General features: G+C 37.6%; 2 protein-coding genes across 5 annotated transcripts; one reads left to right on the top strand and one right to left on the bottom strand.

Annotated features, from left to right (window-relative positions):
- Window positions 1–12,631: 12,631 nt before the first annotated feature.
- On the bottom strand, window positions 12,632–41,109 carry ATG3 (autophagy related 3). Of its 2 annotated transcripts, none has more exons than XM_081086650.1 (12): window positions 40,927–41,109; window positions 37,889–37,930; window positions 32,742–32,791; window positions 29,452–29,522; window positions 27,826–27,933; window positions 22,624–22,673; window positions 20,207–20,288; window positions 18,554–18,588; window positions 18,167–18,322; window positions 16,787–16,914; window positions 14,479–14,547; window positions 12,632–12,866 (listed from the first exon to the last, which is right to left on the bottom strand). In XM_081086650.1, the coding sequence occupies exons 5-12, from the start codon at window positions 27,905–27,907 to the stop codon at window positions 12,785–12,787; spliced, it is 684 nt and encodes a 227-aa protein (XP_080942776.1). In that variant the 5' UTR covers window positions 27,908–27,933; window positions 29,452–29,522; window positions 32,742–32,791; window positions 37,889–37,930; window positions 40,927–41,109; the 3' UTR covers window positions 12,632–12,784. The 2 variants fall into 2 exon arrangements, with proteins under 2 accessions (XP_080942776.1, XP_080942775.1); XM_081086649.1 differs by having other exon boundaries at window positions 40,611–41,083.
- A 95-nt stretch (window positions 41,110–41,204) lies between these two features.
- On the top strand, window positions 41,205–67,016 carry SLC35A5 (solute carrier family 35 member A5). 3 transcript variants are annotated; one of them, XM_081086644.1, is made up of 7 exons: window positions 41,205–41,487; window positions 42,731–42,879; window positions 47,292–47,390; window positions 48,858–48,991; window positions 52,228–52,295; window positions 63,461–64,241; window positions 65,596–67,016. In XM_081086644.1, exons 2-7 carry the CDS (start codon window positions 42,750–42,752, stop codon window positions 65,662–65,664), a joined length of 1,281 nt encoding a protein of 426 aa, XP_080942770.1. In that variant the 5' UTR covers window positions 41,205–41,487; window positions 42,731–42,749; the 3' UTR covers window positions 65,665–67,016. The 3 variants fall into 3 exon arrangements, with proteins under 3 accessions (XP_080942770.1, XP_080942771.1, XP_080942772.1); XM_081086645.1 differs by having other exon boundaries at window positions 41,314–41,411; XM_081086646.1 differs by lacking the exon at window positions 41,205–41,487 and having other exon boundaries at window positions 42,726–42,879.
- The last annotated feature ends 5,073 nt before the right edge of the window (window positions 67,017–72,089 follow it).

The raw sequence follows: 72,089 nt of genomic DNA, 5'->3' as shown, positions 1-72,089 counted from the left end.
GAGAAACTAAATTTAAACCCCTTAGTCTGTGGTATTTTGTTATGGCAGAACACAAATGCCCAGAAGATGAATACAATGCCCTTCCCTGATTTCTCTCATGCACATATCAGAAAAAAGTGATTGAGGGTCCCCTAAGTAGAAAGTCCCTAACTTCTCTGAAGGGATCAGGAGATTATGCTTTGGATCCTTATATTTCATACCTCAAGACCCATCACAATCATCTTAAAGACAGGCAAAGTCCACCTTTTAGGGGCAAAGCTATTTTTACATATGGTGAAGTAACCATCCATGGGACTTCAATGGTTTTTAACCCTTTTGTAGTCACAGACCATTTGAAAACTGATTCAACCCAACTTTCTGAGATGATGGAAACGCCCACAATATGCATTATCCAATATGGTAGCTACCAGCCAAAAACAGACTATTTAATCCTTTAAAATGTACTGAGGAACTGAATTTGCTTAATTTTAATTCATTTAAATTTAAATAGTCACATGTGGCTAGTGGCTACCATATTGTACACCGCAGCTCTATAGTTTCTAGGTTCCTAAAAATGCACAATACCTTTACACTCAAAATTTTGCAAACCAGCATTAGGGTGCGGGAGGCAGGGGGCAACCAGGTAACAGCAATGAACAGAAATATCTACTCTGGTCAGGTAACCTATATGAAAAACAAATACTTATGCAACAATGGATTTTTTTCAGTGTACACTTGATGTGTGATTGGTAATTAGAAGTACACAGAGCAGATAAAAAGCCCAATTTTAGTAATCAGTCAGCTAACACTCACTGGGATATATATATATATATATATATATATATATATATATATATATATATATATATATATATATATATATAAAATCTCCAACCCAATCATTCTTGCCAATGACAGATAGCTCTACACTCCTTCCATATCCACCCTGATTCCTGTGCGTTGGGGGAACAGAAGTGGGTATACAAAATCTATGGCTTTTACTGTTTAACAGATCTGGGTTCAAATTTTAGCTCCTCCTATTTTAATCAGAATTGATTAGGCTTTGATAAAATAACAAACAACTCCCAAATCCCAGTTATTTAACAAAAGTTGATTCCTTCCTTTTCAAGGAATCTTAAAGTCCAAGAAACTATAGGGCAACACTCCTTCAGCAGTGACTCAACAATTCAGGCGTTTCCTATTTGTTGTTGCATGGATACGAGGGAGGAGAGAATGAAAACATGGGCAGGGTCTTTTCACTGCTTCATCTTATACCTCATTAGTAAGAGCTATCACATGGCTTCATTTAATTGCAAGGGAGTTGGGAAGTAAACGCTTCATGTCCAGGAAGAAAAACATCCAACAAAATGTTGATGCACACAAAGCAACATCTCTGCCGTGCTCTCTAACCCCATGAACCCGACAACCTTTTTTAGTTTCCTCATTTGAAAAATACGAGGGAGTTGAGGGAGTGGGTACTAAAGTGAAGAGATAAAGAAGTACAAATGGCACTTACAAAATAGTCACAGGGATGTCAAGTACAACATAGGGAATATAGTCGATAATATTGTAATAACTATGTATGGTCAGGGGGGTACTAGATTTATCAGGGGATCATTTCATAGTTATATAAATGTCTAACTCCTATGCTATATACCTAAAACTAATATAATATTGAATTTCAACTGTAATTTTAAAATTTAAAAAATGTTAATTTTTAAAAAATGAAGATAATTATATCCACCTAAAAGGGTTTCTTAAAGAATAAAAATGAACCTACATGTGTAAAGTTCACTATACAATGCTTTACACATAATAGGGGATCAGTGATGGTAGATTTTTTTCTCTAGAAAAGGGATGCTCAGCAAGCTATCCATAACACACCAGACTCACTGAACAGTAGATCAAACCATGTCTCAAACTTCCATAAATCTGAGAGAATTCCTTCTGCTTTTAAGTATTTTTCCTCCCACTAAGTCACCAGCAACCTCTTACTTTTATGTACAATACCCTACACTAAAATTTTTGTTATTTCTATTAGCAAGCATGGGTAATTAACTATCATTATGCCAACCATTAGCTCTAATAATTAGTAATGATATAGAGAAAGGTTTAATGTAAAATTATAATAAAGACAGAGTTCTAAAATATCAGACTTAGACAAAAGGTGCTTTCCCACTCCTTTTCATGCATACTACATAGTCTGAAGTAAATGACATAGTTGATACGTACTTGCAGTTGCTGATAAAGACAGAGCTGAATAACACTATCAACCATTGTAACCTAATTTATTTTTCTAGAACAGTATATCTTGCAACTGCAGGGGACATCTTCTTTGCAAGTGCACATGGTGTGTTCACTTAGACGAAATGCTGGAATATAACAAGTCTCAATAGATTGAAGATGACTGAAATCATACAGAGTATTTTGACTACAATTGAATTCAACTAGAAGTCAATAAAATATTTAGAATCCTCCCTAATTTATAAATTAAAAACAAACTTCTCAATAGCTTATGGATCAAAAAAGAAAAAAATAAGAGAAATTAAAAATTATTTTGAATAGAATAATAACAAAATATAACATCAACATGTGTGGGTATGGCTAAAGCAATGCTTACAGGGAAATTTATAGTTTTATTTACTTTTTTATTTTTTAAATATATTTTTGATTTTTTACAGAGAGGAAGGGAGAGAGCTAGAGAGTTAGAAACATCATTGGAAGAGAAACACCAATCAGCTGTCTCCTGCACACCCCCTAGTGGGGATCAAGCCCAAAACCAAGGTACATGCCCTTGACAACAATTGAACTCAGGACCCTTCAGCCCGTGGGCTGATGCTCTATCCACTGAGCCAAATTGGTTAGGGTGAAATTTATAGTTTTAAATGCTTATTTTAGAAAAGAGGGAAGGTAAAAATTAATGGGCTAAGTTTAGAGCCCAAAAAACTAACAAAAGAAGAAGAGCAAAATAAACCCTAAGTGACAGAAGAAAGAAAGAGCTGAAATATATGAAATAAAACAAGCAAACAACAGGAAAAGTTACCAAAGCCAAAAATTAAATCTTTAAAAAAATTAAAACTGATAAAGTTCTAGGAAGAAAGAACATAAATTTCCTATACTAGTATACGAAATGAACAAGAAGTGATCCTAACAGATCCCACATACCTGAAAAAGACAATAAAGAAAACATAATGAATAACTTCATGCAAACTAATTTGACATCTTAGATGAATGGACAAATTCTTTAAAAAATACAATTAACAGATACAAAATGAAACAAAAAAAATTAAATAGACCTATATGTTAAAGAAATTATATCTGCTATCAAAATCTTTCCAGAAAGCCCTAGCTGGTTTGGCTAAGTGGATAGAGCATTGCCTGCAGACTGAAGGGTCCCAGGTTTGATTCCGGTCAAGGGCACATGCCTGGGTTGCCGGCTCGATCCCCAGTGTGGGGCGTGCAGGAGGCAGCTGATGAATGATTCTCTCTCATCATTGATGTTTCTATCTCTTTTCCTCTCCCTTCCTCTCTGAAATCAATAAAATATTTATTTTTAAAAATCTTCCCGGAAAGACTATAGACCCAAATGGTTGCACTAGTAGATTCTATCATATATTTAAGAAAAAAGAATAAGACCAAACTTAACATAAATCCTATTAGAATATAGCAGAGAAAGAAAGTTTTCCAACTAGTTTCATGAGGTCTGTGTGCCGAGAATATCAAAACCTGACAAAAATATTACAAAACATAAGAGAGAGAGAGAGAAAGAGAGAGAGAGAGAGAGAGAGAGAGAGAGAGAGAGAGAGAGAGAGATCACACCCATCCTTCTTGGCAGTCAGCTGTGCCAGACGGGATGAGGTGACACAAGTATGCTTCCTACATGTCTCTGTACGGCTGTCCTTGGTGTTTGCTCCACGAGGCTTCTGCAGCTATTTTATTGCACTCCGGAGCTCACGAGGGCTATTTTCATCAGTATGTAGCTCTTTTGGTTTGTTTGTTTTTGTTGTTGTTTTTGTGGGGAAGACAAATATTGGTTCCTCCTGCTCTGCCACCCTGCTGACATATTTGGGGAATATACTTAAGAGGTAGAACTTTCCATACAACAACAGAATATACATTCTTCTCACATGCACATGAGTCACCTTCCCCAGGTAAGATCACATGTTAGGTCACAAAATAAGTCAACACATTTAAGTAGATTGAAACCATTCCAAATATCTTTTACAACCGCATGATCATTAACAGCTAGAAAAGCAGAAAATTCACGAATCCACGGAAATTAAACAACACACTCTTGAACAACGTTTAGGTCAAAAAGGAAATCAGAATAAAAATTTTAAAATTATCTTCAGACAAACAGAAAACACAACATGCCAAAACCTACGGGATGCAAAAAAAGCAATAATAAAAGTTTAGGTAGGAGAATAGATCTTAAACATTCTCACCAAAAAAAAAAGGAGGGGGGCTATAAAATGTGAGGTGAAGAATGTGTTGATTATAAGAATCCTTTCACAATGTATTTGTCTATCAAATCGTGTTTTACACTTTAAATACATTATAACCTATAATAATAAAAGTGTAATATGCAAATCGACAGAACAGCCAAACAGCAGAACGATCATCCAGATGACCATCCGGACGACCACACTATGATACCCCCTGGCACTCGGCCAGCCAGGGCGGGTGCGATGTGATTGGTCTGGGCCAGCCATTGCCCCATAATTGCCCTGCAGAGGGAGGCTCAGGCCACTGGCCAGCAGGCTGCAGCAGGTGGGTGGGGTCTCCCTCTGTGGGAAATCGATCACAGGGCTCCTGGACTGTGAGAGGGTACAGGCCAGGCTGAGGGACACCCCCCCCCCACCAAGTTCATGAATTTCATGCACTGGGCCTCTAGTTTGATTAATAAAAAAAAAAAAATAGTCCATTCCCTCAATTTAGATAAGTAGGTTAGATATGAAGGACAGGAAAGATGTCGGAAGATTGAAACTGCAAATACTGACAAGCAAACACTGACTGAGAAAACTGGATGCGTCACTGTTCTTCCATAAATGGAGGGATGAGAATCTCAAATATAAAAGAAGCTTACTGATCTCATCTCTCTTCTCACTGCACTGTAAAAAATTGCAGAACTGACAGCTCCAGGATGCTGACTTAATTCTTGTGTTATTCTACTGCCCTCTGCTGGATGTATGTGATCATTGTGACTGCAAAGCTAATTCTAAGTGGTAGCATAGTAATCATTGTCCTCACCATTCTAGCAGCAGCATAGAAGTCAAGCACTGTGCTAAGTGCTCTATGTGCAATCTTCCTAACAGCTGTATGGCTAGATCCTCACTTTGTACCATCCTCACTTTGTAGGTGAGGAAGCTGGAGGTTCAGAGGCAAATAAACCAATAAAAGTCACACAAGTAAGGGACCTGGGAATTAAATGTCAGCTCTAGAGTCTAGAGCCAGCTCTTAGCTATTTCCTGTTCACTAAATATAAACTTTCATGCTATCAGCTGTATTGGAGATGAATCTGGAAATGCATTACCATTTGAGACCTGTCGATTCACTATTAACAATGGCATCACAAAAAATGATTTTTATTCTTAGAAGCCCAAAATAAACACCTTCCTCAAATTTTTTCCCTCTTGAAAAGTCCCAAGATTTTTAAAAATATATTTTTATTGATTTCAGAGAGGAAGGGTGAGGGAGACAGAAACATCAATGATGAGAGAATCATTGATCAGCTGCCTCCTGCATGCCCCCCAGCAGAGATAGAGCCCGCAACCCAGGCATGTGCCCCAACTGGGAATGAAACTAGTGACCTCTTGGTTCATAGGTCGATGCTCAACCACTGAGCTATGCAGGCCAGGCGACAAGTCCCAATATTTATCAAAAAGAAATTAAGTTTACTCCTCAACTAAGAGCAGGAGAGAGTGCTTCTTAGTGTTTCTCAGTGTGATCCATGAATCACCTGCACTAGAATCATATGAGCTGCTGCTTCAGTGCACAGAATCCCAGGCGTCAGGATTTATCATAGAGGACAGGACTTATTTCTGAGAGGTGAAATATGTGTCAGCAGGGTAGGGGTGGAAAAAGGAATCAAAGATGGATCCTAGAATTAGGGGCTTAACAACTGAGTGGGTAGTAGTGACATTAACTGAGATGGGGAGGATCGGGAAAATGTGTTTTCATTGTAGCAGTTTGGTTGTAGTAGTTGTTATGTGGCAGTGGATATAAAACTGGGAGTTTTGGTTTAGACATGTGATTTTTGTGATGTCAAATAGATAACCAACTAAAAATGAAAAATGGAGGGAATGACAAAGGAAATAACATACTTTTGATTCAGAACTATATTAAAGATATTTTATGTTGTTTTATGTAAATCTTGTTTCTGTACTGTACAGTACCTTTAACCTTACCGATGATAAATGCCCTGATTGCTTCCAAGTCCTGTCAGTACAAACAAGACAGCAAAAGAGCATCCTCCAGTATGTCCCCTGTAAAATTATAATGAACTAGACGCCTGGCGCACAAAATTTGTGCATTGGGGATGGGGAGGGGAACCCTCAGCCTGGATTGTGAGTGGGTGCAGGCCAGGCCAAAGGACCCCACGGATGCATGATCGGGGCTGACTCGTTCAGTCCTGATCAGCTGGACCCCAGCAGCAAACTAACCTACCGGTCAGAGCATCTGCCCCCTGGTGGTCTGTGAACATCATAGCAAGTGGTTGAGCAACCTTAGTATATCATTAGCATATTACCCTTTGATTAGTTGAACGGTCGACCAGACAACAGGACACTTAGCAAATTAGCATTTATTATATAGGATATGTGTATGCATCTCTGCCCCTGATTTCTGACACAGGGTTCCTAAAACCCTTGTAAATTCCTAAGCGGTAAGAGCACTAGGAGAATTTCTTGTTCTACTGAGGCAACTCTGGGTGGGCTCTTGGATGACGGCCAATAACCAAAAATGTCATGATTAGAAGCTTGGAGTTTTCTGCTCCACCCCACATCCTCAGGAGAGGGAAGAGGGGCTAGAAACAAAGTTAATTGATCATGACTATGTGAGGAAGCCTCCACAGAATCTCAATAGTAGGGGTTGAGCTTCCAGGTTGGTGAACACATCAACCTACTAGGAGGGTGATGCACCCCAACTCCATGGTGACAGAAGCTCCTTTGCTCCAGACCCTCCCAGACCTCTATGTATCTCTTCTGGCTGTTCATCTGTCTCCTTCATCTTATCCTTTAATAATCTGGTAAACATAAACTGTTCCTGAGTTCTGTGACCAGCAAATTTGAGGAGGCAAGTCATGGGAACCTCTAATTTGCAGCCAAATGGGACAGATGTTGTGGGTAAACTGGGGATCTACTTGCTACTGGTGATTGCTGTCTGAAGGTAGGTGGAAGTGGTCTTGTAGGACTGAGCCTTTAATCTGTGGGATCTGACACTATCTCTATGTATAGTGTTAGAATTGAGTTAAATTGTAGGATACCGATCTGGTGTCACAGAAAATTGCTGGCTGTAGGGGAAAACCTTCAAACGTTTGTTGAGCAGAAGTGAAGCACTTTGTGTGAGTGGCAAAGGAGAGAAGCACAAGTGGAGTTTTCTAATACATCCCTTTATGGTTCTCATATCCATTCCTTTGGATAAATACTCCTGAGACAAAATTTGACCAGGTACTACCAGATTCCACTCTAAAACAGCTGACGAGTCTGTCCTATATCAGCAGGACACAAGGATTCCTCCATCTTTACTTCTCTTTGAATTCTTACCATTATCCAACTAAATGTCAAGTATAAAGAAGCATCTTTTTTTATTTCTATTAACTAGCATCTCATTAACGAGTTAAGTATCTTAACACACTTGTTAGGCTTTTGATTTTCTTCTTCTAAAAACTGCCTGTTCATATTTTATCTTTAAAAAAAAAAAATTAGGATTCCTGGCTGTGGTGGTGAGCCTACAAGATGGCCCACAATGACCCTTGCCTCATGGCATTCACATTTTTGTGTAGTTCTCTCCCATACTGGCCAGGACTGACCTGTGTAACCAACAGGATACTGAGAAAATTAAAGTTTGTAAATTCTGAGATGAGGTCATAAGATACCATGGCTTCTGTTACCCTCTTAGCTGACCTCTGTTAGAGAAGCCCACTGTCATGTCCTGAGGACAAAGAGTTTGATCAAGAGGTCCACAAAGTGAGAGACAGCCAGCATCTACTTGCCTTCTGGAAAGTGCACAGAATTGGATTCTCCACTCCAAACCTTCCAGTATCAGAAACTGTGGCCATCCCCAGCCGGTTTTGCTGAATGGTTAGAGTATCGGCCTGCAAACTGAAGGGTCTCAGGTTTGGTTCCTGGTCAAGGGCATATATCTGGGTTGTAGGTCTGATCCCTGGCCCAGGTTGGGATACATGCAGGAGCCAACCAGTTGATGTTTCTCTCTCTCTCCTTCCCTCCCTTCTACTTGCTCTAAAGATCAATGGGAAAACTATCCATTGAGGTTTTTTTTTTTAAGAAACCATGGCAAACATGCTAACATCTTGAGACCCTGACCCACAAACATGGCCAAAACACTCCCAAATTCCTAACCTATAGAAGCTGAGAGAAGGAATGCTTATTATCATTTTAAGCCACTACGTTTTGAGGTACTTTGTTATATAGCAACAGATTAATAACCTGTTGTTGTTTATAGAACCTCCAATATAGTAAAAAAACATGAATCCTCCATCAGTTTCAGACTTTATAAATGTCCTCTTCCAGAGTTACAGGTCAATTAAATTTGACTATAGGGTGTTTTTAAAAATGTTATTTTTTATTATAATAAAATTCTTTTTCTGCATTATGGTCCATGCTAGCTGTGGAAGACTGTACTTAAGAAGCCTTCTACATCCTAGATGACAAGATATTTTCCTACATTTTCTTCCAGAAAGTTTATAATTCTACTTTCACAAGAGTTTTTGGCTTACTCTATATGCTCATCAGGGCATATTTACCTCAATATGTAATTTTTCACTGCAATAATATGCTCCTTTAAATCTTTGGAAGTAGAAAAGTAAAAATTATAAATGCAAAGCATTCTCCATTCTGTAGCTTCACAAATAAGCTTTACCTATGAATCACCTTACAAGAGCTCATGTACTATAACAGAATTCCTTGTAAAAGTCTGATATTTTTACCTAACATTTTTAGGAGAATCTAGGTTTAAGTTGCTTGGTTGTCTCTCCTTTTATTGAAATAAAACCCAAATCCTACAAAATGAACTATGCGTTTAGATAAGTGAGTTTTGCAAAGTGCTTTGGGAGCTCTCAAATCATTGACTTATTTGAATTATTTAAAATATACACCATTTTTAAACTGTTAAAAAACATAAAACACCAACATATTATATGGCAAATACTTAGTACACTGTATACGATCACATCATTGTGTACTTCCAGGTTAAATCATTTTTGTGCAAAAGTCAGAATTAACATTCTCCACCATTTGGATTAGCTAAAAAGTACATCTTGAAGTTAAATTGGTATTTTAAAAAACATAGAGACTTCTGCCTTGGGATGTAGAGAGCTGGAAAAATGTTGCTTCCACCCCTGCAGCAAAAAGAACAAGTTGAGCTTCAAATGTAAGACTTTTATTTTTTAATTTATTTTTTTTTAATATATTTTATTGATTTTTTACAGAGAGGAAGGGAGACAGTTAGAAACATCGATGAGAGAGAAACATCGATCAGCTGCCTCCTGCACATCTCCCACTGGGGATGTGCCCACAACCAAGGTACATGCCCTTGACCGGAATCGAACCTGGGACCTTTCAGTCCGCAGGTCGACGCTCTATCCACTGAGCCAAACCAGTTTCGGCCAAATGTAAGACTTTAAATTTGAACCTGTAGGAGACCTGAAGTTGCAAAGGAAACAACTGGTCCAAAATCATCTCTGCAGGAAAAAGAGAGGTGACACAACCTCCCTAAGGTACTGCAGCTGGACTAGCTGGCAGAGGTGCAGAATGGCAGAATAGTGTACACCCCTTGAGGCTGAAGATAGTGAGGGAGTCCACATCATCTTACAGGCTCTTCCTCCAAGAACTCCACCCAGCACTCAAAAAAGGACAGGAGAGAGCCCTAAGAAGTGTCCATTATGGTACAGTCCTGGGGTAGGGGAACAGCAGTTATGCATGAGGGGCAGAAACTTCACCAGAATCTTTCCCCTCTATGTCCACTACAGCACAAAATGCCTTCAAAACTAACACAAATTACTAAAGAAGAAATAGACCTAAATATAATTAAATGTGTTTAAAACTTTCCAGAAAAAACCTCAAGACCCAGATGGTTTCACTAGCAAATTCTAATTCTATACAATTATCTCCAAAAGAGAAACACTTCCCAAGTCATATTATAAGGCCAACATTACCGTAAAACCAAAATCAGATAGACATTAGAAGAAATCTACTGCCAATATCCCTCATGAACATAGATGGACCTAGGGGGAATTGTGTTGGATGAAGTCAGACAGAGAAAGACAAATACACTCCACTTATATGTGGAATCTAAAGAACAACATAAATGAACAAATTTAGACAGAGAACAAACTGATGATTGCTACATGGAAAACAGTTTGGGGGTTAGATTTAAAAGGAAACAAGATTAGGAAGTACAAATCGGAAGTTACAAAATAGTCACAGGGATATAAAGTACATCTTAGGGGAATATAGTCAATAACATCATAACTATATATGGTGTCAGGTGGGTGCAAGATCTATCAGGGGATCACTTTGTTAAGTTATATAAATGTCCAACCACTATGCTGTACACCTGAAATATAATATTGAATGTCATCTGTAACTGAAAAATTAGATTTAAGGGTATCTGTAATTTTGATAAATTAGACTTAACTGGAAGAATAATATTGACACTATAATATCTAACATTGAATATCATTTAAAAGTATTCAAAAATAGATTCATAAAATCAATTTGTAAGATTCATTTAATAAAGGAGAGTAGTTTGCTGGCTACATGATCAAGATATCTGAGGTATATTAAATGATGTCCATATTTATACCTCTGTATTACATTACATCAAACACTACTTTAACTCTACAAAGTTATTTTCCTTATGGAGATTTCCTTGCAATATAAGAATTGGACTACAATTGGAAAAAGAAGAAACATAAAAGGATTATTAATGGTAGAATATTCTTGAATGCTGAGAAAAATAAAAAACAAAAAACCTGTAAGGTTCCTTAGAGGAAGGGTCAGCCACTCATTTGCAGGAAAGAACAGGGATGAGAGGCAATGTGGGAGTAGAAAGAGAGTGTAGTAGGAGTTATCAAAGGGCCTGGTTTTGTTGTTTGTTTTTTTTAAGTTGTGTTGTCTTTTTATTATTGAGTTTCAACAGTTCTTTATATGTATGGGGTTTTGGATGTTTCTTGACACATGCTTTGCAAATGTTTCTCCCATTCTGTGGGTGGTTGTTGCAGTTCCTTGATGGTGTTCTTTGAAACACAAGTTTGAAATATTGATCAAGTCCAATTTGCCTTATTTCTCGTTACACATCATGTTGTTGTATCTAAGAAATTACTGCCTAATTCAAGGTCAAAGATTTACTCCTATGTTTTCTTCTAATAGTTTTATAGTTTCAGCTCTTGTATTTAGGTTGATGATCCATTTTAATTTTTTTATATGGTGTAAGGCAAGAGTCCAACTTCATCCTTTTGTATGAGTATATCCAGTTACCACAGAACCACCAACATGAATGGAGGCTAGGAATAACCCATATTCATACTCTCCTGGAGAGTATATCAGCTTCTCTTTCTTTAATTGAATCTATTGGTTCTCTGGATTTTGCTGACAGATGTCCATGATCTCTCAGCTCCAGCACTTTCCAGAAAGCAGCAGTGTTCCAGTTGGCTTATCAAAACTGAGTATGGGGTCCCGTTACATCAACACTGGGTCAATATATGGTTAGCACATCTTTGGTTCTTAGGATTGAGAAGACTGTTTTCTTTAGTAATCAAAGACCTTATGTCCACCTGGTTGCTCATCTCATGTATGGCCAAGTCACTCATCCTGGCCCCACTTCTCAACTCAGGATCCAGGGCTGCAGTTTTCAGGATCTGGGTTTTACTCCTTGGCCCTCAATGTGTGTCTCAGAGTAGAACACACGTAAGCCTGTCTGAACTCCTAAACCCAGATGGATAAACTGATGTGATACAACAAAGGAATCCCTTTAAATTCTACTATTCTACCAGGCAATCACAATAGGAGGAATACTCTTAAATCCTTAATGAATAATAATTTTGGTGGTCTGAACTTAATAAAAACAATCAGGAAATAAGATAAGTAACAGCACTTAGCATATTTCCTGGTACATTACTATGGCTTCATAAATATTAACAGATAGGAGTCTTGGGGAGAAGGTAAGAGAGGAAGATTAAAGAGGAAGAGAAAAAAAAGGAAGTCTAGCATGAAGTATTTTCTAGGCTTTGTTCTCACACTGTCACATGCTTAAATACCTCCCTCATAAATGTGAATCAAAAATATTTTTATCATCATTCTGTATGAGATACTTCTTGACTTAAAGATTTGTTATAAGGAAAATACTGTATCACCTTTTGATAAGAAGCAAGGAAAAACCATCTCTTTACACTCATTTTTATTAAACAAATAAGTCTGGTAGTGGAATTTTTTTATTTAATGCATAAACATATAAGTCCCTTTATTAGAGAAATTGTACATATTGATGAAGAGGGTCAATGGTCACATCTATGGATTAATTCTTTAAAAATCAGAACCAATGATTAGGATAAACTGTAAGTTCTTTGTTACATTGTGAAGTGTCTTGTGTAGTCATATTCTATTGTTGGAATGACAGCTTGTACAAATTTCAAGAAAATTAGAAGATACCTAAGGTCTTTGGCTAAGGAAAATAGATTGGTAAATAGCTTTATGATTTAAGCTAACATTGTAATTATCTATTTTATTAAGCAATAATTTCTCAGAAAAAATACTTAAGACGAGATCTTAAATCAAGTATATTTTAAAAATTCACTCATGCAAGCTTGTGTCTAGTCCATATGAGGCTCTCTGTAACGTTCCCTTCCCTTTTAATATTTGAATGTGAAAATTCTTGAGTAAGAGTTCATACAAGACCAATTATTTTGGTATAAAAATAAAGACAAGGTTGTCCATGTTAAAATGACTCTTTCACTGCCTACAAATCTGCCTGAATATGTTAGAAAATGAGACGGGGTAAAGAATATAAAAGCACTGAAGTAAAAGAAAAAACAATTAGGTGGAAACCCTCCATAAGAACCAATTCTAGGTTAGTGCATCTGTTTTTGGCATAGAATCTGTTAAATTGGGCTATCTTTAATAAAACTCTGAATTTTTTTCCTATATTCCATTGTACTTGAAAACATTAGGAGCTTAATTTTTACTGGGAGAACTGATGACTGAATTTTAAATTATAGTCTTCCAATTTGCTACCTAGCCACAAAGATGAATGCTCCAATTATGACTAGGATTTCAGGAATAAATTTAGTTTGGACTAAAAGTTCCTGATTTGTTTCAATATCAAATCGGTTCATATACCTCTGAGGGATGCACTTCATTTGCAATGCTTAGGCTACCTGTAATATCAAGACAGCAATGACCCCTTACTCTATATCTAACACCTGGGGGCATAAACCATCATGTCTAATATCAATCTGGCACAAAACTAATTCAAGTTTTTTGCATCTAAACCACTGACTTTGGCTGTTTTTGATGAATCCATGTTATGGGTACACATATTTCAGGATTCAGCAGTTTACTTAATTTATTCATCTTGATAACCCCAGAGAACTGAGTTAACCTCAGAAGACAATTAAAGTAAGACGGGTATACTCTTCTTGTAGAAAAATGAAAATTAAAAAGAAAAAAAGAAATGGGGGAAAATGAAAATACTGTATTTTAAGAATATCTGAAATATGCTTCAATTGCTTTACTTTTTAATTAATCTATTTAAGTTGAATTCTTTGCTTCAGAGAGACCTCAGACAATGAATTCTACTTTTACCTGAGAGGAAAGCACATTTTATAACATGTTAAATTAGAAATATACTTAGGGAAAAGGTAATCATGTGTTATCCTCTAAATTAGTAGACTACTCATCTTTCATCAATAAATTAAGCCCACTGAGTTTCTTTTTCATCAAGAGCAATAGTTTTATATTCATATACACTTAGCCACTGCCTCTCCAATAAACAAGAGCATTTAGCAAACTTGTTTCAGTCTCTGTAACAAGGCAGACCTGTTACACACAGGGACATGTGCTGATCAACTGAACAAGGCAGAATAATCATAATATAAGACATTCTAAATAAATTAAATATTCCCATTAAGACTTCCAGATATGAGAGGCTAAAACAAGTTATAGGTACTGTGCCATTAAGGTTAAACTAAATCAATCCCTGCCTCCCCCCCAAAAAAATCCTAGGAGCCAATTTGCCACTAGTCATATAAACAGGTAAGGATACATATGAACACCAAGTTCTCCCCCTCCTTCTGCAACAGTCTCAATGATTTTCTTCATCACCTCAGCATGCCTAAAAGGAAAAGAACAAATCTTAGGAAAATAGATCAATTAGACCAAAATAGGAATTTTTGTTTGTAAAAAAATCTACCTTACTGTCAATGAATCAGTTTTAATATATAATAGTTACATTATAAGACATTCTTCCTATTTCCCAACAAGTCAGATGGCTGAGTAATGAAGACAGCTTTATTGGAGGAGGGGCAATTTTAAAAAGCTCTGGTAATCACAGATGAACACAATGGTACCAGTTAGCTTTCCTATAATGGGGGTAGAAGGCTGGTATGATTGGGGTGGGGGGGATAGAGGGCAGTTACAAAACCAGAGAAAGGGAAATCATGCCAGGGCAGAATTGTAGAGCAAAGGCTCTCTGCTGAGAAAGAAGAAGAATCAAACCATGTATGGTAACAGTCAAAAAAAGGGGGGAGATATTTATAATGCTGTAATTTTGGCTGTTTAAATATTTAGCTGAAAATAAGCCAAAACTGAATTAAAGAAAAGCTAACTGGTCAGTCAAGAAGTTTAGATATTTTCTTTGTCCTCATTTGTGCTGTAAAATTTATCTGATTTTATTACAAAGTATTTTTGTCTTTACATAGAGAACTAGAGGCCCGATGCATGAAATTCGTGCAAGAGTAGACCTTCACAGCCGTGGCGGCTGTCTGGATCCATCTCTCGCAGCCACAGAGGTTGCCTCCTTCCTGCGGCTGTAGCCCCGGATTTGTCCAGAAGGACATCCGGCCTACTTAGCATATTACACTTTTATTATTATAGATGATATTTATCTAAAGTTTTTGTCCTACCAACAAATCCTTTCATAGTCAACTGGCGTTTCTTCTGTGCTATACAAAAGAAAATTGGGTACATAAACTGAGAAAAGGACAACGTACAAAAGTAATGAATAACCTTTTATATCACCCTGGCTTAAAGAAATGATGCTTCACTTTTTATGAATACAACCTTCATTACAAAGGCACTTAACTTAGAAGATGAGAGATTAAATGTATTAACTCTGAGGCTATGAAGGCATAATCTGAGGCAACCCATGGCAAGGCCTAAATTGTCCTTAAAGTCTCATTTTACAGGCCCCCAGATTTTCTGCCATATTTACATTTTATTCCATTATATAGTAGTTATTAAAATTGTATAAAATTAATTCCATTAAATTACTTACCTCTTTTACCAATTGAGTAAAATTTATACCTCAGAGTGTAAATTTAATAAGCACCATCCTAAAACCTCAAGCCAAAAAATGAATCCAATAGAACTATCAAAAATAAAAACCTTTTAGATTAAGTAATTGAAACTGAAACTAATGATGTGTAAACTCCCTTTCACAACAATATTAATATTTCTTGACATGAACTGGAAAAATGAACCAAACGTTCTATGGGATAAAGTCTGAGAATAAAGAGGTTGTAAAAAATTAGAAGAAAATATTAAAGAATTTTTGAAAACTAGAATGTTGCATCGAATAAGTCAATGGAATATCAGAGTTTTCATCTGAAAATTATTGTTACCAGAATTTCTCAATAATTTTGTGAAAGTTACCCATTAGAAACAACTAATAAAGAAATTGGCACGTAACACCTCTTTTACTTTTTTTTTTAAGGAAACTTCTGAACAAATCATGTACATAAATTCAGCTTCACTTATTTGATTCTGTGAAAACACACTGATATAAAGAAAATCCCAAATTATAAAATGTACTTGATTTGGTAGGACTGAAAACTTTTTTTTTTTTTAATATCTTTTATTGATTTTTTACAGAGAGGAAGGGAGAGGGATAGAGAGTTAGAAACATCGATGACAGAGAAACATCAATCAGCTGCCTCCTGCACACCCCCCACTGGGTATGTGCCCGCAACCAAGGTACATGCCCTTGACCGGAATCGAACCTGGGACCCTTGAGTCTGCAGGCCGATGCTCTATCCACTGAGCCAAACCAGTTAGGGCTGAAAACTTCTTGACTAAAGAGTAAAGGAGACTAGAAAGTCTGCATATACACCTCCCTTCACTAACCAATAAAAGGAGATAAATAGGTCACCTAGAAAAAGCACAAGGTTAATTTTATAATCCATAGTCACAGAAGATACAGCAAGATAGAGCAAACCATGTCTAAATAGTATTTTTTAATATAAAAAGGATCATCCAAACTATTCATGGAGATAAAAATAGGAGTAAAATCACCAAGATCGATACCATAACTAAACACATTCAAAGAATAAAAATATATTCACACACACACAGACCTGCATGGATGAACTGAACACATAGGAGGTGGTGGGAGATGAGGATGGTTTTCAATGGTCACTGTTTTCTTCACATGATCTTGACTGATGTCTTCATACATGTGTTCAACTGTTAAAGGCTGCCGTTGCTGAAACCATAAAAAACGTTTTAAAATTATCCTTTAAAAACTTTAGGCCTAAAATTCAATATTTATAATATATTTATCTCCACCCCCCCACACACACCTCCCCCCCACCCCCAACACTTGCAGTTCAGAATGCTAGACTATTTAGAATTACCAGATTATTTGGGGGAAATTTTATATTAAGAAAGGAGAGGGAAGTCTGTCCATCAGACTATATAACATCAACATCACCTAATGTAGTAAAGATCTCACGAAAAGGCAGGTTCATGGTTATCCAAATGTTTTATAACTATTACTCATCTTTTAGGGATATTTTATTTTCTTGTTTCCTATTGATCGTCATCGGAATAACAGGTTAAACAAGTAAATTTTGTTTTAGTTATCCTTTAATTGAATTAAGGGGATGACTTTTTTAAAAAAGTTTTCTGTCTTAAGGGAAGAAGACACACATGTGCGCTGGACGTTTTTCCCAGTGGTTAGAGCATCGGCCCAAGGACCCAAGGGTTTCAGGTTCCATTCCTGGTCAAGGGCACACATCTGGGTTGCAGGTTTGATCCCTGGTCCCGTTTGGGGCACATGCGGGAGGCAACCAGTCAATGTGTCTCTCTAACATCAATGTTTCTCTCTCTCTCTCTCCCTCCCCACTCCTCCTTCCCTTCCTACTCTCTCTCTAAGGATCAGTGGAAAATATATCCTCCAGTGAGGATTAAAAAAAACAACCAAAAACATACACATGTAACATGATCTATAATAATAAAAGCACAACATGCTAATTAGACTGGACGACCTTCCGGACGAAGCTGGGGCTTCGAGTGAAGCCCGAGTCCCGGGGGCCAGAGGGAAGCTGGTGCCAGCAGCCAGGAAAAGGAAGGCCTACTCTTGAACAAATTTCGTGCATCGGGCCTCCAGTCATTTTATAAATGCTTAGTTATCCAATAGGTGTAGTCCCAAACAAAATTTATTACAACAAACCAAGTTCAATTTCCTTCACAATTCAAAAGAATAAGCTCAGGGACCAAGTAATAAATATGTAACAGATTATTTATGTTCAATTCTTAGTAAGAATGTTGTCACATTGAATAATTCATAGTTTCTTCAAAGTAAGAATCAAGTGCAATATTAACCATAAAATTATAAAACAAGTGATATCTAAAATTTAAAAGGCCACATACAATATATATCCATAGACCTAATGATGAAGAAATTAAATCCAACAATTTAAAATATTTACATTAAAATACATTTTTATTTTTACCTCATCGTAGCCAAACAACCATAGTCGTGGTGTCTGATAATATTTATCGTAAGTGATATAAAGGTCATATGTTCTGGTTTGCAAAATAGCATCTTCACTTCCAGCATCAGTTTTAGCTTTACAAGCTTCTACTATTTTCCTTGTGTCTAGGGTAGCCTGGCAATAATAGAAAAAAAATTTACAACCATTAAAATCACTATGAATGTGACATTTTAGAAAATCTATTTTTCTCACCCTATGTATTTATTTTTCAAAAGCAGATATAACTTAAAACTCAAAATTTTATATGCTTTGAAGAACTTATTTGAAATATCAAGGTATTAATAAAAACACTAATCCCTAACTTAATTCATTAAAAATTAACTAAAGAAAACTCAATTTACAAACCTCATCTGTTTCCAACAATCCACTCTCTTCATATTCTGTTGTAAAAAGCAACAAAAGATTAATCGAGTTCAAAATAATTTTGTAAACCAAATTATACATTATTTCAGAGTATCAATGAAAAACTGGGTTTTGCTTTTGTTTCTGACAATAACGAATAAATACATGTGAGAATCTATACATATTTCTACAACGGCAGCAACTCTACCTGGTAGAGAGCCAGACTGGAGAAAGTCAGCATATTAAGGCTTGGTCTGTGCTACAGTTATTAATACCAACTGGCATAATAAAACTGTAAAGTCCTCAGGGACTCCATAGCATATACAAGGCTATTTATATAATTGCAAAAAACGTGCTCATTAAAGTCACCAGTGACTTCTACTTTGCTGAATCCAGTGCAAGAGTCCCAGTTTTCATCTTAATTGACCTTCCTTGGCGTCTAAGATACTCTATTTTTTGGGCTTTGCTCTCATCTTACTTTTTCTTCACTATCTCCTATGCTCGTTCCTCTTCATCATCTGGACCATTTAAAAAACAATACAAAAGAACACCAAAACTCTACAGTAACGAAGACTCAGTTTTTGGACCTTCTCTATCTACACTTACTCCTTGATGATTTATTTCACTAATCTCAATGGTTTTAAATGTTGATGACTCCCATATTTATTCCATGACTACAGACCTGAATACCTAATTGTTTAACTTATGGCTCAAATGAATGGGTAAGGGACATCACAAATATCACATTCCAAAACCAAGCGCCCAACTCCTCCTCCAAAGCTATTCAGTCCTCAAGATTTCTCCATCGCAGTTAATGACATCACTCCAGATGGACAGGTTAAACACACTTGACTATTCTGTCTCGCTCATGCCAATTCATTCCAGCAGCAAATCCTTTTGCACTCCCTCCACCCTTAAATATGTCCAGAATTCTGGTTCTCATCATTTCCAATGTTGCCACTGAGTGTTTAGTTTAGATGATCAAAACAGCCTCCTGTTATCCTATCCCCCTTTCAGTCTATTCTCAACACTGCAGTCACATTCTGTTAAAAATGTTAAATCTCATTCTAAGTTACTCCTTTACTTTGAAAAGCCCCCCACTGGTTTCTCATCTAACTTCTGAGTTAAAGCCAGAGCCCTACATGATCTGCCCCCAGATTACCTCTCTGACTCTCCCCACACTTCTCTCTGAACATAGGAGCCTCCTCAGAGTATTTGATAAGCCACACATGCTCCCACTTCAGAACCTCTGCACTCCTCCTGAGATATCCAAATAGCTTGTTCACTTACTTCCTATAAGGCTTTACTCAAAAGGCATATTCTCAATGAGATTTTTCTTCATCAACCTATTTAAAAATTACAACATTCATCCCACCTTAAGACTCCCTTATTCTCCCCTTTATTTTCTCCCTAACACTTATAACCATCTAATACATACAGTAAATTATTTGCTTATGTATTGTTTTTGTTTGTTTATTGCTTTATCTCCAGCACCAAAAAGTATCTGATACATAGATAATGTATTGCTCAATAAAAATTTGCTGAATCATGTTAAAATTTAGAACTCAATGGAGCAGAGTTCTTAATCCACATAAATTACAAATATTCCCAAATCAATATTCTAGTGTAATGAAAGCAAATCTGGAACACAGATACCTTCCATATCTGCAGCTTCTCCTTCATCTTCCTCTTCCTCCTCTTCACATAATGCTGAGCAATCTTGGAGTTTTATACTATCCTTTGAAATTAATTATATTTAAAGTCATTTCAATATGTTCATTAGTTCTAATGCCAAGCACTCACATGCTAGCACAGTGCTAACCAGTGAAAATTAAGAGTGATAAGACAGTTCTTATTCTTAAGAAACTCCTCCAGTGAGATGACATACCCAAAAAACAATCATTAAAAGTGATGTGCTAAGGGCTGTGAAAAATATAAAAAGCATTATACAAGCACCATGAGTCATCTAAGTCAACCATTTAAAAATAGTTGCCAGTTGATTTAGTTAACCAATTCATTAGTATTAGAAAATCAATTAAAAGTTATATTAACTTAAACACATAATTTAAAGGACAAAAAGTTATACATTTATAAATCACAATACACTTATATGTTAAATTTATTATTATAAATCAAACAATATATTTTAATTTATGAACATACTGGCTGAATTAAGCAAATTACAACTGTTACAACACATACGATTTCAGTTCAATTTATTAACTATATTAGCACTAAAAAGAATAATGCTAGCCAAGACAAGCCTATACTGGTACATTTATTATTTTCACAAATTAATATTCTGAAATTCTGAAGTAAAAAAATTGGACTAGTTTTTACCTAATTTACAATTTCAATTAGGGATGATTTTATTTATCACTGGAAACTTAGATCATATACCAGAATGTCATTATTATACCAAAAACATGAAACACAGAAGAAAGTATCTGGATGATTATTTGATGAGCCAACATCTGACAAACTGGTCATTAAGGGAAACTTTAATTAATTCACCCCTAATGTCTTGGTAGGGCCAGACCAAATGATTTCTTGGCCCTCAGACAGGATGTTCCCCACCCGTTATAGTACGACATAAATATGTTAAGTAACAGAGCAAGTACCATATTAACCACTATTGCATTTAGTAAAAATTCTTGAAAGAATTCTAATAAGCTTATCAAAACAATGTCATCCAAACTACTCTACCATTATCATTCCCCAAATGATATACACTAATGGCTGGAGTAAACAAGATGATCTCTTTTGACGCAGCAAAGCTGTTTCTCCTTAGTCATCCAAATTCTCCAAAATGTACAAATTCAAATGAACTGCACCCTAAACAAACATGAAAGTGAATTTCTAGCAAGCATAAAATTGTGCACTGAAAAAAAATTAAACTTGTTTTAGTCTCTAACACTTTCTGTTAAGCCCCAGTTAAAAATCCCAAACGATTCAAATGACAAGAACATAAAAAGAATATCTTAAACTAGTAACTGGTTAAATATTTCATAAGGAAAAAAAAGAGTACAATTATTCTGTCTATTCTATTCTCTCTGAGACTTGACTTAACAAAATAATTAAGAAGACACAGGTAGCCGAAACCGGTTTGGCTCAGTGGATAGAGCGTCGGCCTGAGGACTGAAAGGTCCCGGGTTCGATTCCGGTCAAGGGCATGTACCTGGGTTGCGGGCACATCCCCAGTAGGAGATGTGCAGGAGGCAGCTGATCGATGTTTCTCTCTCATCGATGTTTCTAACTCTCTATCTCTCTCCCTTCCTCTCTGTAAAAAATCAATAAAATATATTTTTTTTAAAAAAAGAAGACATGGGTAAAGGCATTTTGCATTATTTTTCATATAATTTCAAATAACTATATAAAAATATAAAGACAATGCAATCATTTTCTCTTTAGAAATGAAAAGTTAATATAGTCTGAATTGAAAACTTTCAAGAAGAAAAATTCCATCCAATTATATACTTATACCTTGCCAACAAATTGTACAGTAAAACCTAACTGATTTAGTTCTCACTCATGATTCAAAATGTCATGATTTTAAATGATGCTAAAGTTTACCTTTACATTTTCAAAAGCAAAAATATACTCATTAGCCATAGATTAAGAAAAAATGATATAATTAGTAAATTGCTTAAGATAATTTTAAACTACAAAATTTAAACCACAGCATAACTATCTACTAATTAGCAAGTAAAGTACTTCAAAAGCCTCCATTTACAGAACATTTGGCATTTATACTTAAAAATAAAAAGCTATTTTTTTTAAAGTAGCCTAGAAGGCTTCTCAATTAGTAAAAATTAGTTTTTACTAGTTATAATTTCAAAAAATGTTTCTCTTAACCATACGACAGATTAAGGAAAAGAAGAGAAACACTGGGAAACAGTAGTGTTTTGGTATGCTGATACACAAAAATGGGGGTGAGGGGGTGAAGTTAGGATATAAAAGAGCTTGATAATAATCAGTTTGAAAAAAATGATATGAGTAATCTTAAAAAAAATATATATGTATATATATAAACTAGATCATTGAATTTGGAAACATATCTAATTAACCAGTACCTTGCTTTCCAGTGTAATCTCCTTAACTGCTTCGGTTATTCCTGTAATACCTGTTTAAAATTGTGCATAAAAGATTTAAGTTGTAAACATTTTTCTGACTCAAGCAATATAAAAAGACTTAAAATTACTTAAATTCTGACAACTTCTCTGAAATGAGAAGCTAATATTAGCAACAATTTTATGAATGAATTCAATAGAAATAAATAATCCCAAAGGTACTTCTCAAATTTTTTAAAAAAATAAAATACCAATTTGATATTTTACCATGAATTATCCTATTTTATCATCCCTCATTTACTATTCATTTACTTTGCTTATGAGTCTCTATAAAAAATACATATTCATCCTCAAAAATGAGTAGATTAAGAGACTATAGGATGCACATTTACATTTTATTAAAACCTTCATTGGAATTTTCTCAACAAGGTATTAGTTATATTACTATGCCATTTGCTTCAGAAATCTAGGATGCCCAGAAGTACTAATACTATATCACATTTATGCAGGGCTTTCTGTTTTACTGTTTCCACATTTTATTTAATCCTTACACTGTCCTGTGTGCTAATTAAGATAATAATTTCTCCCTACGAAGAAATAAAGTCTCTAGACAGGTAAAATAACTTAAGTCTCACAGCTAGTTAAGTGAGATACTGGAATTCAAATCCACACATTCTGAGTTTTGGTTGAAAGCTCTAACCACTACACATGATTAAACAATTACCTCAGAACCTATTTGTCTCAATGAAGGTGGCCTTAAGCATATAACGAAACAACAAGTCAGCTAAATAGTATTTCTAATTCAAAATATATGTCAGTGTTCTCACTTAAATAGTTCAAAAAGGATGAAAATAGTAACGAAAAAACCCTACATTAAAAAATATGCTTTGCTCCTTTGTTAACCTTCTAAAATCTTGATATCATCTGTCAGTATGTCAAAACCAAAAAAATGATTTACTTTCACAAATGGAAAATGCCACAATTCACTCTAACACAGAGCTTTTACTTCATATTTTTCTAAAAATTACTATATAATAGGTATGATTACTTCATAACAGTAAAAACCAAATCCTAGCATATTGTATTGGTATTATAAAACAACTAGAGGCCCAGTGCATGAAAATTCATGCACTGGAGGGGGGTTCCCTCAGCCTGGCCTGCCTCCTCTCACAGTCCAGGAGCCCTCAGGGGCGGGAGGCGACCCAGTGATCAGGGGTAGGTGATGCCCCCATCAAACCTCTGCTGCTGCCACTGCCAGCAGTGCAAGCCTTGGCTGGCTCTGGTTACCTGAGCCTCAGGCCAGCCCTGGGCAGCTGGGCAGCCGACATCTGAGGCTTGCCTGCACCTCGGGCTGGCCCTGGGTGGCTGGGGGGCTGGGGGACTCCGGAGCCAGGCTGGAGGACACCTCAGGTGAGCCCAGCCTTGCCGTGTGCCTGCTGCCCCGGCGGGGCTGAGGGGACTTAGCGCCGCCATCTTGTGGCTGTGGGCACCATCATCTTTGAGGGTGTGGTAGTCAATTAGCATATTCCCTCCTTACTGGCTGTGGGCGCCGCCATCTTTGCGAGGGTGTGAGTGTCAATTAGCATATTCCCTCTTTATTAGGATTCGCTGAATCCAGTATACAGAAACAAAGTAAATAAACTTCTTCAACCTGTCTAAATATGATACAGTATCTCATTAAATCACTTTTCTAAAAGTAGGATATATTGGCAAAAATGTCCAGTGACTCTAATGAGGATAATACTCTCAAGGGCTGTGATGGTTAATTTTACATCAATTTGGCTAGGTTATGTGTCCAGATATATGGTCAAACACCAGTTTAAATGTAGCCGTGCAGGTATTTTTTAGATATTATTAACATTTAAATCAGTAGACTTTGAATAAAGCAGATTACTATCCTCCATAATGTGAGTAGGCTTCATCCAATTCATTGAAGGAATTTCACCTCCAAACTGCTTTTAGACTCGAGCTGCAGCAATCAACCCTTACCTAGATCTTCAGCCTGCTGGCAAGCCTGCCCTATAAACCAGACTTGCAAGCTCCCACAATCACAGAAGCCAATTCTTAAAAATACATCTATCTACACCTATATCTACAATCTATTTTCTCTATCCATATCTACATTCTGTTGATTCTGTTTCTCTGGAGAACCATGACTAATATAATAAAAGAGAAACATGTAAATTGACTGTCCCTCCACTACACTCACCAGCCAATCAGGAATGAGTATGCAAATTAACCTGAAAAAGATGGTGGGTTAATTTGCATACACAGGTGCAGGGCAGAGAGCAGAGCAGGCGAGCTGGCAACTTGGGGGAACGTAGCTCCCTCGGTCGCTCCCCTAAGCTGCCGGGTGGAGAGCAAAGCCGGAGAGCCGGCAGAGAGTTGAGTGGCTTGGAGAACTTGGCTCCCCAAGCCGCCAGACGGAGAGCAGAGAGGGAGACCTGGCGGCTAGGAGGACTTGACAGAGTGGGAGGCCATGGGACGGAGACAGAGCAGGAAGGGAAAACCAAGAGCACGGGGAGCACCAAGAATTCTAGGAATAGTAGTTCTGGTGGCAGCCCCAGGACCTGAAGCAGAAGCCCAGAGTGCAGGGAGCACCAGGAATGCTGGGAATTGTAGTTCTGGTGGCAGATGGATCTCCTAGACACTAGAGCAGCCGTGGGCAAACTACGCCCCGCAGGCCGGATCCGGCCCATTAGGCTGTTCTATCCGGCCCGCGGAGCCGAAAGAGTGGAGGGTTCTCTTGCTCTCCCCTCCGCTCCTTCACCAGCAGCAGTGTTAACATAGCAACGTCGGGAAACACGGCCGCAGCTCCTTCTTCTGAGTCCAGTTTAAGAACCCATTGTGGCCCTCGAGTCAAAAAGTTTGCCCACCCCTGCACTAGAGCAAAGTGAGCCTGGAGCAAGTTCCTGTTGCAGTGGGGGATGGAGGGAAAGCAAAGGTGAGAGACATAAGTAAAATCAGAGTGTCTAGGAAAAATTAAAGGGAAGATATCCTAAAACTTCCAGGAAATCTCCACCAATGAAGCAAAGAAAAAAAAAAAAGCCTCTATTATTCTGTGAGCAACAAACCAAAATGAGTTGGGGTCTCAGACAATTTACTCATAAGATTGAAAAGACAGACAGAAACTCCCAGATTGGAGCGGGTGCAGGTCGAGCTAAGGGACCCACCCCCAATGCACGAATCTTCGTGCACTGGGCCCCCAGGGACTAATGTAAGGGCTAAGACAAATCAAAAAAAACTGAAAGAAGTGAAGCACAGAGGAAGCAAAAAACTCTGAGATGACAAGGAACCAGGTACCTCACCTTGTGAGTCAATAGAAGCATTGTTTTAATCAAATCAGAACACAGTTTAACCCTGAAATTCTAAGGTAATCTCTCATAACCATTAGCTACAACTTATTATGTATATCCAATTAACTGCAGTAGAACACTACGTTGTTTTCCATATATGAAAATGTTACTTGTCCCCATCAGCAAAACATCCATTTTTTTAGTTGTCAATTTTCTGTAATAGATTTTTGTCAATCCAATCATATTGACACCAATTTATCTCTGTAATGAAGGCTTTTGTAAATATGCACATAGATTTTTGGGATAGGGATTAAGGAATAAAATACAACTAAAAAACAGAGTAACTAATTAGCTTTACATCAGAAACATAGTGGTATAACCAATGACTATAGTCAGTCAACAGACAATTTCCTATGGATGTGCTGCCCAGTCAGGGGGAAACTAAAGCAGAACAGCTGAATAACTTTGGAAATGATAAAAATAAATAAATGGGCAAAGAGAATGATTTTGAAATTAGTTTAAAAATTTGCTATTCTCTTTAGGCTTTGACATAACAACATTCAACTCATTAAGAAACAAGTGAGTTTCAAATCAAGCAGTCCACGTTCTGAACCTGTGCCTATTATCACCATGAATAAACAGATGGCAGTGTCCCTTATCCAGAGTAAAGGATAAACTGACATACCAAGGTTCTTCCTGGACAGATTACTTAGCCTGTCTATTGCAGAGATCTCAATTCAAGGGCAGCAATTTTGGCCTTCATGGTATAATGGCAATGCCTGGAGGCATTTTTGGTTGTCACAACTCTAAGACTTCTACTGGCATCTAGCATCTAGTGGGTACAGCCCAGAGATACTGCTAAACATTCTGCATTATACACAAAATGCTACAACAAAGAACTACCCAGCTCAAAACGTTAACAGTGCTGAAGTTGAGAAACCCTGCTCTACCACTACTTTTGATATGCCTCCTACTCTCCAGGGCTTACAGGGAGAAAACTTATTTTTAGTATCCTCGATTTAAACTCAGAATGTACTTTTCTTCAATAAAACTAAGTCCCCCATAAATGTTAGTTAGCTACAGGAGTACATAAAATGCATTTCCATGCATTTTACTTGGAATAAAAAAATCATATTCAGAATTCCAAACTTATGCAAGCAAACACTTCTGAATGGCTTCAATTTAGTCAAATCCTTTAACAAAAATTTGTTGAATAACTTCTGTACCAGATACTATGTAGATATTGAGGATTCAACAATGAATCTATACCATCATGGTTTTTACAAACCTCTTAGTAGACATTAAAAAAATAATTATTACTTTTAAATGCCAGGTATAAAGTAAATATGAATATGGTTCCTGTCCTAAAATTCATCATCCAGCAATGGAATGACATGCAAATAAGGGATTTGAAGTAAAGTAGTATGCATACTCAGTCTTTTTATTTATTTATTAATTTTAGAGAGGAGAGGAAAGGGAAGGAAGGGAGGGAGGGAGGAAGAGAGAAACACCATCCACTGCTCCACCCATCTATGCATTCATTGGTTGATTCTTGTATGTGCCCTGACCCAGGATCAAACCCGAAACCTTGGTGTATTAGGATGACGCTCTAACCAAATAAGCTATCTGGCCAGGGCCACATAATCAGTATTTTTAATTGGCTTTCTTCCTTTCTTTAGAAATAAAGACGATGATATGGGTATTTTCAAATTGCTTATGAAGTAGCAATACTATAGAAATATGGTATACTTCAAGAGGATTTTTTTCTAATTTGTCCTCCCTGCTTCTTTTTGGTAAGTCTACTGTGCCTTATATAAGCTTTTCTTTATTTAAATCAAAACTGTTATAAAAGGTTATAAAAGTTTTTAAAAATTTAAATCATATGTATGTCATTCTATTTGCCTCTTACCTGTGTTATGATAAGTATCTACCCATCCTCCATCACCATCATCCTCTTCAATGATAGCTTCCAATTCATCTGAATATTCCATCTGCTTGCACCGCTTGTAACATGGCACTATAAAAAATGGCAAATGCTATTAGAAGCACATAATCTGCTTCCTATAAATCCATTTTTAAAAAGATAAAGTTTATACCATAAAATATAGCTTTGCCACCAAAATATTAAGGGAATATTATAGTTCTCCTCTAATGAAAATGATTCATTCAAGAGTTACATTTAGCCTACAGACACATAAATTATTTGACCACATTTATCTTTCCCTAAGTAGCTTTTGTTGTTGTTAATCCTCACCTGAGGATATATTTTCCATTGATTTTTATAGAGTGGAAGGGAGGGATGGAGAGAGAGAGAAACATCAATATGAGAGAGACACATTGATTTGTTGCCTCTGGCATGCGCCCCTGACTGGGGCCAGGAACAAACCTGGAACCCAGGTACATACCATTAACCAGGAATCAAACCCGTGACTCTTTGGTGCTCAGCCTGATGCTTTTATCACTGAGCCACACCAGCCAGGGCTAAATAGCTTATTTTTAGAAGACAAGTAGAAAGGCTCTACTGGGAGTGTTCTATAAATTCTTTATCCTAATCGCCTGTGAAAACTGCAAATTGAAGCCAGAGATGACATTATTCAACTTCAGGCTAATGAATAATAACAATTTTAATAGCTTTACTCTCAGAACATGAAGGCACCACCTGCCATTCTCAGAGGTGGTAGAGGTGACCTCCAGCTATTCATAATGAGCAAACCAGGATAAAATTCACTGCTAAATGTTACTCTATTGTACAATATTGGTACTGAGTTTCTGGTATATCAAATGTTTCAATTAACAGGTATTATTATTATACATATATGCCTAAAATTAAATCATTATAAGGCAAAAACATGATGTATGTTCAAGAAATTGCTATAAATATCCTGATTTTTTTAAAACAAGCAGTATATAAATTATTAATTCTAATAAATATACTTTAGGAAAGAAGAAACTGATATTTTATACATATTTTGCACTTCCTATAATGAGTAAATTAGAATGAAAATCAATGTGTTATTATATGATTAGAGAGGGATTATAACAACTTTGTATTGTTTACAAATTAACTTTATAAATAAAATGCTATCTGTTTCAAAAACATATTTTGTACCTATAGGCAATCTTTCAATGACATTATGGATAATAAAATCTTTAGCTTTAAGCTTTTAGATGTCCAAGTTAGTATCAATTTCATCTTCCATAAAAAATTTAAATCTAAAGAGGATCAAAGTTAAATAGCTAAAAATATAGTAAAGTCAACTTAAAAATAATTTAATTAGAAGTCTAACTCTGATTAGGGCTCTTTTCCTCCATATTTTAAAACTAGACATTTTGGGCAAAAATAACAAGAAAGGAGATGAAAATCAGGTAAGGAAAAAAAAATACCTCAGCAATAAAAAAACCCAGAGCTTCATTAAATTTCTAAATTTGTCTGAAATCAGCTGTACTTACAGCTGTGAGCACAAATTAAGATCATAAAGTGTTTTTTTAAATATATAACTGCAAAATTTACTAATAAATGCAACATAATTCTTACCATTTTTGGTGACCAAAAATTGTTTGCCTGTTGGTAGGTATGCCTTCACTTTCAATTCTTCCCCTGTAGCCCTTTAAAAAGAATGAGAAGCATCAAAATACAAAATAAAATAAAATTTTAAAGGCAAAGATAGAACAGAAGATATCACATGTAAATCTCAAAACTACACAATCTACACCCCTGAAAAAACTGTTTTAGGCAAAATACCATTAAAGTGATATACATCAGAGCATCAAAGAACACAGCACTATTATAAATTAAATGTACTAAGAAATACAGACCAAAGAGAATTTGGATTAAATATTAGACAAAAAATACAAAATAATATAGAATGACTATTATGTTTGCCTCTGAATAAAAAGAAAATGTTGTTTTTAGTGAGTGTAATCTCATTCAGATTTTTAATCCTAAAGTACTGCTCATCTTGAGACCAAGAGGCTGAATAATAGTTGCACGACATTACATAACAAAGTAGGTGGTTAGCAAGATCTGTTCCTACCACACTATTAAAATTGGAACTAAGATATAAAGTATACTTTGAATCACTGAAAACAAAAAAAAACTTGTACTGAGTGGTTATTAAATATAGGATTTAGAACTCTAACATGCACATTTTTATATTCACCCAAGGATATGTTTTTATTGATGTGAGAGAAAAAGAGAGTAAGAGAGAGAAACATCCATGTGCTAGATAGACATCGACTGGTTGCCTCCCATACGCAGCCCGACTGGGATCTAAACCCACAACCTAGGTATGTGCCCTGACTGGGAATTGAACCTGCAACCTTTTGATATAAGGGACAACATTCCAATCAAATGAGCCACCCGGCCAAGGCTAATATGAATTGTTTTTATTTAATCCTCAGAACCCTAAGAGGTGGGTAACATTAATATCCCCTTTTTATAGGTAAGTAAACAAGAGCTTAAAGAAGATTGCCCACAGTTACAAAACCAGAAAGTGGAAGAGCCAAGTGAGTCCAAGGCCCCTGCTTTTAAACACTATGCCCTCTGTGGGTCATTTCCGATTTTTCAGTGCTGCTCTCTGGAATATCTCATTAAGAATTTGCTCAAAGAATCTCATGTGGATCAAAGAATCTTCTACTGGAATTGGCCAGAGCTGAGATAGTACATGATGTCTATCACAATCACATGAACATAAACTTGGAGTCCTGCTGTGTTCTTTCTCGAGCTTCAGTCTAAAGCTCAAACCATCTATTTGAGCACAAAATAAAGCTAAGTAGTTACTAAGGAATCTTTGGACCTTTCCCAGAGGTCAAATTCAACAATGCCCTGACACTCCCTGAAGTTCTGAGAGACGATGATATGATAAAGTCATGATGACACCTACAGACATGAAAGATGTATAGCAAGAAAATATTGTTTCAAACACTGATTTAAAATAAATTGTTCCTTTGGCTTCAGGAGTCCAGCTGGAAGTGTGGGCATTGGAGTGGGGTATAATTAAGTTCTAAGTTAAAATGAAATTATTTCAACCACTGCAATTCATAAAGTATAATTATAAACTACCACCAGCTAAAGAAGATCCTGCACATATATCTAATCCCTATAACAATACTATATATCATATGTCTAAATTAGATAATTAAGGAATATAATAAAGAAACCTGAAAAAGAAAATGTGTTATCATACTGAAGATCCTAAATTAGTTATGTTTACAAAATGAATATTATTTTAAACTTTATATACCTATTTGACTTTTTAAAATATATAAAATATAGACCAGACCTAGGTAAATATAGTTTTAACTTACAATTTAGGATAAGGGGGGGAAAAAGTCAACCAATCTTACTAAATCAGAGATATTCTATGATATTAGCTCAGTTTTAAATATGGAACAGAAATACATGTAGGAAAGACAAGGACATAAAAATAAATAAATCTGACACCTTGGCCTTGATATTTAAGAAACAATGCTCTAAAAGATAAAGAGCAATCTGTATATATAAAAGGGTAATACACAAATCGACTGGACAGCTGAACGACTGGTTGGCTATGATGCGCACTGACCACCAGAGGGCAGATGCTCAATGCAGGAGCTGCCTCCAGCCCACAGGTCCCCATCACCTGATGGGGAACCAGGAACCAGGGGTGGGTGGCGGCGGACATGGGCAGCGCTGGGGCCCCAATCGCCCTGCCGGTTGCCCCACACACAGAGGGCAACCTGCAGCAGTGGCGGTGGAGGGCAGGGCTGGCTGCCGGCAGCCAGGGAAGATCGGCCCTGATCACAGGCTAGGCCTAGAGACCCTACCTGTGCACGAATTTCGTGTGCCGGGCCTCTAGTTGATAATAAGCAGTAACAACTGTGTGAGGTATGTGTTAAATATAAAAATTAAGGGAAAGACAAAAGCAAATATTGTACTTCTTTAAGCTCTTTAGATATTAAGGAAAATTGATCAATTAGAACCTGGTTAGTTCTAGAAACACTTCTCCCAAATCAAAAACTGTGCCTTTCAACTATAATTGAAAAAGTGTCATTGAAAGAAAAAAAGGCTATAATAAGTTAACAACTTATATTTAAACTAAATAATAATTGCAAATATTTCTAGAACAATTATATAGTTCTGCCAATATTGAGATCACTTTTCCAGGAACTGTCTGATGGTTTTACTATGAGTACATAAAAGTAATAAAACTGCATTTTTTAAAACACATTCTGCAATTATTCAGAATATTTAAAATATGTTATGAGATTAGCTAAGTTGCTTAAACTACTTTTCTAAAAAGTTAATAAAGAAAATAAAACATTTTTAAAAATCTATTACCAGAAGATTTTCAATGAAGACATTAGTCAATATGAAACTTTAAAACTTTTGAGTTAATTCCTAAAACGGGAGTATTCTTTTGAACTTTAATAAAAGGTCATATGGTTAAAGAACATAAGATGCTGCAAAATCTCTGCATTAATTAATGTTATAGAAATATGCAATAAATATCCATTAAAATGAAAAAGATGAGCTAATCAAATTTATAATCTCTTGAACATGATTTTTTAAAAGCACTATAAAGAAATGAAATCCTAGTAAAGGAAGTGAAGGCATTTATCTCAAAAATACCCATCTTTTGTGCTAACAGAGCAAAAAAAAACAGGTGTAATGCCCAATTTTTCTTCCTTTACTTTCACATTACAGGGAACTGTTTAATAGAAAACTCCATTAAAGAGGATTAGACTGGTCATTCCAATTTTCATGTCCTAACCAATTTTTCAAACTGCCATAGTCATGAAGTCATACTTTTATTAATTTTATATTCTTCACCCGAGATTACTTACCATTGCCATGTTGGACAGTGGTGAACTAAGTGATCTCCAGCTGCCACAAACTATGTGGATTTAGAAGGAATATGAAAAAAGGGAAAAAGAAAAATTGAACATTACTGAATATATGTTGGCAAAATACCAAAGCGAGCATCTTGTGTATTCTTGATACCCAATAATCAATTTAAATACAAACAGCACCAAATCTGCTCTACCAGCCGGAAGATTTATTGTTATTATTAGAACTGAAAAAATTGTAACATCCATAAGTTTAAATTTGGAACAAAAAAACCACTGAATGCTATTATTTTAATCCGTTTTTATCCCTAGATTAAATGCCAAAGGCATACATATCATGAAATGTATAAAGTTGACATTATAGGATTCAAAATGTCAAAAATCATTTTATAGAGAAATAAAATGTAGAGAGATTATTCCTAGAGGACGAAAAGTCAAAGATCTTGAAAAAAATTACTAAATAGATACATGTCTCATATAAGAATAGTTTTTACATCACATTTCTTTCTCTTTCTTTCTCTCTCTATCTCTCTTGCTTCCTCTCTCTCTCTGTTTTCTTAAGGTAACAGCCAATTTTGAAAGCTTTTCACAGTCTTAAAGGAATATTAACAAGAGTGAGAAATGTAGTGCCAAATAATGGGGGAAATTTAGAAGTTTTTATACTAAGAAAACACCGAGACAATTCAGAAATTGAATTCTCTAACAAACTTTGGACACTCTGGGAATATCGAACATTGAACAAGTTTTTGTTTATTGTTCATTGTTTCTTTTTTTTTTTTCTTTTTTTCAAAAAATAAAAACCAGACTCAGGAAGAAATAGTTTAATCTTTTCAGAATTTCTATTATACATGAACTATTCTTGCTACAAGATAGAAATCTTGTTTATTCTTGAAAGCAGTAAATGAAAGTCTGTTAAGCATAATTGCAGTGTCCCAACTCAAACAATATGCACACATACTTTCCCAATTATTATTTCACAACAACTCTAACTTAAAATCATGTATTTTTCATGGGTTTATTACACAGCAACAAATTGCAATGTCTTTAATTTTGTAATGTCTTTCTGAGAAAAGTCAGACTGTATAGAATACTCTATTTTAATTTGAGAGAGTAAAGCTCTATAAAGTAAGCATTCTGAGAGTAATTTTCCAAAAAGACACAATAACAAGATTTAGCATTGTATTCCCAACAGCAACTGTTTGTGTTCTTTTATTTTACCTTTACAAATGTTTCTGTTCTTTTATTTCAAAGAATCCTTTTTATTACTTAAACTGATCAGGCAAAGACAAAAACCCAAATGAAAACAATACTCTCTTCCCCAGGTTTTCAGCATTTTGAGTCTTTTCGACCAGATGCTGCATTTAACACTGTACTTATCAGAAACTTATTTAGCACCATCAAAAGAATATTAATTTAACAAAATGCAAGCAAAACAAAGAATTAAAAATTTAAAAAACTTCTTTATTGATACTGCCTTGATGTCATAAGACTAATATTTTATTCCATGGAAACTCTGGTAGCATCTATTAAAAAATAATATAAACACTAGAAGGTAAGGAAAACTATGAAACAGTGGTTCTCAGCCTTGGCTGCACATTAGACTCACCTAGGAATCTTTTTAAAATCCTGATTTCTGGGCCACATCCTCTAGAAATTCTGTTTCTTTGTTACTAATGTTGTGGCCTCCATAACAAAGAAACAGAATTTCCGGAGGATGAGGTCCAGAAATCAGAATTTTTAAAAGATTCCCAGGTGATTCTAATGTGCAGCCAAGTTTGAGAACCACTGCTCTAAAAGAACATAGAATTGTACTGATGATTAATACATATGTACATTTGCCCTCATTAGCAATGGCCATTATTAAATGTTTCATATGTTCAAGTGAAATAAAATGTAAGACAAAAACTCAAACTTCTAAATTTTCAACATTTTCTCCAGTAGCTTTCTTAGTGATTAAATATTATATAACACTGAATAACTCCCAACAAGATTGAATCAACATTTTGGTGAGCAACTTTATTTTTGAAGCTACTCTTTATTACTATATTCAATCAAGTCATACACACGCTGTACATTAAAGTATTTTTAATAAACAATACTATATTGACCCTCTTTTACACACAAGACTTCCACACCTCTCAATGAAAACAAAAAGATATCTGGAGGCTAACAGCCAGAAGCCTAGAAATAGTAAGAGAAAACAAAAAACTCAGTATAGTATTTAACTAAAACAAATTATGTCTTCTCATTTTCCTCCTCTAGAGTCATTCTAATTTAACTCAATCCTATCATTGTGCTCTATCCCAATTCAGCATTATGTGGTTGGGACCCAGGTGGGCTAGTTATGCCTTGTATTTTTTTTAAAAAGGGGAAAATTTCTTAGGTGTACTGGTTAATAATGCGGATTTTTTTCAATAGATGGAGTTACACATACATTGATATATATGTGATTTGATATGTATGCTATTTTGTTGTATTGACAACAAGCTTCAAAACTTCATGTCATATTTTCTGAAGGTGTTAACATCATAAATATTTTTACACTTAAAAATGTCGAATTTCGTGCCAAAAAAAAGAGCATTTGTGGGAAGTTATAATTCATTATTTTGAAGAAAAGTGCTGCTGAATACTTTGGGAAGCTTACGGTGAACATGCTCCATCTCAAGGTACTTGTGAACGCTGGCTTAAACGTTTTGAAAGTGATGATTTCAATGTGAAAGACAAAGAACATCCAGGTCAACTGAAAAAAGTTTGAAGACCAACAATCACAAGCATTATTGTATGAAGATGCGTGTCAAACTCAAAAGCAACTTGCAGAAAGATTAATGTTGCTCAGCAAACAATTTCCAATCATTTACAAGCAATGGGAAAGATTTTAAAGGAAGGAAAATGGGTGCCACATCAACTGAATGAAAGACAAATGGAAAAGCGAAAAGTCATCAGTAAAATGTTCCTTCAAAGGCACGAAAAAAAGTCTTTTTTGCATCGAATTGTGACTGATGATGAAAAGTGGATTTATTCTGAGAATCCCAAATGCACAAAATCATGGGTTGATCCAGGTCAACCATCAACATCGACTGCAAGGCCAAACAGCTTCGGAAAGAAGACAATGTTCTGCGTTTGGTGGGATCAGGAAGGTGTGGTGTATTATGAGCTTCTAAAACCAGGTGAAACCATTATACTGATCACAACAACAAATAAACAATTTGAACCACGCTTTGATCGTGAAACGACCAGAATGTGCCAGAAGACACGGCAAAGTAATTTTGCTTCATGATAACGCACCATCACACACTTCAAAACCAGTTAAAGACACGTTCAAGGATCTTTCCTGGGAAGTATTAACCCACCCCCTGTATTCACCAGACCTCACTCCTTCAGATTACCACTTGTTACGATGAATGGCACATGCACTTTCTGAGCAGCACTTCAAAACATAGGAAGAAGTGGAAAATTTGGTCTCTGAATGGTTTGCCTCAAAACAAGGAAAGTTCTATTGGGAGATGGTATCCATAAATTACCTGAAAGATGGGGAAATGTGTAGCTAGCGATGGACATTACTTTGAATGAAGCACTTTTGATGTTTCTCTTGAAATTATCTTGTTTTCTTTGATTACAAAATCCACTATTATTAACCAGTACACCTAGTATTACCCACTTCATGATACAATTAAGTGTTAACAGTTATTCAATCTAGGATTAGTAGCTTAACTCTAATAACCAATGATATGGATCTCTAACTCATCTATTTAGTAATTAATTAGTCATCTTCACATAGAGGAGATAAAACCAGAGAGTCCAAAAAGAACAGCATACTTTCATCTCTGCTCTTGACTTCAGATACTTGGTTTCAAGAGTCTTGTCTACATTACACCTTTGTTGGACAAGAACACTAATATGCTTAACATCAAAACTTAGTTTTATTTGGCATTCAAAATATTGAACTCATGATGCCTAAGGTAGAACGGGTCTGTCAGAAGATGTCTAGCCATGACCCCTCATTTTATAAATAAGGAAACATGAGGCCTGTGCCTGGTTAGCTTCATTGATTTGTCCAAGTCAGAATAGGAGAACTTAGAGAAATTGGTCTGGAAGGCAGATCTCCTAGTTTCTTTCCACACCACTATGTGTCTTCACTAAAAATAAAGACAATTTTAGATAAAAGATTAACATTCTTGGAACTCACAAGGATTTGGCACTGAAGAAATTCCATCACAATGGAAAACTGAAAGATCAGTTAATTCTCTAGTTTGAGGTCCTGGAATTTACAGCAATAGCCAATCATAAAACAAGGTTTATTTCAAAAAGTTTCTTTCAAAACAATGATTATGTTCTATTGCCAATTAGTGGTACTTTTAATGAGAGTTCAAAGTGAAGCTTAATAAATTCTTTGCCATTTATTAAGATTAAAAAATAAGTCTGATGCAATCATAACCATTCATAGAACTGGAGTCTAAAATGACTTTTAGGTCAGTATTCATTCCGCTAAGGATGACAAAATAACTACCTAAAGGAAAGAGAACACTTTTATCATATAGATTTGGTGAGCAAGTAAAATGACTCCTTTGAAATAATTCTTCATTGAAAGATAAAACTCAACAGGCCTATAAAACAGCCATCAGTTTCAGCATTAAGCAGAGCTAATATTACTGAGTTGGGAGAAAAAGTGAAAGAATGGTGAGAAAAAAATCCTCATTAAATATGTAGAAATAAAATGTTTAAGCTAAATACTGAGAGACAAACAATATCCAAGCAGTGAACCAAAGTTTCCAAATGGAAAGTCATGAAAACTCATGTTTGATTAGACAAAGGCAAGACAACAAAGGCCACAGAGTCCACTGCTCCATACAGCACAAACACGAGTGAAGGATAAGTGACGACAGGAATCTTTTCCGTTCCCTCTCCCACCCTCACTTCCAAATAAAGAGGAACCACAGAGAAATATGAGAAGTGGCAAATCAAGAGGGAAGTTACATCTTCTATGGGAAGTAGAAAACCCTATATAGTTGCTAATGCAGTCAACAGAATCTACTTTTACTCAAATCTAAATTAAAGTTAAATATTTTTTTTCTTAATAGTAAAAAAGCCACACAATTAAATATAATTGTAAAATATCATAGCTTCAGAATATCTTCAACACTCACCTCTTCTGGGGTGATAACACCTGTTTCCTTAAATTTTGATTCCTAAAGTGAGCAAAAAGAATAACAGTGTTATACTACTTTCACTTTCAAATTAAAAATGTTTTTGAGCAGCTGTCTGCCTGGCAGCCTTCTAGGCAATGGAGCACATACAAAAAAGGAATATATCACTGGTACCTGACCTCAAGAAATATATATGTCTAGTGGAGAAAACTGACATGAAAATAATTTCAAAACAATAATTTGGGGAAATCACAAATATCTTTATTTTACAGAACAGTAAAAATGTCTTAAAGATGTTTAGACATCCCACAATTCAGCCAACATTTCATTTAAATGGAATATTAGAAACCAAACCTATAAGTTGTAAGTCATTTAATACTTTCCCGTTATTTTCACCTCCAAGGTACTAATGCAATATTCTCTTCGCTAAAGCAAGGATGTTACCTATCAAATATTTCTAAGTTTTTAAGTTATATGTAAGACTTTGTGGTAGAGTCTGAAGAAATGCAACGGTTCATTTATGAACATTATTCATTCAACAAATATTAACTGAACAACTATGTGCACTTTTTGAGTTAATGGGGGTATAGGAGTAAATAAAATGGAGCAAACTCATCTTTGTGCTCATAAGAACTTTAGACTCTCTAGTGGAGGGACAAAAGCCAAATGGTCATGAATACCATGAATAAAAATGAGGCAGAGAGGAAAATGGACTGGTCCAGGGTGTAAGCAGAGGGGTGTAAGGAGAGGTCAGAGATGGTCAGAGAACAAAGACTTCACTGATAGAGAACTACTGAACAGAGACCGTAGGAAAGGAACCAGCCGCAAGGCTGTCTGGGTGAAGAGCGTTTCAGGCAGAGGGAAGGGCAAATGCAAAACCTGAGGCAAGAGAGGCTTGATGGAGAAAGAAAAATAGGTCAGACTGACTTAAGCGAAAGTGAGCAAAGGATAGAGTAGTAGGTACCAGTCGATAGGGGCCTTCTACCAAGAGGCCTGGAGATCACTGTAAAGAGTTTGGCTTTTACTGTACCTCTGTCTCTCAAACCATGGTTTTTCTTAATTTTTACCTACTAGGAAAAATAATTATTTCTTTCCCAGGGATTTAGTGTGTGTGTGTGTGTGTTTTCCTTGCCTTCCTATATCTGGTAGGAAACTATAAGTATTCTCTCTGTAAACCAACAAGTTTGCACAGGGAGGGGCAAGGAGAGGACCATTAATTCTGCATTCTTTATTACTAAAAATACATACTGACAAGCTAACATTTCCTTAACAGTTTGGTTAAGAATTTCCTAAAACACAATTCTATGTTATAAGATCAATAAAATACAACTGGCCAACAAAATAGCAGTTTTGTACTTAATTTAGAAGGTCTTTTTCTTTTACTCCTCTCTTCCCGAAACTAAAAAGTTGTAACCATCATGTATCATTTAAATGCTGTATACCTAGGTTCTAGGTAGACAGTTTTCTGAAAAGATGACATAATATGCAAAATAATCATGATTCAACTGTCAAGATGGTTTTCAAATTCAAATGGACTGAATAATCTCAATTAAGATGGGTTTCACAGTAAACAAATATAAGCATAGCAAGGGTTTAAATCTCATTTATAAATTTTTCTGACTTTTTTTTTAACTTGGTCTAACAAGGTATCATTTTAAAATCAGTCTCAGAAATAAACATGAAAAGAGTTCAGAACTAACATTTCCCTTTGCCATGGGAAAGGAGCAAAGTAAAAGGGTCCACTATTCTTCCTAGTGTACCAGAATAGCTTCCTGAATAAAGAGAACCATTTCCATGGATACTTCACCCCCACACCAAGATTTGCAAAATGTTAGTGGAAAGCTTAAAACAACAACATTAAACAAGAACTCGCTATTCAACCATTATAACTGCTCACTTTTCGGAAAGGAAAAAAATAAAGTTGCAATAACAAACTTCACTCTAAAACAATTATATAACAAAAACTTGAATACACTTCTAGAAATTTACCTTGGAAAATAAGAACACCATCCGTCTCTCCTGTAATAGCTAATGTGTCCCAATTTTTACTTTAAAAAATGATGCATTGCCAATATAAAATCAGTTATATACGCAGGAGGGGCAAAGCTGCTCCTTATTATCGCTGAAGTCCAAGATTAACAACTCGTTTCAGCTATTTTAAAACCTTGGGAAAGGGAGGTTTTGCCTGTGAGCTGGGTTCAACGGTACTGATAAGGTTGCAAATTCACCTTGTTCCTTCGAGATCTAACAGGTTGGGATCTCAACCACCACTGGCTATTTCAAACTCCTCATCATAAAAAAAGGTTTACACTTAAAAAGTGACATCTGTTATTTTAGTACCAAGCATAGATTTCATTTTTTAAAAAGATAAGCAAAAACTTTGTTTAAAATGTTCAAACGACTACCGATGCTGGGTTTAACGTTCTCAAATACACTTGGCTGCGGACTACCTCGCCGCCCGACGTACGCAGAGGCGCCGAGTCCTGACGGGCGAAGGGCGACACGAGTATGCACAGCGCGTCGCTCCAAGTTTCCCCCAAGAGCCGGAAAGCCCTAGGAAACAGCGGCGGAGACCACAGGTGGGGGCTGCACCTCTTCCGGTGTCCCACCTTCCTACACCTTCCCGCGGCGGAGAGCACCGTGACGCCCCGGAGCCCGGTCCTCGGCGCCTGCAGAGTTGAGCGTGTGCCTGACAGCCCCTGGCAAGCCCGGCCCGGCTTACCTTGAGGACCGGGGTCAGGTACTCAGCCACTTCCAGTGCCTTTCCCTTCACTGTGTTAATCACATTCTGCATCCTGGGGCCGGGGTAGCGGCCGGCCCCGCGACGGGGTGGGAAGGGCAGCCGGGACAGGGACCCGGAGTCAGAAAATGTCCCCGCGGCAGCCGACGTGCATCGGCACGCGGCCGACGGCACCCGAGGGGACGGGACGCGACGGGACGGACAGGGCGCGGGGGAGGGGCGGCTGGCGCCGCGCGCGAATAGGGCGCGCGCTCCTGCACCCCGGGCAGCGAGGTGGCGGACCGGGCCCAGTTGTCACCTGGCCTCGAGGGAGGGCGGCAGGGCAGAGGGGTGTGTTGGGGAGGGAACAGCGGGCGCACGCGCACCCCTGCCCTCAGGAACTCTCTTCTTCCCTTAGCTTCATTCGCGCCCCTTCCGGCTTCCCCTTCCTTTTCCCACTCTCTCGCCGTAGCTCCGCCTCCACCCAGGCCTCACGTGACGCAGGCCTCTCGGGACACGTGACGCGAGAAAGGCCGCGCTGGGGCGGAATCAGGTCGCTTCTCCCCGCCCTCCGGAAGCGTAACACTGAGCGCGCCTGCGCAATGGGCGCCGAGTCGGCTCCCTGCCCGTCGGGTCCGTATTGTGCTTTTTGTTTCGTAATAGGTTCTGGGGTAGAGGCTTGTTCGCCTTTCTTTCCCTCCCATAGGTTCCCCGCATATGGATCCTAAAAGCTGCTGCTGCTGAGCTGACTCAGCTTTAGGATGTGAGCTCTTCCACTGGAAGCTCTTCGAGGGAGGAACTGAGGTGACTGCGTCCGACTGGCCGAGCAGTGCGCGTGCGGATGAGGGTGGGCGCGGCAGAAGAGGTCCCTACTGCGCAGGTGTGACAGGAGGCTTTCCCCTGGCCTTGCAGAAGCACTTGCTGTCCTTTTGTGGGAGAGGTGGCTGTTGGCCTCTGCACATTGCCCAGTCGAGCTGTCGCTGGTGGCGTTTCAAACCCGTCGCTCAGCAATCCCCCAGTGCGCCATCCCTACACTGGGAGGCTTTCTACAAGCACCCAGCCTGGCGCTTGGTGTCCTCATCATATGAAAGTGTAACCAGATAACCAAGGGGTCCCGGCTGCCTGTCGCTACTGAGCCAATTAAGCAGAGAGAGGATTGGATCATATAGGAGCGGTTTTTTTTCTAATAACGCTGGCTGTATGGGAGGGTAGCAGGTCATCCACAAAAATCAGCTCTACCTCTCCCCATAAGCCAGCTGCCTATGTTGGGTAGAAGGGCAAAGATTACGTGGGAAAGTAAGAATTACAGGCATGGGGAAGGAGGTAAGGTATGATGGTTACCCTCTACGGGCAGTAGGCTGGGGGTTGCAAAGGGCGGGTGCCTTGGGGACTAGATTGTTTCAGCCAAGAGGTTGTAAATCTTCCCATAAATCGGATAGGCAGATCTTGGGAAAGGAGCATGGACTGCATTCCGATGTTAGCTCCCATGTCCCACCACTCTCAGCCAGGCTAGAATGTGTGTCTCTAATCAGAACAGAGCCATCTCAGTTAACAGCATGATTAATACTTCTTATAATTGGAGCTAATCCCCAGTATTCTATTTCTGCCCTTAACAAAAGGAGGGCCTTAGAGTCATTGATTTCTAAGTTCCTCCTTACTTCCATAATGAGCTCAGTGTAAGTTAACAGTAGTGTAATGAAATCTTTCCAAGCAAGCTCTTTTTCCTCCTCCTCAGGAAGAGCTGCAACAGAGGAGAGAAATACAAATCTGAAATTCTCATCTTGTAGAGCAAAGTTGCTAATACAAATGAAAGTTGAAGAATTGCTTTTCTGCAGAATTCTGCAGTGCCCCGAGTGTCAATTACTCACTTGCTACCTCTGGCAGCACTTCTAATGTGGTTCTTGCCTTTTCTGTCTCTAGAGTTACCCCTCTATCAAATTTTGGTTGTTTTCATTTGCTGTCTCCATAGTTTCTCTTGTGCACTTCAACTTTCTTCGTTTTGATAATAGCCATAGCCAGCAGGGTTACCCATCAAAATTACTTTTCTGTTCACACATCAATGGTATTTGCATTAGCTTTAATCTGCCAGTTGGGTTGCTCATGAATTTATTCTTCTTTTTAAGGCAATTAGAAAACAGTGAGATGGAAAGCAAGTGCTGTGGTCATCCCATGTTATGCTCCTTGTCAACAATGTATACATTCTTGCTAGGGACCATATTTATTGCTTTAAGCTCAAGTCGCATCCTATTGGTAAAATATTCAGCCAATGAAGGTAAGTTAAGATTTATAATATGAATGGAGCATTTCCATCTAATTACACATTCTTCTGTGTGTTTTTTTGTTTGTTTTCTTGTGGGTAAAATGGGGATAATACCCTTTCAAGTACTTGGCTTCATGTGAATGATGAAGAATGTTTAAATTGGTTTTTTTAACCTTTAATTCTTTAGCAAGAAATATTTTTTATGCTTAGTGAAATTTGGGTCAGTCAAGTACAGGATCCAACCCTTTACAGAACAGATCATAACATTGCTTTAATCAACCAGTATATCTGGGCCTGTAGCAATATGGAGGACATATTTGTTTTGTCAGTTGGCATTTTTGATGTACCATCTTAGTTACTGCATCAGTGGAACAATACAGATTATTAGCTTTGATAAATATGTGTTCAAGAAATCTGTTTTTTAATGTAAGAATTTGTATTTAAACTTACTTTAACTCCACAAAACTACATGGAGAACCTTTCACGAGTTACTGAGGACACGTCAGTGTCTGACACCATGACCTTCAATGGTCTGCTTGAGAATCCTGGTGTGTCCTACGTCTCTGTTTCCCAGGTAGCATTTATCTGCCAGGCCCTAGGCTAAGTGTAAGCAGGGTGCAAAGTGCAGAGAACTTATGTATTTGTATGCTTAGCCCATGGACACAGGCAATAGGGTGGTGAAGAACTGGATAGAGGCTGGAGGAGGGGGAACATCTGTAATACTATCAAAAATAATACATATATAAAATTGTAAAAAACAAAGTGCATAAGACATAGACCTAGTTCTCATGAACAGTTTATTAGGAGAGACATACGTGTAAATACATTGTGAAAATACAACATAATAAATGCAGTTCTATACCAAAGATGAAGAAATTGTTTAGAGTAGACAGTGGTATATTCTATCTGGGAGGCAATGATGTGGAGTGCAAAGGGATAAAGGAATGCTTTTTTGTTAAGGTGACGGTTGATCCACAAGAATACAAGGTGGTCAAGAGTATTCAAAACAGCCTGTAAAAATGAAGAGATACATATAAAAGTAGGATTGATTGTGAGAAACATGTAGTTCAAAATTACTGAACAAAAAGTTTAAGGCTCAGAGGAAAGGGGGAAGGAATGCTTTGCCAGAGACAGAAGCAATGATCAGATAGTTAAGGACTTCATATCCCATGCTAAGGACCTGGGACTTTATTCTCTAGACCTTAGAGTCTAAGGAATAAGGAGTACTTGGAGTATCATAAACAGAAAGGGAAATGAAAAAGACTATTATGGTAACAGGATGGAGGATGGACGAAAGGGGAAGAGACTGTTAGGAGGAAGAACAGGTTGGGCAGAGTTCGGAGAGATTACAGAGTTTTAGTTTTGTACCTTCCATAAGGCCAGTAGCTCTATGCTTGTTCATTGCAATATTCTGCAGTGTCTAACACATCACACATGTGAAGGAAATGCAAATTAATGAATAAATACAAGGTAGTTATTCATATGCATACGTTTAATGAGCATTAAATGTTCCAGAGTACAGATTTAGAGACATTAATATTAAATTGACATTTAAAACCCTGGAAACAACAGGCTCATTCAGGGTAACATGCAAAATGAGAAAACAGAGCCAAGGACAGAACTCCAAGGCATGTCAATATTTAGCCATCCTGCAGGCACTCAGAAGGATGCTAAGAAGGAATTGTTAGCGAGAACTAAATGCACATGACTCATAGAAGGAAAGAAACAAGTTTGAAGACAGGGAATTGCAACATTATACTAAGATAAGGGTTAAAACATGCCCTTTGGAATTAGTAATTTATCTATAATAATAAAAGCATAATATGTTAATTAGACCAGACAGTCGAATGACCTTCCATACATCATTCCGGATGTCCTTCCAGATGAAGCCACAGTGGCAGGGGCCGAGGTGGATGCGGTTAGGGGCAATCAGGCAGGCAGGCAGAGTGATCAGGGGCGATCAGGCAGGCTGGTGAGCAGTGAGGGGCGATCAGGAAGGCAGGCAAAGTGGTTAGGGGCAATGAGGCAGGCAGGCGAGTGGTTAGGGGCGATTAGGCAGGCAGGCAGGAGAGCGGTTAGGAGCCAGCTGTCCTGGATTGTGAGAGGGATGTCTGACTGCCGGTTTAGGCCCGATCCCACAGGGATTAAACCGGAAGTCAGACATCCCCGGAGGGGTCCCAGATTGTAGAGGGTGCAGGCCGGGCTGAGGGACCCCCCCCCCCCCGCATGAATTTTTTGCACCATGCCTCTAGTATATATATAAAAGGCTAATATGCAGAGTGTCCCCTTGGGAGTTCGACTGGGAGACCATGAGTTTGATCGAGTGCTATGATGTGCACTGACCACCAGGGGGCAGTGTGGAATGAAGGAAGGCCCTGGCCAGCAACTGGCAGCTGGGGAAGTAAGGCCCTGGCCAGCAGCAGAAAGGCCTGATTGGCCCTGATCACCTGCCAGGCCTAGGGACCCTACCTGTGCATGAATTTTGTGCACCAGTCCTCTAGTTAGAAGATAATTAATCTCAAGAGTAGGTAGGTTGAGTACAGTGGTAGGATCAGAAACAAGATTGCTCTAGGACAAGACCTGAATGGAAACTGGGTAAGTGGAGATAATGAATATTGACACAGTTTTAGGATGAGAAGGAGAATGTATAGTAGTTGAAGTGGTAGGATCTTATACAATGTTTTGTTTTTTTGGATGAGAGAGTTTTGAGCAAATTTTAGGCTATGGGGAGGAAACCAGTTAGTACAAAGATAAAGGAAACACTTAAGCCAGAGTACTTACTTATTGGAGGAAAGTCCCTAAAGATAAGGGGAGATTTTAAACAGAAGAATGGGTGACTAGTGGGGCAGGAGCCCCTTTTGGGGGCAATGAAAGACACCAGTAAGGATGGATGTAATGTAGATAAGATATGTGAGTGTGGGCGGAAGGTGAGTGGAGGGAGGTCCCACATGATGCTGAGACAGTTTGGAGTCAACCATGATAGAACTATAAGAAAATAAGAACAAGAATGAATTGAAGAGTAACGACAAGAGTTTAAGAGTTGTGTTCTGAAACCTCCACCCAACCCCATTCTTGTTTGTGCATGTTTGCTGGTGTGTATCATGAGAGAGATTAATGCGAAGTATTGGGAGGAAAATAGAATGTGATTTCAGTCTAGCTTTGAGCTCAGAAAAGGGAAGAGATCTTTTAACTAGGCTTTGAATAATGGAAAGTTTAACAGGCAAATAACTAAATTTAGCTTAACATTTATTAAGTGCCCACTAAGTGCAAAACACCATTAACTGCCAGGTATATGAAGATGACTAGCATGGTCCCTTCCTCATGAAGAGTTTACATTCTAAAGGTAAGACACACACAAAATATAACAACAATACAATGTGGTAAGGACTGTTATAGAGGTTTGTAGGTAGTGGTACAGGATCAGAGATGAATAAAAAATTATGCTTAGGTTGAGAAGATCAGGAGGAACCACAGGGAAAAGGAAGAAAGGGTGTTCTGGAGAGAATGTCAAGTTGGTGTTTTTCCTCTGTACTTGGCCAGTTTGGGTTTTTAATATGATGACCAAGGGAAGCAAGGAAATGTTTTCAAAAGGGGGCAAAACGCATTCCTCAAAAGAGAACCTAATAACATTTATGTTTGTCCTTGGCAAAATTATAGAGCAAGTTGTTTGTAAGCATTTGGAAAAAACAGTGGTAACAGCTAAGACCAAGGCATGCTAACCAAACCTCATTTCCTAATTAGATTGACTTGTAAATTAGGACATAGCTTTTCAACTCTTCAGTGGGTTCTTGACTGTGTCAGAGCATTTTCTCAGCCGTAGAGTAGCCAGAGCCCTGGACCAGTTGCCTCTTGCCTCAAATAGCTTCCTTCTTTTATCCCAATATACCATTTGTTCTGGAGTGCCAAACAAATATTATCTTTGTGTGCCATGATATGAAACAGAGAGGAACACTCTTGATTAAGGGAATATCACAGAATATACCTTGAGTTGGGTACAAGGCTAACAAGTTGCACAAGAGGCACCATGAGCTGAGTAATAATTCAGCCAGGCAAAGTCATAGCTGTTTGAAGAGTAAGGCTCTGACAATTGATTAATGGTCAGTTTAGAAGGCAGTCTCTAATGCCATGCCACAAAGCTTTTATTGCCCATAGCCCTAGCCTCACCATATTCATCAGCAACGTGGATGAATACATGAGAGGCATATTTATCATATTCAAGGATAATAAAATGCTGAACGGGTTAGGGAAAGATTAAACAGTAGGTGAATTGATTAAAAAACCAAAAGAGCAAAACCAATTGGATGAAATTTAATATAACCAGCATTACAATTCAGCTTTTAAAAAACAATTCTAAATTATTAGCTGTATATAAGCATTATATCATACAAAATTTATAATTAAAAAACATTTCTGTTACATTTCAGAGAACAAATATGATTATCTTCCAACTACTGTGAATGTGTGCTCAGAACTAGTGAAGCTGGTTTTCTGTGTGCTTGTGTCATTCTGGGTTATAAAGAAAGGTGAGTCTTGAAGCAATACTATATACTATATACAATCACAGAATCAAAAAATTTTAGAAGTGGCAGGCAAGAACATTTTATATCATTTAGCCCAGGGGTCGGCAAACTGCGGCCCCTCGAGTGTGGCTCTTCCACAAAATACCACGTGTGGGCGCACAGTACAGTGCGATTGAAACTTCGTGGCCACACTCAAGGGGCCAAAGAGCTGCATTGTGGCTCATGAGCCGCAGTTTGCCGACCACTGATGTATATATGAGGATGCTAAAATACAAACATAATTATGATAATCTGTGTTTTTCAGGTGAGGAAATGGGCTCAGAGAAAAGTCTGAGCAGTTCTGGGTAGGAGGGCAGAGCCAGGACTCCAACCCACGTTTTCTAGTGTCGTGTCGGTTGCTTTACCTTCTGGCTTTTTCTTGTAATGGGTCATACAGTGAGTTAGGTTATATTCAAATTCAGGATTTTTAAAAATTACCCCCGTCTGACTTAGTGTATAGCACATTGCAAAGATATCCCCTTTTCCACCAGCAGAGGTAGTATAGTGCATTGGAGTCAGAGAGAATGTATTTAGGATAGATTATTTTAACTTTTTTGAACTCGAGTTTCATCAACTGTCAAATAAGGACATTAATCCTTCCTCAAATTGGAAGTATCTAGCCTTTTGTGGCTCTTTAGTATATATTTATTCTTCACATGCACTTCCCAGTTAATGAGCCTTTGCTCTCTTTGTTACTTTCATCTGCCTTCCCATATGAGGTAAACAGAATTTAGTAAAGGGCTTGTCCAAGAAGATGACTTGTCAAGCTCAAGGGTTTCAGTCTGCACAGTTTCCAGTTAGTGGAATATATTTCTTAATCTCATGAAATCCATTATTTACAGGCCTAAAATACTTAAGTTTTCTTTTTATTTTACATTCTTTCTATTATAGTACCTTCCTAAGTTTTTGAAAATCTAGAAATGGGACAATAACTCATACTAGGATTAGTAAAAGTTAATTTTTTCTACTTCCCTAGATATAATTTTTCACCTAGTATCTCCCTTTCCTGTTCCTCCACTCTCAGGGAATAGTGAATAGGTGGGGAATACCAGCCTGAAAGCTTGATTTTTTTTTTTCTTTTAATTTGTTGATCTCTTGGTTTTATGCTCTCAGTACCATGAGAAACACAAGAATATCTTCATTCGCCTTAAGTGATACTTGTATTTCAAGGTAACAGAAATTAGGAGAATCAGTAATCCTAAAGTGTTGCTAATTGTCAGTGATGATGCACAGTGGTGGGGCACAGAAAGACAGCATGCAATGAAATTCTGCATTGTCTTTGATTTCGTAAGGATAACAGTCATTTATGAAAGCAAGTTCATAAAGCCTCTTTTAAAGAATTGTGTCAAAAAGCAAATATAATTTACTGTCTATAAAAATATGGACATTCTCCTGAAGATCATTTATTTATTGCTGTATTTCTTTCTTTAGAAAATCATCAAAGTAGAAACTTGAAATGTGCTTCCTGGAGGGAGTTCTTTAATTTCATGAAGTGGTCCATTCCAGCCTTTCTTTATTTCCTGGATAATTTGATTGTCTTCTATGTCCTTTCCTATCTTCAACCTGTAAGTAAACATGACAAAGAAAATAGCATTGGGAAAACACAGAGAAATGAATTTCAGGGCTGATCTTTTTTTTTTTTTTTTTTAATCATTTTCCGTGGCATTGTTAGTTTCTCATTGCCCTTCCTGGCCTTCCTGAGGTTTGAGAATCATCTGAGTAATGACTTACCAATCTGCTTGCCAGATTCTATCACTTGTTAAAGTTTGCTGTATTAAACTGCAGTGACTATTCAAGAGTTGCTCCCTGGCCAGTGAATCTGTATCCATCTCTGTTTGTGTAACCTTAACCAATCTGCCTGTTTTCTGAGCCATCCTATGGTCACCAGCCTCTAAAATTAATTTCAGCATCCAGATCTTCCACAGAGACTTAACTTAGAAAGTTATACATTCAGTACTCTGCTCTTTCTTACACCTGCTTTAGTGTAGTTTATATATATACTAGAGGCTCAGTACACGAATTCGTGCATGGATGGGGAGAGGGACCACGGGAGGTTGGCCAGCAGGCCCCGATCTAGTTGTGTAGATGTGCTGAGGTAGCAGCAAGCAAAGACCACAGGCATAGCGCCCCCAAATGGCCTGAACACCAGCTATGCTCTGAGATGAAAATATAGCTCAACTTCGCTGCCCACCCTCAGGCAGCCTCACTCTCCCTGGGGTGGAGTTGCTGACAGATAGACAGGTCATCTGTCCTTCCTCAGCCGCACCTTTTCTCAGGGCTCCGCCCCCAACATGATAGGTGGCTGACTTCGGCCAGTGGCACACCACTGTAGGAGTGCTAGCCAGTCAGCGGCTGGGAGCCTGGAAAGGTGCGGGCAAGAGCTAGAAGTGGCTGATGGGGCAGAAGGGTAAGCGGCCCGCACATGCAGTGGCAGAGGTAAGATGGCAGTGGTGCTTACTTTACGTCTTTGCAGTTAGGCTGCTGCCTTGCCCCTTCTGACCCCTCCGAGCTGCTACTCTGTCTTGATCAGCACTGGGGTCACTCTCCTCTTATAGGCTTCCCAGACCCAGATTCTCCAGTGCCCAGAGGCTCCTGTGTTGAGTGTCTGTCCCCTGGTGGTCAGTGCACATCATAGCGACTGATCTTTCGGTTGTAATGGTCACTTAGACTTTTATATATATAGATATATTTTTGGTATGATTTTATTTTTATAGTCCTCTCTTAACCAGCAAGTACTTTAAGGGTAGAGATTGTATCCTCTCGACTCTAAACACTACCTATAACTTGATAATACTAGGAATATTTCTTATCTCTATCAGCATTGTTAGGCCAATTTAGAGAACCATTAATAATCAAACTTAAAATTTGGTCTCCTGCTCTTACCTATTACTCAGTTTGGGTCATGTGTGTGTTTTCTCCTAATGTTTCATAAAATGAACATTTCTGTTGGCATTGTTGCCAAAATGTGTTATAAGTTTTAAAGAATAAGTTCGGGGATTTTTATCATAAATAGTATTTTTACTGGTTGTAGTCTTCTATGTGAAGTCTCTTAAATATAGCCAAATTAGTTTGTGAGTGGTATGAAAAAGAGGGATCAATAGAACACAGTAGTAGAAAACAGGAGTTTGATTCTTTTGCACAATTTAGAAGCTATGTAACTAGGCACGCCCCAACTGCTCTGAGTCAGTTGCCCATTTGTAAAAGAGAATAAAGTTACCACACCACTTGTACTGGGTGGTCACCTGAAGTTCTTTTCAGCCCTGTGACCCATATTGTTATTATTACTAAGTGTTCATTTCACCTAAACTGTGTCCTCTCCTAAATTCTTGCTTCCACTTTCTCAGAGCTGAGAATTCCTGTACCCAAAGACATAATTATTCACATTCAATAAGTATATATTTGTTTTATTTTATTTGTATCCAATAGATTATGTTCTTAAATTCATATCCCTTCCCTGCATCCCCAGTACCAAAGTAAAAGTATAATTTCCTGTTTTTTTTTCTTCCAAGTTACTGCTTTGCTCTTCCTTCCTGATTGTGTAAAACCACAAATATTACAAAATAAATCACATGGCATATTCTGTGTATTGCGGTGCCCAAGTCTAATTGGAAAGAATTAAATAGAGATAAATAGAAGTTTGGGGGCAAAGAGGTCTTGCTTTTTATTTATTCTGTACTATTGCATAGAAAGAGTTTTCAGAATTCATCAGGCCAGCCAGGATGCTTGGTTAGTGCATTTGCACTGCCGTTATTGTGACTGATCAGAGCCACCACTTCCCCACTCTTACCAGCCACTTTCTTCATCTCCTTTTAACTAGGGATTCGCAAGCATTTGTCTACAGAGAAGGACACTGAGGAAACAAAATAGTCCCATAAAAATTCAATAGAAAAACAACAATGTTGTATTCTTGGAATTTTTGTTAATTGTTATTGGATTTACTCTTATTTCTTTAATTCAGCTTCATATTAGCCATATGTGCTGGTTATAAAAGATTATTGATACTTTTTGGAGTTTAATCATTTTAAAGTGACAGCAAGGAGGAAGTCAGGGTGAACTAAATCAGTAGGATTTGTTTTTAAAAATTAATATTGTCAGGTCCAATTATGAGGGGCAGTGATGAAATTTCATACTTTCTCAGCCAAAATGTATACATGTTCAGATTAATAGTCTCATGTGAAATATGACTGAATTTACAAAAACAGACCTTTATGAAATTTGGCTAACACATTTCTAAGTTTTTAGAACAATGTGAATAAATCCAAAGGACTGTTAGATATAAGTTTGATAGTGAATCACTGGTATTGAGTCATTGTAGTTCAACCAGGAAAATGGATTCAGTTTCTACAACAGGTAGGATGCTTAAAAGTCTGCATCCCAATTATCTTAATTTATAAATGGGCCTAACAGATTCTGTCTTCTCTCTACCCATAGAAACAGTATTAGAAGTCTATAAAGCACTTTGAGAACTTTAAAAAGTATGCTATAGAAGCATGGTAACTGTTATTTCAGACCCAAACCTTTAGAATTTATAAGTATTTCTTAATCTGCACATACAGATTATTTACACAGGCATTTTCTGAATTTCAACACATTTTGAAATCCTGTACAATAATTTGATCATATCTGCATAAATTTAACAAGCAATAAAAATGGAATTTAATCCTCTAGTGAAATAGCTGCCCTAATAACCCCTCAAGTTTTTGACCAAAGAGCTTTTCTTGTCAGGTGAACCACCGAGCTGGGAGATTTCTGAGGTCAGTACTTTATTTGGATTGTAACTCTATCTCTTCTTTCTTTCTAGGCCATGGCTGTTATCTTCTCGAATTTTAGCATTATAACAACGGCTCTTCTATTCAGGATAGTACTGAAGTAAGTAACTTGTTGTGAAAGCATATGTGGTATTTTAAAACGGCACAACCTTGTTTCAGGTGATATGCCCAGAGCACTGAACCCTCCGGTTCCCAAGGCCAGGATTTTATTCCTTACTAGAGGCCTGGTGCACGACTTCGTGCATGGGTGGGGTCCCTTGGGGTGGCCTGTGGGGATCAAGCCCCGCCTCGCACCCCCAGGCTTGCAGCCCCAGCTCGTGCCTCCAGCCTCGCAGCCCCCTGCCCCGCCTGGCACCCCACTGTGGCCTGGCGCCACCCCCTCACCTGCTCCACCATCCTGCCTGCTGGGCAATCGATCGGGGATGGCTCCCCACCCCCCACCACCGGTCACCATCTGCGGGGTGATCGGTGAGGCAATTGGCCCCCACTCACACCCGCGTTGGCCTGGCACTGCCCACTTACGTGCTCTACCATCCCACCGCAGTCCCGCTCTCATCGGGGCCAACAGCGCCTCCACTGCCACCTGCTGCCAGCACTGCATCACCAACCCCTGCCATGTTCCGTGCCACTCCCTGGTGGTCACCACACATCACAGCAAGTGTTTGAACTCCCGGTCGAACAATTTGCATATTAGGCTTTTACTATATAGGATTGGCTCTGTGTGTTGGCAAGTTGCTTAACCCACCTAGAAAACAGCTCCACTGCTAGTCTGTCTGAATCCTCAGTGATTCCATGTTTCAAATGTTTGTTTTTTTTCTTAGCATCTCAATAAAGCAAAGATAGTTGATGGGGTTATGAGTATTTTAATTTTTAATGCCAGATTTTCAACATAGAATTCCTGAGGTGTTTTTGTTTTTCGTTTTGTTTTGTTTTGTTTGCAGAATCTATATTACAGTACTAGGGAACCAAGAAGTTCCTAAAATTAATACACATTTGTTATTTGGTGTTTGGAGAAGATAAAGAGTAACAAATTCTTTGTTAAACTACTTGAGATGAGTACATGATTTAAGTTCTAACTGGCAGAGTATTTGCATGAGAAATCGAATTAATAAAAATGATAGATTTTTAAACTTCAAATTTCTATCACCAGTCTTTCCTATCTCCAGGAAGACCTTTGGGTAAAATTAAAACATTTTCAACCGAATAGGCTCTGCTCCCAAGCAAAGATCAAAATGTTCTAAGGTGGAATGGGGTCTGGGCACTTAACTCCAATTTGATTTGTTACTTAATGATGATGTTGATGATGATAAAAATACAATTAACTTCTTGTTATATTTTTTGTAATTGTTTTATTTTAATTTTGCATTCACTTTTCCTTTTTAATTTCTTATTTCTCAGTGTGCTATGTCATAGGGTGTTCTCATAATTTATATGTACTGGTGATGAATGGCTTGATGCATAGGCACTTAGTAAATATTTGTTGAATCCATGATGCCTTCAGTACATAAATTGCATGGAATTCTTAAAAGATTTTCTTTTATCCTGAGAAAACATTCAATTTAATAATTGATGTAAGAGATAGAAAAAAATGAAGATTTTTGTGTCATCCGATTTAAATGTTACAGTACACTAAAGTTTGCTTTTGCTTATTTTATGAATTTTTTTCACTTTATTGGTGAATTATGAAAAGAATTCAATAAGCATATTAAAGAATGCTGTTCTAAAAACATTTTAAAGTCAACATGAAAGTCACTTTGAAGGATAAAATGTTGGCTTCTGAGAAAATATATAAGCAATCATATTTTTATATCAATTCCTATAATAAAATTAGAGATGCATTTCCTTCCATAAGGGACAAAAAATTGGCTCTGACACATAAAAGGTTCACTATATAATAAGGGTGCAAAGATCTCAAAAACGTGGGTTTTTCTTAAGTAATTTTTTTTTCCTCTGAAATGATAGTTTATAAGTAAGTTATTATATAATACACTAGAGGCCCAGAGCACAAAATCGTGCATGAGATCAGGGCCATCTTCCGCCTGCTCGCCAGTCCCCAGTTTCGCCCTGCCACCACCCACCCCGGTTCCCCGTGGTTCTCCATTTGCCATCCTACGATCGGAGCCTGTGGGCCCGGGGGAGGGACCGAGAGGTGGTCAATGCACCTCATAGCAACTGGTCAAGCAGTCGTTCTGGTCATGACGCCGTTATGGTCGCTGGGCTTTTATTATATAGGACAGTGATGTGGCGAACCTATGACATGCGTGTCAGAGGTGACACGCGAACTCATTTTCTTGGTTGATTTTTCTTTGTTAAATGGCATTTAAATATATACAATAAGTATCAAAAATATAAGTCTTTGTTTTACTATGGTTGCAAATATCAAAAAATTTCTATATGTGACACGGCACCAGAGTCAGTTAGGGTTTTTCAAAATGCTGACACGCCCTCAAAAGGTTCGTCATCACTGATATAGGATAATATGTATTATATCAATGTACCATGTCAAAATTACATTAGTTTAAAACTAAATTTACCAAGGAGAAGATATAAAGTATGTATTGCCTAATTTGAAATCGGCCAGTAATTTGACTCCAGAGCATGAGCTCTGAGGCCAAGGTGGGGGTCCACTTAGAAAGACCCTACTTACCCAGAAGTGATTCAGCTGCCCTGTAGGCAGCAGGGACAGGGAGGCTCTCGGCCAGGCAGTGATGAGAAAATACTTGACTCAGGGCCAAATGCTGCACTGAGGGTCTTTCCTCCCTATTTTGACTTAATCACACATTGACCCCATGAGGCAGGTATAGTCATTGTCCCTATTCATCAATAGATTCATCTCAAGCTGCATCTGTGCTTGGAGCCCAGAATTGAAGTGATTGGGTGGTTCCCTTTGACTGTGAGGAGAGAGTGTCTGGGTTGGACAAGGCTGGGGGCAGAGGAACCGACTTGAAATGAGCTACACCTTTTCATGCAGAGAGTGCCACACCATGGGCAAAGATGGGCCTGTTAACTTTTTAAGCATTTAACAATTTATGTTAACACAGTTCATTTGTAATGTAACCAAATCCAAATCTCTGCTAGAAACCATTTGCTTGTAATACTATGAAATATAATAATGTTAATTGTATTCTTGCTAGTTTTACTGAAAATTAACATTGCTAAAATTTAAAATATTTTTTTCACATTTTTACCTCTTGATATTCAGAGCAGTAATATTGATTCCTAGATATGTGTTTGCTTTGCGGTTAATATCTCTGTTTTGATTCCTTGAAAGTTATTTATGTTAAAGAAACAATTTATAAAGTACTCAATTTTTATTATTTCCTTGAGCATTAACTTAATTCTCAGTGCATCATAGTTTGACTGATTCATAACAGCACTGAAGCTACTCTGAAGTACAGCTAAAATATAATAGTAAATCTAATACTATCTTTTATAAGAATACCTTTTAAGTAGTCTGTTATTACATTTTAATATCAACTTTATTTTGTTCTATTTCAATAGTTTTGTTGTTGGTGGTGTATTTCTGTCTGTTTTTCCCTGTTTAATTTAGTCCAGTGGTTCTCAACCTTCTGGCCCTTTAAATACAGTTCCTCATGTTATGACCCAACCATAAAATTATTTTCATTGCTACTTCATAACTGTCATGCTGCTACTGTTACGAATCGTAATGTAAATATCTGATATGCAGGATGGTCTTAGACGACCCCTGTGAAAGGGTCATTGGACCGCCAAAGGAGTTGCGACCCACAGGTTGAGAACCGCTGATCTATTCAGTGTCTCATTTGATGGTCTTTTGCCCTTGGCAATAAAGTTTTGACCCAAGAGTAGCAGCTTGAGTCCTATCACAAAGTCTTAATTTATTTTTCATAAATAGCTCATATTTCATTTAGAATATTATAGCTCTTGTCTCATACTTCACTCTAGTAGAGCCATCAAATACCCTTCCCATACAGATAAAGAATTTAAGGCTACACTGGGAATTTGCTTTGGCTTGTCTTCTTTGTCTGTGGAGGTTTCATGGAGAAAGATGCATTGCAGGATTGGCTCAGTGGAAAGATAAAAACTGTACCACACTGGTAAACAGGGTATAGGAGGTCTAAATCATTGGATTAATGCTGTGTTGAGCACATGAGTTGGAAAGGAAAGAAGATGCAATCTAATGAAAGAAACAAGGCATTTCAAGGCATTTGTTCCTCCCCATTACCAGAAAGGAGTTGTGATACCTTACAGTAAATACATATATACCATACACTGGGCAATTGCAGGAAAAAGTAAAAGATCACAAGGAATGTAGAGAAGGAAAAGGCTTTGAAGCAAAGGTGGTAGTTATTCCAACTTTAGTTTGTTCAGATTTCCAGAAGTCTTGTGGTGGTCAACTGCCATCATGTTAGCTGAAACTTAAATTAACTGGTTTGTCCTCATCTAAATTTTAAGAGACAAATCAATAGGGCCTGGGAGTAAAGAATCAGATCTCATTGCAATGAATTTTTACATAAAGCAAAATTTTTTCAATTGCTGGTTTATATCCAGCAATGTTATTAAGTATAACATTATAACTCTATACATATATAATATTTTGGTATTGTCAAAAGGGTTTCAGAAGGAATGCTGGTCAAATTCTGTTACAACAACTTTCAGTTCTTTGTAATGAGTTGTGATAGAATCTGACCCATGTCTGTGGCCCAGGACCTTGACCACACTCACATAGTTTGTTCTTCACTAATTAATTCAATGGAGGGACATTTGGTTTTCTCCCTGATCAGATAGTAAAAACCACCCATGATAAATCTATTCTCTGTGGACATTGGGAGTCCTTTGACATTAGTTTAAAAGGAGCCTCCAGCATAACTCAGGGTTTTATTTTTGAACTTAAAAATGTGCTTTTAAGATTGGGCTAAGAAGTGATTTTGAGGCACAGATTTGGGTGAGTAAGGAAAAGCAGAGGATGATTGTGTTAATTTTATTTTTCCAAGTGATGTTCAGGCCATGTCCTCTTGCAGCTTTGGCTGGAGTCAGAGGATTGTCAGAACTGCTGGCAGCCAGCTGCAGAGCAAAAGACAAAAATGGTCTTTGTTTTGACACAAACCTCTATGCCATTGCAAAGCTGCTGCTGTTCAAATGACTTTATATTCCTGGACCCACCTTTCCAGTCTGTGTCATTTTCTCTTACATTTCACACCTCATTAAACAATGGAACTGTTGATATCAGAGGAAGTAGTTGGACCCCTAAGATTCCCTCAGAACACTACTGGGTGTTCATTCTTTGTCTTTTAAAACAACTCAGGAAAAGGAAATTGCAGCAGAGATGAATTCTTTGAAAATAGCCCTTTGCTGACTCACCAAAGGTGAGTAAGAATGCCTCCTGCGGTCTAGTCTGTTACCTGGTACCTGCAGGATGCACTGTTCTTTTCCTGTGAACCTTTCCTTCCAGGGACCACTTATAAAAATAATCATAAGACTCAGGTATAGAAATCTAACAGCTTTGCCCTTTTGTGTATAGAATCATGAAATATTAACAGCTGGATTCTGTAAGCATCACCTCTTGGCTCATATCCTCATTTTATTGGAAAAATATGCCCTGGGGATATAAAGTGACTTACCCAAATCACACAGCCCAAACTTGTGTTTCAACTCATTATTTTCTAGCTGCTTCATTTCTCTTTATAACTCTGGAGATAGCAAGTGCCTTTAGCATATCTGCTTGAGAGTCTGAAGAGTGAGTTCTTGCGCACAATCCTAAGGGACAGTGCCTGTGTCTTCCCTGGGTTTTGTCCATGTGGAGGAGGTGTTATAAATACAAGTTGGCTATTAAATTATATAATTGACATATAACATTAGTTTCAGGTGTACAACATAAGGATTTTATATATATATATATATATATAAAATAAAAGCATAATATGCTAATTAGACCAGATGTCCTTTCCTTCCAGACAAAACCACAGTGGGTGGGGGCCATGGCAGAGGCCTGCAGTGGCAGTGGGCAGGGGCAGGGCCAAGGCCCTTGCATGAATTTCATGCATTGGGCCTCTAGTGAATATATAGACAATAATAAGTCTAGTTAACATCAGTAACCATACATAGTTATAATTTTTTCCTTTCAATTAGAATTTTAATGAGATGTACTGTCTTAGCAATTTCAAATATATACTATAGTATTGTTAACTCTAGTCACCATGTTGTACATTACATCCCAGGACTTACTTATTTTGTAACTGGAAGTTTGTGCCTTTTAACTATTTTCACCCATTTTGCCTAACACCCCCGCTTTAGGCATTTACAATCTGTGTTCCATATCTATGAGTTTGGATAAATACCGAGAAGTGGGATTGCTGGATCATATGGTAGTTCAGTTTTTAATTTTTGAGGAACCTTCATACTGTTTTACATAGTGGCTGCACCAGTCTGCATTCCCACCAGCAGTGCACCACAGTTCCCTTATCTCTACTTCCTCACCACACTTGTTATCTCTTGTCTTTTTTATGACAGATATGTCATTGTGGTTTTGTTACCATAAAGGGACCAGCCTAGAGCCAGGAGCCAGTCTGCCTCGGGCGGCCTGTAGTGTGTGGGTTCTTTTTTTAAAAAATATATTTTATTGATTTTTTTACAGAGAGGAAGGGAGAGGGATAGAGAGTTAGAAACATCAATCAGCTGCCTCCTGCACACCCCCTACTGGGGATGTGCCCGCAGCCAAGGTACATGCCCTTGACCGGAATCGAACCTGGGACCCTTCAGTCCGCAGGCCGACGCTCTATCCACTGAGCCAAACCGGTTAGGGCAATGTGTGAGTTCTTGATGTGCAGGAAAGATTTCATAACATGAGTCCAGGTGACTTTTGGAGTACATATATTAAAGCTGGGGACAGAGAAACAAGGGCGGGCCTAGGACAGAAGAAGCAACAGGAGAGGCACTAGGTAGGGCTGCGCTGGCTCCCTAGGAAGGTTATGGGAAACAAATGAGCTGAGGTGGGGCTGCTGTCAGCTTACTGCAAAGTCAGAGAAAAGGGGGCCTTGGGAACAGGTTTAGGGGGTTAGCCTCGGAGGAGCTACCGCTGCCCATTGCTGCTCCAGTTGCAAGTCTCCTGGGGACCCTTAGCGTTTAGGAGATGCCTGCCTGTCTGGGAAGAAGGGGGAGGGAAAGGCCCAGAGCCAGGGAGGGAGGGTGTGCCTGGCACTTTCGTTTTGAGAGTTTTTAAAGGCTGGGAGTTTAGGGGGGAGTCTTACTGGAGGATCTCAGTAGAATATTCATCAGCTTTTCCAGGTGTGTCCTCTCAGGGCCATGATCGTCACTGATTGCTCAGTGTCAGGGCAGGGGAAAAAAAAGAATATAGGTTACACTGGTAGGAAAAAATAAGTCTGGTGACTAATGCAAGAATTATTTGAAAGAATTCAAAAGTGGGAAAAGGAAAAATATCACTGTCCAAATGTCTTACTGTCTTTTCTAGAAAAACCCCATTTAATATATTGATTTGTTCTTTGAAGTATAGAAATCATTGGTTCAAAGTGGAAACTGGCGGCAGGCCTCAAAGCCTTACCGATTTGCTCTTAAAGCTTGGCAAAGTATAAACTTGTTAGTTTAGGCTTTAGTAAATAATGTCCACATGAACATTGAAATTTGGGGGAGGGAGGGTAAAAGATAACTGAGACCGGCACTTATTTTCACCTAAAGAATGTATATGTTTCTCTGATTTCTTTAAAGAAAAGCTATGGAAAAAAATATTTAAAAACACATTTGAAACATGATGAGTGTCTTAGAAGTCATGGTGAAGTTTACTCTCTGAACCAGCAGAGAAATAAAAGTGCAACTCAGTAGACAAGCCTTTCTCCAAAATCATTCACTTGATAAATCTTTTTATAATTTCTCATTATACATCTGCCCCTGGTTGCTCTATTTGTGCTACTAAAAAACATGTTACGTACAGTTTTTTGTAAAAACAATTATGTAAATCTTTCCACTTAATTATTTTCATGCTCTGCCTTGGTTTACTACCACCAAATATGGTAGTGATGCCCTGACACAATTTTGATTTGTTAACTTTTCCCTCAATTAGTTGAGGGGCAACTCAAAGTAAGGAATTACTTTTAAAAAATACATACTTTAAACATTTTAACTTAAGATATGTGAATGTTCATTCTTTTGATTGAAAGCTTTGAGTATGTGTAGGGTTTGCTAATTGGCGTTCTTTGGCTTCTTTCTTGCTTGAACCTATATTTGTTATTTCTGGTTTTAGTTTGTTTAAAGTGGAGCAAGTATTTATTCCCTAATTGTAAAATAAGCTCAGCTATACCTAAATCACAGGTAGTTTTCTTATCGTGTGATTTCCCTTTCACTAATTTTCTTAAACATTCAACTTAGTTTTCATAAAGACAGCAGTTCTTTTCTTTACTCATAATTTATCATTTATGTAATCGTTAAAATACGTCATTACAATAATGAAGTCACCTGGCAAAAAATACGTTTAGAAACAGAGATTGTGAGCAAACAGTTCACTTGGGAACAGGGGCCCTCAGGTAGAGCATTCCTCTGGCTGCAAGGGTTCAACTCTGAGCATTAATCTGAATGTTTTACTGGGGCAATGGAGAGATGAGTTGAGTTTCTACTAAATTGCATCTACTAAATTGAGGAGCAAACTCTTCATGCACAATCAGTCATCACTTGTACAAGTAAGAGCACAGATTCTCAGCTGACTTTACAGGATAATTTGTTGAGCGTTATTTTATTTGCTGAAAACCTATTTTCAGCCTAATCCTTAATCATTTTTATCTTCCCAAGAAAGTTACCTTGAATGAGTAATTAATTGCAGCAAGTACTATTTAGCTTGTTTAGGGCTTTGTTTCCTTAGATTCTTTTTTCTCAAGGTCAGTATTAGTGCAAAATCTATAGCTGTCAGAATTAAAAACTTCTGAAGAAACTGTAGATCATTACCTCATTTTTCTTTTCTTTTTTAACTTTATTTTTATTGTTGACACTATTACAGATATCCCTGTTTTCTCACTTCCACCCAGCCCCGACACCCCTTCCCTCTGGCACCCACCACACTGTTGTTTGTATCTATGGGTTATGCATTTATGTCCTTTGACTACTTAGTTTCTTTCATCAGTTTTGATATACATTATTTTAATATGCAGTTTGGTAATAATACTTTTTTACAAATTGGGCACCTATTTTTTATCCTGTATTTTCTGTTTTCATTTGATTTGCTTTCTACAACTTAATGCATACCAGCTGCATCTTCAGAAATATATGTGGCTAGTTCACAGTTTCTGGCCTCATGGCATAGGGCTATATTAGCCTTATCACTAAGCGCTTGATCTGGTTATTTGAGAGTGTTTACATAAGAAGACATGACCGTGTGCACAGGTGTGCTGCTGTCTAGGCTGGTCTGTGCACTTAGCATGAAGTTTTATAGCATGAAGCTCTATGGAAACACTGGTGAAATCGGGCACATCTTCATATATGCACACTTTGAATAATTATAAAGGGAGTATTTATTAAAATACATTTCATTTTCAAAATGTAATATCTATGGACATTGTGTGTATACATATTTTGGGGGGAATATATACATATATATATATTTATATATATATATATATTTTTATATATATATATATATATATATCTTGAGCACTCTCAATTACTTAAGAGATACATTGGTCCAGGAGGAAGACATACAAACCATGGCTCAGATCTCCTTCTTATCCTTTCATAAATGCATGACTTTAAGGAAGTTGAAGTCAGTTAACTTCCCAGAATATTCATTGTTTCCTCCTGTAAGGACATTGCTTGACTCATGGTCGGTGCTGAATAATGCTCCAAAATTCTTATAATTTCTAGTTCCTACCTGTTACTTTACACTTTTGCCTTTGCTTATGTTATTCTCTTATTTCCCCGCTCTGGTGTCCCTCTGATTCATCTGACTAATCCATCTTCAAACTTGAAGATGTTGTTCCCCTCAGAGGCCTTTCTGTTACTCCTCTTTCTTTCTTCAACACTGTACATTCTTTTCTTTTTTTTAAATATATTTTATTGATTTTTTACAGAGAGAGGAAGGGAGAGAGAGAGCTAGAAACATCGATGAGAGAGAAACATCGATCAGCTGCCTCCTGCACATCTCCCACTGGGGATGTGCCCGCAACCCAGGTACATGCCCTTGACCGGAATCGAACCTGGGACCCTCCAGTCCGCAGGCCGATGCTCTATCCACTGAGCCAAACCGGTTTCGGCAACACTGTACATTTTTGTTGCCTTTGCATAGACGTATCCCTCTGCCTGGATATATCACCAACTCCGTTTTCACATGGCAAATTCAGTTAATTTTCACCTTTCCACTCAAGTGTCATTTTTCCTTGAAGCAATAGCTGACTCCATTATAGACTCAAATTTTCCTTCCTCAGTGTACCCCAGTTCTGTGTATCATTTGTCTCACATTGTCATCATTTAGTTTCATGGCTCTTTACCTTTTAAAAGTATAAATTCCTCGAGGGTGGGCATCAAGTCTTTGTTTTCCCAGGGTGCCTGCCACATAGTATGTGCTTATTAAATGTCTGTTAAACTGAATGAATCCATAAAACAGAATAGTAATGTATGCCTTTAATATATCACAAGTTTGCTGTTAGGCAAGGTAATGCATTGGTAAGACTTTGTAAAATTAAATACTAAAAATATATTTTCCTTGCCTTGTCAAACAGTTGTTTGCTATAAAATGCTTTATGATTAGGTCATGAATCTGGGAGCCAGCTTCCTTACATCTTTTTTGGATCGTGAATACCTTTGAAATTTGAAATTTGACAGAATTTGAAGGGTCTTCTAGGGTTGGGGGAGGGCTGAGAATTCACCTATATAGAGCATTTGGCACACTGCAAGGTTCACATATCTGAATTTCATCACATTCTGGTTCATGAAAACCAGGTTGAGGATCTCTTCTACAGTTTACTTTATACTAAGTTAAAAAAAATTTTGTTCTAAAGGTTCAAGATAGGTCTGGAGGTAGAAAGGAGCTTAGTTAAAACTCTAGGCTCAAAGGAAACTTAAAATGAGGCAGAATGACTAAATGTTCTTAAGGGATGTTTATTATGAAAGTGAATTAAAATATCAACTTTAAGAAGCAGAGACACTAACTTGAATTGTGGGAAATTCTGGCAAAAACTCGGTACAGTTTATTCAACCAAGTACTTAAGAGTCTGAGTTTTCAGCAGAAACAGTTGATATGGGAGGGGGCAAAAACCCTGTTGTAAAATCTTGTTTTTCCTCTTTGAACAGGAGACATCTAAACTGGATACAATGGGCTTCCCTCGTCATTCTATTTTTGTGTATTGTGGCCCTTACTGCTGGGACCAAAACGTCGCAGCATAACCTAGCAGGACATGGATTTCACCACGACGCCTTCTTCAGCCCATCCAATTCCTGCCTTGTTTTCAGAAGTGAGTGTCCCAGAAAAGACAATTGCACAGCGAAGGAGTGGACTTTTTCTGACTCTAAGTGGAATGCCACGGTCAGGGTTTTCAGTCACATTCGTCTCGGCTTGGGCCATGTCCTTATTATAGTCCAGTGTTTTACTTCTTCAATGGCTAATATCTATAGTGAAAAGATATTGAAGGAGGGGAAGCAGCTCACTGAAAATATCTTCATACAGAACAGCAAACTCTATTTCTTTGGCATTCTTTTTAATGGGCTTACCCTGGGCCTTCAGAGCAGTAAACGTGATCAGATTAAGAACTGTGGGTTTTTCTATGGCCACAATGCGTTTTCACTAGCCCTTATTTTTGTAACTGCATTCCAGGGCCTCTCGGTGGCTTTTATTCTGAAGTTTTTGGATAACATGTTCCATGTCTTGATGGCCCAGGTCACCACTGTCATTATCACAACAGTGTCTGTCCTGGTCTTTGACTTCAGGCCCTCTTTGGAGTTTTTCTTAGAAGCCCCATCAGCTCTTCTGGCTGTGTTCATTTATAATGCCAGCAAGTCCCAAGATATGGAATATCGACCTAGGCAAGAAAGGATCCGAGATCTACGTGGCCATCTTTGGGAGCGCTCTAGTGGGGTAAGTTTGGGAAGATACTACTGTTTGCTTGTTCTTTCCAAATTCAAAGGATGGTGACACAGGAATAGAAATAGGATCAGTGCTGATTTATCAAATGATGTATCAGATCTCTTGACTTTAAAAAATTATTCAACAAACATTTTTTGGTCTCTTTATGTGTATGCAAGGGCTCATGATAATGCTGTCACAGGTCCAAAAAAAATATAAATCACACTCTCAAGGACCTTATGCACTAGTTGTATTAGAATATTATAGAGTCACGGAACTGGAAAGTGCCTCCCAGATCACCTTGTACAGTTTCCCTAATTGTACAAGTGAAGAAGCAAAACTCAGGCTAAATGCGTTATTAAGTGAAACACCTGGTACTAAACCCATGAGGTCTGACTCCTCCTTCATTACTCTTTCCACTCCACCATTGTTGGGGAAATAAGCCTCCTTCATAAGGAAAGTTCAACATTAGTAAGTCTTACAAAGTAAAAGTAGAAAACCTGGCTCCTTAATTTTCCCTGTAGTTTTTCATAAACCACCATGTGCCAGATAGGCAGACATTGTTTATCTCACGAAGGCGGCGATTTTCAAAAGGAACCTATAAGAGAAAAAATTTTCTAGAAAAATACTTGTGCAGTTATTCTATTATTTTGCTAGTTGCTTATTGTTTTAGGAGGGTCTGTCAGTCATGTTATTAGCAAATTAATGATCTTTTGGAAACTCAAGTAAGGAGTTAAATATTTGTTAAAAATAAAAGATGAAATAGACTCATCAATCTTGTTTTAAATTTACAATTTTCATGAACACTAAATATCAAATACTTTATGCAGTGAACATTTCATTCTTTGGAAAAATTAATCTCTCTTATTTGAGTTCGTAGTGGCGCTTTCTTCAGTATTGCTTCTGAAGTGGTGATACAACAGGTTCCCCGGATAAAAAAATTAGAATCTTGGGTCCCAAATGCCCTCATATCAGCCAGAATATAGATTCAAAAGTGTCCTTTTCCAATGGTCTGATAAAACTCTTTGTGGTACTTTTAAGGTAAAGAATATCAATTTAGGTAACAAGTCCTGGTTTGTATCTTTCTCCAATCTTTAGTCATTTGCCTTCAAGACCAGCAGAGGGTGCTCCTACTATGTTCAGATTAACTGAAATTCAAGTACTGAGTTTTATTTCAGTTTTTCATGGTCTATTATACATCTACAATTAACTTTCCAAAAACTTCAGTATTTATTTAATTTCCTTTGACCATATTATATGAAATAAAATCCGTGATTTCTGAGTGAGCTTTCTCCTTGGTAATCATTAAAAACACTACATTTCTACTTTGGTTTTAATTAGTGACTGATTTTATGTTTCCTTTTAGGATGGAGAAGAACTGGAAAGACTTACCAAACCCAAGAATGCCATTGAGTCAGATGAAGATACTTTCTAATTGGTACTCAGATAGGTGGCAGGCCTCACAACCTTGTTTTCACATTTTCTGCATGTGTAGTATTTATCTTTTCACTTTGATAAACTTGATAAACCAAGACTGTTTCCAAAGTAAAATGCCCTTTGCATATATCTACTCCCTAAACAGTTTTCTCCAAGGCTTAGAATACTCAAAGGCCAGAAAGGTCTAAGGAACTGACATGAGAGTAATAGTATGGAAACTGCATTAATGGCCTGGAACTTGATAAATCAATAAGATATATTCACAGATTATTTTCCTTGTTGTCCACGGTTTCAAAAACCTTGTAATAATCATAGCAGCTGTGCTCGATAAATATATAAACACCGATCAGTTTGCCAGATATTAATAATTATGTAATCCTATTCTATTGCCAAAGTCATCCCCTTTTTTATCATTATGAACATCACCTTGAATTTTGAGGCCCTTGAAGCTACACATTTTGCAATTAAAAAGCAACATGACTCTTTCTAAAAAAATTCGTTGAAAGACTGCCATTTTGGCTACAACATTAATTTGAGTTTAATGTAGTCTATACTAAATGTTTTACCAAAGAAGCAATTTTTCAGAAACAAAATCTCAGAATTTTAATGTTTAGGAATTCATAGGGAATTTGATTTTTAGCGATGATCTTTTTTTATATTCTACATAAATAAGCTTCAATTTAGGTGAACATTGATTCCTAGTCACCAGTTATCATTTGTATTTTAAATCACTTAAGCCATGTGTTGTGTTTTTTCCCCTCAGATTGACCTTATTATTCTTGGATTATTATATTTTGAAGAACTAAGAAGAAGCCAGAAGTTAAGATAATTATATATCGTATCCACTTCCTCAGAGTGGAGATACTGGCTTCAGAACCATACCAGATAAGAGTTCCTTTGAAAAGGGTTACTTTGCAGACAAATGATTTTTGCTGAAATATGAATAGTATTACTTTAAAAAGAGGAAGGCCAATAATAAAGCATTTTATAGTAATAATATTTCACATTTCAAGTGCATGTTATTTTTCAACATTTTTGCATGCATCCAATTGACTCTGAGGTAGTGATAGATAATTTAAAAAAATAAACAAATGACTTGCCCACGGGCATGCAGCTGGATGGTGATGGGATAAAAGTTATCTTTAGCTAAAATGCCATTGTGTTTACAGAACCAGACACTGAATGTGAACCTTACAGTGTCATTTTCATGCGGTCGATTCATCTCTTCTTTCCCCTAATTTTTATACAGATGAACATAAGGTAATACTACTACATAATCCATTTGTGACGTGTAGAATAATATGACTGGCAAGAGTTGGAAATTTCTAAATAAAATAATTATTAAACCTATGTCTTGTGTTGCCACTCTGTTATGTGAGGTGGGATGCAGAGTACTTTTAATTTCAAAAAATGGAGTGAGGCAGAGACCCAAACGACTTTTAAAACTTTCTCTTTCAGTATATCTTGACTTCAGAAAATAGAAAAATTGTTCACCTTATCATATGCCTTCCCATCAGAGTTGTAGAACAGGAAGATTACATTATTATAACAACTTTAGAAGCAAGAGAAATCAGGTATAGGAAGACCTCACTTTAAGGAAATAAAGCATACAAAAACATTCATCATATGAAATAGATAAAATTACAATATTTATTTGCAAAGGTATTGCCTACAGAATATATTACATAAAATATTCTACTAAGTCTGGAGCTTGATTTTCTCATTTACAATTACTTTTTTCACCCATTTTTTCATAAAGTGTTGCCCAAAGTGTAAACATACCGATTAATAAGAGACAGAGAAAGAGCTGGAGCTGAAATGTGAAGTTCTGATGTGGGTACTTTTCAGGAGTACTTAGTGAGCACTACTGGTTTAAAAGGAGAATAACTGGAAGGTGAGAGGTCTAGAAACCATATCCATTTCAGGTGCTCTTGGTGTCAAGTGTGTAACCTAGAGAGAACAATTGTCGTGTGGATAAAATAGATTTCTTCCCTATTCTAAAGAACCAAATTACAGTGAAAGTTACAGGGTAATGGTTCTTCTTTCCTTATATGGAAGACTTCCTGACAAATGATACTTTTCAACAGAAAAAGCCTCCCTGAAGAGAGTAATAAATTCTCTATCACTGAATATTTTTAGGGAAAGATTGTGTCATTAAACTGTTTTAGGAGACATCCTTCTTGGTATAGAAGTTGGAATGATTTCTAATGTCCCTTCCTATTTTTAGATTCTCGTCTAAGTTTAAGACCTACAATTAATGTACTAAATCTGCTTCCTTCATAGTTTCTGAATACCCTTTGGTTGGTTCACAAGTGTGGCCTGCAGGGACCTGGTTCCAGTTCCATCATTGGTCCTAGAACCAACCTTCTATCCAACAATGTGCCTAATCTTGAGGGAAAGCAGGATGTGGCTGGAAAGGTGGTTTAGACCCAGGGTCCCAAATCCTTGGTCAGCTGCGTCCTGCTGCCATAGGTTTTCAAGCTCCATGTGCAGATGAGAGACTCAGGGCAGAATTACTTTCTTTATAACTCCAAGGCAGTTGCCACTGAACCTCCAAGTGGAAGCCCATTGTTTGTGAGCTAGAGTAGACTGAAGACCCAGGGCCAACGGGGCAGCTGCTCAACGCAGGAGCTGTGGTTACTTGGCAGCTGCAGTTCTCAGGTGACACACCCGGAACCAGAGAGGAGGGAGCCCGATTCCGGGGTGTGCTACTCGAGAACCACCTTCTTGCAATCGGGGACCCCTCCAGGGATTTTGGAGAGCCAGTTTTGGCCTAATCCCCGCAGGCCAGACCAAGGGACCCCACCAGTGCACAAATCTGTGCACTGGGCCTCTAGTTTAATTATGTCCTGATCTTTCCCCATAAACGTAACATTCTAGTGTGAAGAAGAGGCAGAGAAAGTCACAGTCGAAGGAAAGAGTGTTGTTTTCCTTCTCTAAAGCCTAAGCAGATTTCCTGAAATCGAGTAATATATATTCCTCCTTGAAAGGAAAAAAAAATATTCTCACAGATCTCAGTGTTGTCCTTTTTTCTACTTTACAGTTATTTAAATTCATACATACATAATAAATACAAACTTCTTGCTTATCACTTTTATATGAAAACACAAATTTAAAAATAAAATATAAGCAAAGCCCTAAAACTAGTAAATTTTCAGTTCAATATGAAATTTAGTGAAGTGATATTTTTCTCACAGTAAATCCTGAACAGACCAAGCAGGACTTCTGTCCTCATTTGCTATTTCACTTGCTTCCAGCCCTATCCTCTTTTTGCCAAGATAACGGAAACCTACTGACATTGCTAGTCATGCATTTAATCCTGCTGGGATTTATCAACCCACGTCCCTAACAATCATGTACGGATGTGGTGTAGGTCAAGCTGCCAAATCCCATTGGCCTCAGTTCCCTGAAAGATTTTAAAACGTCAGCTTTATGTATTCCCTGAAGTTTTGAAAGAACTCACCAATAAAATTGCCTCGGCTTGGTGTTTTTAAAGGAGTATTCCCCCCTTCCCCCTCCCCCCTCCCCACCCCACCCCTTCGTCCCGTACACCATTCTCTATTTTCTCCTCATCCTCTTGGTTTACTCTGGATTATTTATCTTTTGCTAAAAAACCACCCAGATTTTCAAATTTATTTGCATAGGAATTTATGAATTATTCTCATAATTCTTTTCATTTTCTCTCTTACTATAGTTATATTTTCTTTGTCATTTTGAATTATGTGTATGGATGGTTTCTATTTGGTTTTTAAAAATAGGTTATTTAGCATTTTCCAATTATCTGAAGTATATTTTCTTTTTCCATTTTATCTACTTGGAATACATTTATTTTCTTTCTTGTTAATGAACATGTTTATAACTAGTAGAAAATTTCCTTGGAGTAAGTACACCTTACACCAATCCTCAAAGACTGTAAAATATAGCATTGTTAATTATTTTCTAACTATTCTGTTTTGAGTAAAGGGTAGTACGGTTGAGGATTTTAGTCATTCTTTTTAAATTTCTAGTTTTCATATACTTGGTTCTATTGTTATGTGCAGATTTTTATATCTTAAAGTTTCTTGTAGTATTTGATATTTATTCCACTTACAGTTCCAGTTTCATTCATTACTAGTAGTTGCTTTTGCATTTTTAAAAATACACTTAGGAACCTATTTACAAATTATCAACCTAAAAAATTAAAATGCAGTTATTGACTCCTTTTACTCAAAGATGAGGAACTTAGGCTATTGTATGTCCTCTCAACTCTCAGGTTTTCTTTTTCTTTTTTTAAATTGATTTTAGAGAGGAAGGGGGAGGGAGGGATAGAAACATCAATGATGAGAGGGAATTATTGATAGGATGCCTCCTACACGCCCCCTACTAGGGATTGAGCCTGCAATCTGGGCATGTGCCCTTGACTAGAATCGAACCTGGGACCCTTCAGTCTGCAGGCCAACGCTTTATCCACTGAGTCCAAACGGCTAGGGCTCAGGTTTTCTTAATAAGCTCTGAGAATTTTACCCAGGTCTGCTCTCACACTCCTATGTTTTTACGTTACCATCTATGAAATTGGGATGCTTTAAGCCAATGGCATGTTAAAGTAGCTGCTTCCTCTTGGCAATAATGATGAAGTTGTCCTTGCTTGCACATGTAGGCTTTTGGTTTGACTGGATAACTACAGATTCTTGATATTTCATTCAACAAACTACCTAAGAACCATTTCAAAGGATATGAGTATTGGTTGTCTGAAAACCTGTCATTGATACCTCCTGGTAAGATCGAGAACATGTCAGCATCAAATTTTACAAAATGAGTGACAATAGCTTGGAAAAAGTCCCTGGCGACCACAGCAAAACTCGCTTAAAAAATGGGACATGGGCCCAGCTGGCGTGGTTCAGTGGTTGAGCGTCAACCTATGAACCAGGAGGTCACAGTTCGATTCCCACTCAGGGCACATGCCCAGGTTGTGGGCTCGAACCCAGTTGCGGGGTGTGCAGGAGACGGCCAACGGATGATTCTATCTGATCGCTGATGTTTCAATCTCTCCCTCTCCCTCTCTGAAATCAATAAAATATATAGAGAGAAATGAGGCATTGTTCTAACCAGTGTGGCTCAATTTGTTGGGCATTGTCCCTTGAACTTTAAGGTTGCTGGTTCCATTCCTGGTCAGGGCACGCCTGTGTTGCAGGTCTATTCTTGGTAGGGGGCATGCAGGAGGCAGGCAGCCAATTGATATTTCTCTCTCTCCCTCTTCCTCCTCCTCTCCCTCTAAAAATCAATAAAAATATTTTTTTAAAAAAAGAAATGCTGCATCATCATCAGTTCTCTCAATGGCACAGAGAACTGTTCTGTGTGGAAAACCTCAGATATCTATGACCCTGCATCAAAAGATTCTAGCTTAAAATGGGTAGATGTTTTGAAATAGCTTAATGTATTTAACTTATAGTTTCCCCTTTTGTGTAATCAAAGAATGCAACATGATATATTAAAGTCTTTAAAAGAATATAAAAATAAAAATTCTATGCCGAAACCGGTTTGGCTCAGTGGATAGAGCGTCAGCCTGCGGACTGAAAGGTCCCAGGTTCGATTCCGGTCAAGGGCATGTACCTGGGTTGCGGGCACATCCCCAGTAGGAGATGTGCAGGAGGCAGCTGATCGATGTTTCTCTCTCATCGATGTTTCTAGCTCTCTATCTCTCTCCCTTCCTCTCTGTAAAAAATCAATAAAATATATTTAAAAAATAAAAATAAAAAAATAAAAATTCTAGGTGATAAAAAAAAGTAATGTTTACTTGACCATGCTTTTTTAGTGGGACATAAAATAGTGATGCCTCTTACATTTGGTGCTGTCATAGATAAGGTGAAATATGGAAGTTCATTTTTTTAAATGTGTGTGTTATATACTTTTTCTTTCAAGAATTAATAGTTTGCCTTTGAGTTTGTGATCCCAATGATCTCAGCTAATTTAACTTAATTTGTTCATGACAATTTCCTCATTTATAACTTTTTAATGCTAAGTTATCTCTCAGCTGGGAGCTGTCTTAAAAATAAATATTTTCTCTTGCCTTATCTGGTTTTGCTCAGTGGATGGAACGTCAGCCTGCAGACTGAAGGGTCCCGGATTCAGTTTGTCACGGGCACGTGCCCAGGTTGTGGGCTCGATCCCCAATGATGTTTCTAGCTTGCCCTCTCCCTTCCTCTCTGAAATAAATAAAAATATATATTTAAAAATCTCTATATATAAAAGGCTAAGTGTCCATTTGTCCAACTGTTAGCTATGACACGTACTGACCACCAAGGTGCAGACGCTCAACGCAGGAGCTGCCGTGATGCATACTGGCCGTTTAAAAATAAATGGCACCACAGACCTGGCGCCGACAAACCAACACTCGGGTTCCCCCAAATGGGCACAGGCTCCGCCACCACCCTGGAGCAACACCCC

Source organism: Myotis nattereri, assembly GCF_964212035.1.
Source record: "Myotis nattereri genome assembly, chromosome: 3".
NCBI lineage: Eukaryota > Metazoa > Chordata > Mammalia > Chiroptera > Vespertilionidae > Myotis > Myotis nattereri.
The sequence above is the reverse complement of the archived record's forward strand: the minus strand, read 5'-3'. Positions and strand labels throughout refer to the sequence as shown.

Coding starts and splice junctions, on each gene's coding strand:
- ATG3 (XM_081086649.1), bottom strand. CDS start 40,682: ATGCAGAATGTGATTAACACAGTGAAGGGAAAGGCACTGGAAGTGGCT. Junction 29,523..32,741: donor CACTGTCCAACATGGCAATG/GTAAGTAATCTC, acceptor TTCTTTTTAAAG/GGCTACAGGGGAAGAATTGA. Junction 27,934..29,451: donor ATTTTTGGTCACCAAAAATG/GTAAGAATTATG, acceptor CATTTTTTATAG/TGCCATGTTACAAGCGGTGC.
- SLC35A5 (XM_081086644.1), top strand. CDS start 42,750: ATGGAAAGCAAGTGCTGTGGTCATCCCATGTTATGCTCCTTGTCAACA. Junction 48,992..52,227: donor TCCTTTCCTATCTTCAACCT/GTAAGTAAACAT, acceptor CTTTCTTTCTAG/GCCATGGCTGTTATCTTCTC. Junction 64,242..65,595: donor TTTGGGAGCGCTCTAGTGGG/GTAAGTTTGGGA, acceptor GTTTCCTTTTAG/GATGGAGAAGAACTGGAAAG.